The sequence below is a fragment of the Enhydra lutris genome, unplaced genomic scaffold, assembly GCF_002288905.1.
Source record: "Enhydra lutris kenyoni isolate GAN:26980312 unplaced genomic scaffold, ASM228890v2 scaffoldscaffold30, whole genome shotgun sequence".
Classification (NCBI taxonomy): domain Eukaryota; kingdom Metazoa; phylum Chordata; class Mammalia; order Carnivora; family Mustelidae; genus Enhydra; species Enhydra lutris.
In genome coordinates this window covers 15,040,883-15,112,971 of record NW_019154114.1, presented here as the reverse complement: position 1 = coordinate 15,112,971, position 72,089 = coordinate 15,040,883, and positions in this window count along the sequence as shown.

Here is a 72,089-nt window from a genome sequence, read left to right as displayed (position 1 = left end):
TTTCTTCTTTCTTTTTAAATACTACAGTAAGCACTTTCACCATTGGCTAGTATCCTCTCAAATCTCTAATTTGTTCCCCTTTCCTTTCTGCGACAACTCCTATCACACCCCCCATATCATCAAGTTTTAAGAAGAAGGAGAAAGGAAGCCAGAGAGATGGATAACCAAGGACATGGATTGTCCTCCACCAGCTCATTGGCTAAAGGTAGTAGCGGGCATCCCTCGGGGTGGAGTGAGCTGTCCGTGTGGGTTGTGTGTCCATGCAGCAGGGCTTCTGCCATCACCGGACAGGGTCCCACTCTAGCTGACATTTTATTAGCTGTATTCACTAGTGCAAGTTACTTAAAATGAGTCTCAGTTTTCTCATCTGTCTAAAAAATTCATCATCTGTGCCTCTCGGTGCCGCCATGGGTAAAGTGAGCGCACTTATTAAAGTGCCCTGATAAGTGGTCCTGGCACAGCCTTTACACGTATAACTGAGGTCAGGAGGCTCTCTTCTCCATGGGCCCCTAAACTCCTCATTGCCAGCCCAGTGGGAAGGATTAATGCATTCTTTCTTGAAAGAACTTACACGTACCTATGGAATTGGCGAAAGTCTGCCTCTTTGGCCTGTTTCCAAGCAAAACTAATCATCAGAAACTTCATGCAGATTTACGATTACTCTTTCTATAACAGGGTTAGGCCCAAGCTGCTGAGACAGAATTAAAAAGGGGCTGCTCTGAGCGAGAAGTCTCAGGTCTTCACAAAGAAGGATTTTCACACACGGCACCTCGTGTGGATCTCTGACTCCAGGCTGGCTATAAATTAATATCAAACATTAAAACAGCCCAGTGCCCCTTTCTTAAGATTGTTGTGATGAGCCCTCACAACTGGGCTATGGGCTTTCGTTTAAAGATGAAGAGAGTCACATCAGACCTCAATACAGTATGCTTAATCCAAGACATAATTTACTTTTATGATGGCTGGTTTATCTCAATTAAGCCAGATGTGTGCGCAGAGGTCTTTCTCCTCATGAATGGAAGGGCAATGGCATGGAGCTATAAGCCTAGGCCCCAGACCACACCTGGCCACGTACTAACCATGAGATCTGTAATGAGTCATCTTTCTCTGCAGCTCCAATCCCCTCTTATAAAATAGCAGGTTAAGATCAGTATGGAGGAGGCCAACTGCAGGCAGCCCGCAGAGAGAGTTTTCTGCACCCTGGCTACCCACTTTTAGGAAACGTTAAATTTATTGCCAGTACTAAAAAACTGGCAGTGTTCACCTACAAACATGTGCACCTTTGGCCTCTTCTAGAGAGCATGGGGACTAGACACAAGCTTTGCATTCTAGACTGGCAGCAGGTGGGTAGGGCTGGTCAGTAGTTAGCACATTACCACATGTTGCTTGGTCATAGACTGGCCTTTCAGTTTGCCAGTCCCCACCACTCCTTAGAGTGCCATCTGGCCCCTGTCACTCATTCATACACGTTCTGTTCTCGGTGTTATGCTTTGAAATCCCTGTGTCGCAAACACTCTTCTACTTGAATGACAGGATTCTGAGGATTCATGTGATCTATGGAATTATCTGAGTAAAAGTGCTATTGCTGAGCAAATATCTTAGTGAGAAAAATCTAGTATCCTTCCACTAACACACTGAAGATGTTTTGACTTAACTTACTCAGTAACTTAATTTTTTTTTTTTTTTAGTAACTTAATTTTGAAAGCCTACTATGTGAAAAGCATTTGCTAGCATTTACTGGAGATACAAGTTGGGACATAAATTTGGTGATGAGAAGACAGAAAATAAATAAGCAAAGAACCAAGTTAATGTTAATGAAATTAATCTGACAGAATTGTAATATCACAGAAAAACAGTTTTTTATGAAAAAGAACCATTTAGGAGGAAGCTACTTCAGGCTGAGGGGTTGCCATGTAAGCTGAGAATCTGGGGATACAGAAGAAGGCAGAAACTGGTCAGTGTGGCAGGATGTCAGTGGGTGAGACAAAGGGGGCAGAGAGGGAGCTGGGTGGTAGGCAGTGGCTAGATCAGCAGGGATTTGAAGGACCTGATTGAGAGTCCCACTTGATGGTTCAAAGCCTTGGAAGAAACGGCTGGGGCCATAAATGAATGCCCACTTTAGCATGGATCAGGAGTCTTTGCTCAGGGAATCCACAGAGGCTTTAAACAAATATGTCCTCCTCCCTACCTTTATCCAACTTTCTGACTCTCCCTCTATGCCCTTTCCCCATATGATTGTCACCCCAGTGGGTTGATGTCATTAAAGACATCATTTACACATGGAGGTTTCTTTTCCTGCACAGGTCACGACCAAATCATTTGAGGACGGAAAACTAGCACTTACTGAAAATGTTCTGCGTGCCATGTGCTGTTCCATGTAATTAAAAAAAAACTTTGTATCAAAGTATAGATTTGTATTGAAGTTCACAGATTGTTAAGTATACAGGTTGATGGATTTTGTAAACTCAACTCCTTGTGAACGGCACCAGATCAGGAAAGAATGTGGACAGTACTCAAGGGATATCCTCGTAGCCCCTTCTGCTGTCCTCTCCCCCTGCCAAGGGTAACTACCAGCCCAGAGTCTAACCCCATAGTCCAGTGTGTGCCTGTGTTTGAACCTTTTGTAAACAGACCCACGTGGGTCTGGGCTTCTTTGGCTCAGTGGTATCCTCTGGGAGACCCTGTTCCACTGTTGCCCGCATCTGTCCTTGCACATGAAACTCGTGGTTCCGTATGCGAATAGAAAGCCATCTGTCGGCCTTACTGCGGATGGAGGGTTGGGTGGTTTGGGGTTATTGTGAATAGTGCTGCACTCGATGTCCCAGTAGCCATGTCATCACACATCTGCACACACATTTCTGTCAGTTCCTACCAAACAGCTTTCTATCCCTAACCCCTTTTCTGTATGTTTATGCTTTGAGTTCTCATGTCAACCTTTTGCTGTAGAGATTTCATCCCCTTTGGCAGATGAGGAAACAAGGACTCAGAAAGATGCTCTCTGTTCCTCAAGGTCACAGAGCCAGTGAGCAGCAGAACTTGGATTTGTGCGCTCCAGGGTCCATGTGCTCGTCATCATGCCGCGAGCCCCTGATGTTTCGTGAACAGTGTAGCCGCACCCAGATGCCACCTCTGTACCAACCCTTTCCTGACCCAGCCTGGAGGGGTTATCCCTAGGGCCACAGTCATGGGTAGTTTTGCAAGTAGTAAAGAGACCGGCTTCGTGGTCACACAGACCTGGTTTGGGTGTCAGCTCTGTCCCTCAGGTCACGGATACTCGTGGCAAGTTTTGTTTATTCCTCAGTACGATGAGGGCAGTAACAGTGGAGACCTCACAGATGTGGTGTGAAGGTGGAAGACATATGCCAGCATTTAGACGGGACCTGCACACAGTATTGGCAGCAAGCAAAAGAGACGATGGGCAGGTGGACGGACTGAGATGTGCAGACATTCCCACAGATGAGTGGTCACAGCCACAGGTCTGGGTATGCATGTGTTGGTACCTCTTACGTGTTCAGTTATATCTGCATTTACCCCCATTTCCCTTCCACTTGATCAGGTTAGAATAACTTTTCTCCTTTTAGGGTCTGGCTGTCCTTCTCTGTCACTGAAGATATGCCCGCAGATTCAGATTAAACAAACATGTGTTAATCAACTACTCTCTGCCAGGAACCTTTAGAAACTTTGTACCCATTGACTCCATTATTTTAAACCTGAGGGATTTCCTGCCCAGTTTACAGCTAGGGAAATTGAGATTCAGAGAGGTAAAACAACTTACTTAAGATCAGCAGCTTAGGAGCAGCAGGGATAAGACTGTGTCACGTCTCATTCCCAGAGAAGCCTGTTTCTCTCCTTTCCAGCATCCTAGTGTTTCCCTCCAGAGTCTTTGGTCCTCTGTGATTCTTCACGGGTTTTCTGCGTTCCTCGCTAAGGAGAGTTTTACACAGGCCTGGTCTACACTTGTGAAAAGTAAGGAAAGAAAGAAAGCTGACGAGAACTCAGTGGGAAGCCAGGAAGCCAGGAAGCCAGAGGTGATGTGAGCAAATGAGCACACACAGCCACACATCTTCTGTGGGAGTGGCTTTGCACTCAAGCTTGGTTCAGTTCCTGTCCCCACTGTCCCCACTACTTACATTGCTGGGTCGAATGGTATTCTTAAAATGTTTATGTCCACACAAAAACTCAAAATGTGCTCTTTTTTGGAAGGAGAGTCCAGATGTAAATAGTTGAGGATCTTGAGACGATATCACCCTGGCTTTAGTGTGGGCTTTAAACCCAATGGCAGGTGTCTTTTTCAGTAGAGGCAAGGGCACAAGACACCTGAAGAAAAGGCCATGTGGAGGTGGAGGCAGAGATAAGAACAAATGTAGTAGCTCCAAGCTGTGGAACACCCCAAACTTCCAGTGGCCACCAGAAGCGAGGATGATGCCATGAGGCCATGTCTCCCCCAGAGCCTCCGGAAGGGCCAGCTCTGCCTACACTTTGATCTGAGACTTCTGGCCACCTGAACTATGAGTGAATACATTTCTGTTGTTTTCAGCTACCAGTCCCTGGTGATCTGCTATAGGGCCCTGGGAAGTTCATTCACTTACAGACTGTGTGCTCCTGGGGAGCCAGTAACCTCTCAGAACTTTGCTTACACACCTGGAAAGTGGGACTAGTGGGGAAAAACCACCTGGTAGAGTTCTGACACTGACAGAGCATGTGTAGAACCTACACCTGTTGGCAGGCAGTTCTAACTTCCATGATGCCCTGCCAGGGCAGCTGGCTGTGAAAATGCCAGGCCGGATTATCCCTCCAGAGGGGGCCCTCCTGGGTCTGGCCACTCTTGGGCCTGTGGACAATACCAGCCCTCTCAACCAAGCTCCCAGAGGCAATGCTCGTAAGCCCTTTCCTTAGGATTTTGCAGTGACTTCTAGAATCAGCATACCCTGTTGCTTTTAGTTGTAAGCATGTATCGCCAAAGACGCGTATCCCCCTTAGAACCATAAATGCTCTAATAGCAGTAACGGGGCAACCTCAATCATGACCAAACGTGATTACATTCCACATAAAAATATAAAAGCTCATTTGAGCTGGGCTCCCTCTGGGCCCATTGCCTGCACTTTTATTGAAAACCTTACATTCCTGACTTCGTGAGCACTGATGTAAGGGCTCAGTGAGGCCGGATCGAGAAAACCCTTGTAAAGCCCCAGGGTGGCCCGGTGGGCTGGACTGAGCTGGAAATCCGTGATGTCTCTGAGCATTCACAGGCCCAGAGCCTCACACTTCATTGTCTGGTGACTCTTATCTGCTCAGAGCTTTGTGGACCCTCTGTGCCTGCCCATGTTTCCCTAGCTCCCTGCTACAACATAAGACTGTGGAAGCAGGGAACTGGTCTGGTCTGTCCCCTGTTGGATCCTCAAGGCCCAACCTGGTTCAAGGTGTGTGAGTGAATAAGCCTCAGAGGACACCCTTCCCTTCTCCAGGTCTGGCCCTCTGGAGTCCTCCTATTCTCTTGACCCCTTCTCCCATCTCACCCCTCAGCTACACCCTGCAACCAGAGAGTCAGCCAGTTAGCCTCTGCGGCTCTCCTGGGTGTCATGCTATTTACCTCCTGGCTTTCTCTCTGGTGTGGCGCTCCCTCCTCTGTGCCTCCTGAGTCACCCTTCTTCACCCTTCTCTCCCAGGCCCTGGTATAGCATCTGGCTCATGGCTGTACTTGATAAGTACCAGTCAAATCAGTGGAAACTTCACTGAGAGAACAACACATCTCCATAAAGTAGACATAAAAGGGGGAGTAGGGGGGCACCTTGGTGGCTTAGTGGGTTAAAGCCTCTGCCTTCAGCTCAGGTCATGATCCCAGTGTCCTGGGATCGAGCCCCGCATCGGGCTATCTGCTGAGCAGGGAGCCTGCTTCCTCCTCTCTCTCTGCCTGCCTCTCTGCCTACTTGTGATCTCTGTCTGTCAAATAAATAAATAAAATCTTTAAAAAAAAAAAGGTTGGGGGAGTACGAGGGAGGGGAAACAGAGCACTCAGTCAGTATGATGGCAAGTACCATGAAAGGTACTTTTACAAACATTTTCTGTTTGATCCCTACAACAACCATGTGAGGAAGCTCCTGTCCTCTTCCCTCTTCCACACATGAAGAAAAAGTGGTCCAAGATGCTCACTTGGATGGCATCACATCCATAGGAAGTGGACAGAGCCAGGATTTTAATTCAGATTTTTTGGACTCCAGATCCAAATTCACAGCAAGGTGAGGATATAAGAAATGATTGGGAAAAAAATCTTAATAAATGTTTCTAGAAAGTGTGATCATTAAAAGCATTAAACTAGGTGTCAGGGCACTGGCAGGCCTGGGACAAATCGATTCCCTGCTCTGGACCTCAGTTTCCTCATCTTCAGTGAAGGGCTGGAGACATTTGCAAAATGGATTCAGTGATTTCAGTACCCCTCTAGCTCCAAAAATATTCTGGATTTATGTACAATTTGTGGAAAAACATATATTTTAAATTCGGTGACTGAGGCCACAGCTAGCAGTATGAGATTTTTGTTGTATGCCTTAAAAATAGATTATACAGGTGTGTGTGTGTGTGTGTGTGTACATTCAGTGTATGCAAGCCCATGAGTTGACCAATGGCAGCTGTGGCTCATGGCTTCCTTTTAGAGTGTTGTCCCCACTCAACTCTTCAGGGAAAAAGTAAGCCGCTTGCTGACAGTGCTGCTCTGAAATCAGAGCAAATACTGTAGGTTCTGTCAACATGTTTGTCTTGATTTACCTGGATTTCTGTTCAATTGACATCTCTTCTCTAATTCAAGGAGACAATCAGGTCAACATGAAAAGCTATTGGTCATAGGGGGCAGGAGGTGATGCCTAACAAGCCTGGTGGAATGGGAGAAGACAGGCCACAGTCAAGGCAGACACATTGACAATACCTAACGAAACAGGAAGGCTACGTGGTATCAGCAGTTCCATCCCTGCTTCTACCTGGTGTGACATGAGTCACAACTGTGGTTTCCAAAAATATACAGCCTAAACAAATACTTAATAAGTGTCTCATAGATTTTTCTACAAGATAACTTTTTCTGATAGAGGAATTACATTATTTGCTCATTTAAAACACACACACACACACACACACTCCACCAATATGCCAGATACTGTTCTTGACAATGATGAGCAGTCCTTGCTATCACAGAGCTTACAATCTAGTTGGGGAGGGTAGTAGACAGAAAAGTGCCCACTCCCAAAGATGTCCACGTCCTATTCCTGGAAGCTATGAATACCTCACATGGCAGAAGGGACTTAGTAGATGTGAAGGATCTTGAGATGAGATTAGCCTGGATTATCCAGGTGGGCCCAGTGTAATCATAAAGGTCCTTCATTTGGAGGAGGAAGGCAGAAGAATCAGAAGGCTTTGAAGGTGGACAAAGGGGCCATGAGGCAAGGGATGCAGGTGGCCTCTAGAAGTTAGAAAAGGTGAGGAAACAGACTCTTCCCTGGAACTTCCAGAAAGAAATGTGATCCTGCTGACACCTTGACTTTAGACAGCTCTACAGAGCTCTACAGCTCTAGGCCTGCTATATAGAGCATGAGTTGGAAATGATGCAAACTCAGGGTGGAAACCTCCTATAGGAGCTGAGCTGTGTGAGTCTTTGTAAACTGAGTCAGGGTTTTGGGTTCTTAAGGGAAATGGGAATGTTTTAAATGGTGTTAAGCTGTAGGGAGATTTGGTCAGATTTATATTTTAGATCTGTCCTGTCTAGTTCAGTAGCCTCTAGCTATGTGTGGTTATGTGAATTTAAATAAATAAAACATGATTTTTGAAATTCAGCTTCTATGTCACACTGGAACATTGTAAGTACTCAGTAGCCACATGTGGCTGGTAGCTACCACATCAGACAGAATAGATCTAGAACACTTCCAGCATTGCAAAAAGTTCTGTTGGACAGTGCTGCTTAGAAGAAACACCACAACTGCCAAGGGGAGCATGAAGTAGGGAGGGAGGCAAGAGTGTAGGTGAGAGAGCAGGTAGGAAGAAACTTCCCAGTTTTCTGGGTGGGATTTGATGGTAGTTCATCTTAAGATGGTGGCAGTGGACATGGGCATGGATGGACAGATTGGACATCTATGTAGGATATAACCATGGATTTTAGAACTCAGATATTGGGAAGTTTCTACCTCATTTTGACCCTTCATTAGAAGCATAACCTAAAATAAGTTGCTTAAATTCATGGAGCTTCAGTTTCCTCACTTTTGTGAGTAGGAGTCATACCTACTACAAAAGGGATATTGTAACATAACATGTCTGGCATAGTGAGTGTTCAATAAAGGGTATGTGTCATACTCTTTATAAATCTCCAAATTAAAATGGTCTTTAGATGTTGTTAAGATCCAGGTAGAGTCACTTTGGAACTATAAACACCTGCTGGCCAGGTGAGCTATCTCTCTTTTGAGTGGAGCCTGATCAGAGTATCTTCCACTCAGATGGACAAGCTCTTCCTCTAGAGCTGTCCTTGGGTATGAAGGTCAAGGGGAAAGGTATGGAAAGGAAAGAGCCATATGCAGAAAATGAGCAATTCTGTTCCCACCATGACGGCAGGGCGCCCAAATGGAGCTATTTTGTAGTCAGAATACCACGTAGGACCACACTAGGAGAGCGAGCTTGGGGGAAGCAAGGAGAAGAGCGTGCCATCCGTGTAGAGAAGATAATTGAATCCATGGGAGGTCGACTGGGGCTCATTTCACACAGAACCGCACAACAGCACATGGCTCGCTCAAAGACAATACAGGCCTTCAAAGAGAACAGCTAAGGGGAGTGCATTTCTATATTAAGGGCACAACATCCTCTAAGTGAGACACATTGTTATGCCTCTTCTTCCCAGCCACAGCCTGGAAATAGCCATAAAAGAAATGAAGTATATTTGCCTTGTTAACACAGTTTGTATTACATATTCATAAACCATTTCGTGAAACTGCAAGGGAAAGATTCAATTGTCTTGGAAGCTGATAATGGCCAAACAGCCATACAGAGAGCAGGCAGCATGTTATGGAATTAGCTGCACAATGAATGAAATGCAACGCCTATAATAAACCCATTCAGATATAAATTATGGCCGAGTAGATGCAATGTTTGTTAAGCAATAAAGCTTGCCACCCTACATGGGAAATTGAACGAGATTTATCATAAAATATGGCGGAGAATGTGCTAAGAATCTGGTTCTCCAAACTGGGCTTAATCAAAATAATCTAGGGAGCAGGCTTCCGAGAACAGGAAACCAAAAGAAAACGATAACAGTGGGTCCAAGGGGGCATTCTGACATTGTGACCCAAAATGCAGTTGGTCTCAGAAATTCCACCAAGGATATTTGTATTTTGAAAAAAAAAAAATCTGATTTTTCCTTTGAGAATTATCAAAATGCCTTGAACTCTGGGAATACAAAATGTGACCAATAATTGGCTTTTTGGTTGGCCAGGGCAGTAATTGAATTCAGGGACAGGGAACTTGTCCAAGTGACACTGGGCTCTTGGTTTCCCTTGGAAATGGTTGAGGCTAATGATCCCCAGGGAGGCAGCTGGCTCGTAGACTGCCCTCTTGGATGTTTTACTGGGTCCTTGAAGGGCGTGTGGCTCGATTTCTCAGAAGACCTCCCTTGAATCTTCCACATACAGTGCTAAATGAATATGAGGGCATGTTGTGTATCATCTCCTGGACCTGAAGCTTGGATTTATCTCCACTTTCTGGGAAAAATAAAATGAAACCAAATAAAATAAAACAAGAATTAACCCAGCATGATGCAGGCTTTCTGGTATTGTTACTTGAAAATAACTGCAAATATTTTATGGCTTTCAAGCTGAAGTCAACGTTCTCAGTGTATTGAGAACAATGAAAAATACCTTAGGAATGTATTGCAGTCCCAGAGTTGGATTAAGACTGTTCAGAAGCGGAAAGGAATTTTCTGCCTGCTAATAACGTTACCCTGAAATCTAATGAAATAATCTCCCTAAAGCCAAGTTTATGGCATAAGCTGATTTCCCATTTGCTGTTAAAAATAAAACAAACAAATGTCTTCTTTGGTCAGCTCATCACTCAGTCCACGTACTGTCAAACTGTGCTTCAGATAGCCAAGCTGTAGGACTTCAGTTACTTAATATGTTTTAGAAATAAAGATTATTACTGACATTCAATGAAGTGACCATAGAATGTGAATTTGACAACAGGCTTCAACACATTCCCAAAGAAGCTGAAAGAGCACACATTTTAGAATTGCTGTTGGTGACTCGAGCTACATAATATGTGCCGTTTCCTCACAGTGTGTGTGCGTATGTAAATATAAACATACACATATATATGCCTATATGTGAAAATATACATATGTGTATACACACACACATATCAACAATAAAAGCTAGGTATTAACAAAAAGATTGGAAAAATCAGAAGTCACATTAGATTTAAAAAATTGATAACAGATCTTTTCTTCCCTTTCTTCATCAAAATGTGCTTTCTACACTCCTTCTCTGAACTAAGTTGAAATAAGTGCCAAATATTTGGGAAGGTAGTCAGAATAACAAGGGGCTGAAACGAAACATAAAAATGAGACCAGTCCTTAATATTGTATCTAGGAGCATAATGACAACAGCCTGCATTTCTTTTAGCTATTTATTTTTTCCTTGCTATCATCACAATCAGGCCTCACAAAAATCTCTGTGGAGCAGGACCCTCCATTACCATTTTGCAGGTTAGGAAATCAAGAAAGCGTGGGAGGTTGGGGGAACCAGGTGGTGGGTATTGGGGAGGGCACGTATTGCATGGAGCACTGGGTGTGGTACAAAAACAATGAATTCTGTTATGCTGAAAGGAAGTAAAAAAAAAAAAAGAAAGCGTGTGTATCATTAGAAAACATTCTTTCTGGACTTGAAATGATGACAAGTTTATCTGTCCAACATAACAGAAGTCTAGTGGTAAGCCTTTCAGGGTAGAATGTGCCAAGAACTACTTAGCACCCTTTCTTTCTCTCTCCTCACTATGATCCTGTAAACTTTCCAGAATGAAAAAAAAAAAAAAAAAAGTGAAGGGCAAAGCAGTGAGAGTCACACTCCCAGAGTGTGTCCTTGGTATCGCCAAAATCACAGCTCCCCTGAAGTCCCATCCTGCAGACTTTTCCACTTTCGTTTCATTGATCAGAAGTATCACTTAGCCACCTGAATTGGGAAGTAGCCGGGGGGCGGGGGGGGCTATGGATGTAGTATCATATATGAATTAAATGTAAATTTGAGTTTACCCAATTGGTATTTCTGTGTAATGGGGATTACACTGAACTTGATATGAATTTGCCAGATCCACATGCTAAAGATTTCCAAGTTCTGGTTTATGATTCTGAATTAGTTTAACCAATGAGGATAATTTAGCATAATTTTTTTAAAAAGATTTTATTTATTTATTTATTTATTTGACAGGCAGAGATCACAAGTAGGCAGAGAGGCAGGCAGAGAGAGTGAGAGGGAAGCAGACTCCCCGCTGAGCAGAGAACCCGACGTGGGACTTGATCCCAGGACCCTGAGATCACAACCTGAGCCGAAGGCAGCGGCTTAACCCACTGAGCCACCCAGGCGCCCCAATTTAGCATAATTTTTGAGCCATTTGGTTTTTACGGGAAAATTAGGTGAGGTAGCTGTTAGGGCTGATATTTAAAGTCTTATAAGTACTAGGAGCTCTACTTCTGGTTGAGAAGTCTAATGTATATTGTATTGCTCCCTGAAATGAGCATTAATATAGTCCTCACAGTAATGTGCATTATATATTGGTTATCATTTAGTATAGTACAGTGATTGTATAACTAGGGTGTCAGCTGTTTTTCCTTCCCTGGAGAATGATCAGAATTTGATCTGAGAGTTACATAATCTAAAGGAAAGAAAGAATATGTCTTCCTTTTAAAAGCCTCTTAATCATCTTGGTTGGTCCAACCAACCATCATCAGTTCTATGGGCACAACCAGTTCTGTATGAACATCATTCAATTTCATAGACCAGCATGGCTATATTCCTCAGCACAAACCCTTCCAAGTAACATGCATGTGGGAGGAAGGAGAGGAGCTTAAAAAAAAAAAAAAAAAAAAAAAAAAAAAAAAAGAACCACACTATAGACTACATTCACCTCTAAGACAACACTTGCCTCCAAGACAATCTCCAGTGAAATGTAGGTACCAAATGTAACATTCCATACTTGCATTACCAACCTTTATTCCAAAGCACAAGGTCTCTGTTTTCTTTCTTTCTTTTTTTTTTTTTTTAAGATTTTGTTTGTTTATTTGAGAGAGAGGGAGAATGAGAGAGAGAGAGAGCACAAGTGAGGTGGGAGGAGAGCCTGACACTAGCCTGATCCCAGGAACCTGAGATCATGACCTGAGCCAAAGACAGATGCAAAATGGACTGAGCCACCCTGACACCCCTCTAAGGTCTCGGTTTTGACAGAGTTTGGGTGAGTCAGAAACTTTCTCAAAGTTTCAGTTACCTGTTGCCATATAATAAACCATCCTAAAATACAGTGACTTGATACAAACCCATGCCTTGGCTCATACTTGTGTAGTTTCAGCAAGGTTGGGTTGGGTGGCTGATCTGTGTTCCTAGTGATGTTGCTGTCATGTGACTTACTCATCTGGGAGTTATCTGGGATCTAAGTGTGAGCTTTTTTATGTGGCAGCTGGATCCTAAGAAAAGGAACATGGAAACTCCCAGGCTTCTTGAGGACTAGATTCTAAAATTCACACATCACTCTATCACACTGCATTGATCACAGCAAGATGCTGGCCAGCCCAGATTCTAGGAAAGGGGAGACACATCCACCTCTTGATGTAAACAGTGGATATGTTCATGGGGTTGAGAGGAGCCCTTAAAGGGCCATCTTTATGGACACCTGCACACCCAGCATCAGGAACTCTCTGATGCTTTTATTGATTCCCTTGAGGAGTCATCCCTACTCTCCCAGTAGCCTGTGTACCCCTCAGACTGAGCAGCAGTACAGTGTGGAGAGTTTCAGAGGGAGGGATTTAAGGTTGGATTGCTGGATTCTAAAGCTGGCTGTTCTGCTGGCTCACTGTCACATCTCCATCAAATTGCTAAATGTCTTGGAGCTGTAGTGTTCCCCTTAGCAAAATGAAGATTACAGTGGTACTCTTTTCATAGGCTATTTGAAATACTTTACAGAGTTAATCCATGGAAGCCATTCAGGGCACTGCCTGAGATATAGGTTCAGTAACACTGATTCGTACCTGCCTCCTCCTCTATTCTATGAGTATCTGAGGGAAGGACTGGTGGTGTCTCCACCACTGTGCTCCTGAGATGCTATTATTTTAATGTGGCTGCTAGTGAAAATGCGATAAATGAGTAATGAATGGGGCTATCTTTTTCTTTAATTGTGCCTATCGGAAGCAAATATTTATTTTTTAAAAAGATTGGGAAAGCATATGTCATGTGTGCCAGAGGCATTAACACTTATTCATTCATTCAGAAAATAATATTGAGCACCTATGATGGGCTAGAAAGCCCACTGGGTTCTGGAGATATAGTAAATAAGCCACGGGTAGTTCTTGCCTCATTGTCATTATATTCTAGTAAGAGGAGAAAATTGTAAACTCATCCACAGAAGATAATAGTATAAAACAATGTGTTGTGAAGAACAAAGCTTCAAGTTAGAGTGTTTGGTCAAACCAGGAGAAGGGTAAGATAAAACTTTGGGATAGTGATAACAGCTGTAGCTTGCGGAAACTTTCAGAAAAGTTGAAGGATGTGAAAAAGTCCATCATTTGTGTGGATGGAAGAGAGAGGAACAAAAACAAGATCTGTGATGGGAATGAAAGTAGGAATGGAAAACATGAGGAAGCCCCATATACCCCATATCCTGATGAGTCAAGGGGAGAAAGGCAGGCAGGAGCTAAAGGCAGGGCACTTTGGGTTCAAATTTTACTCTGTGTGCAGTGGAATACCACTGAAGGGTTTGAAACATGAAAGATGGAAATAGCTTCCCTTCGTTGTATTTCATTCTTGGGTTATTTTTTCGCTGACAGTCACTCAACACAACCATCGTCCCACCCAACACAACCATGATCCCATATACACAGAAGCTGGGAAATCCTGTTCTTTTGAGTTCTGTGTGAAACTATGTGGTGGTGGTCTTGAATTGGTAGAAGGTCCTCTCCCAGCAACACTGAGAAAATATTGATTTCCCTGAGAAAAATCCAGATGGTCCAGATTCTTTTTGTATCAACAATAAAGTGGTCCTGATACATGACAATGGCGGCTGCTTATCTCACTTTTACTATCCATCAGCATTGTTAGGTGCTTTACAAATATCATCATATTTGACTCTCACAGAAACTCAGGAGATCACTAGCCTTTGGATTTTACAGATGAACACATCAGATCTGTGAGGTGACATGCCCACCCAACATTAACCTACTGGAGATTTGAGTCTGAATCTCTGGACCTTTGCTTCTCAGCACATTTCAAAGTTCTGCTCATCTGCACCTCCTCCCAAGAAGCCTCCCAGACGGTGCAGATAGACGGCAAATGAAACTCAATGATCGGTTACAAGATGTTCTCTAGAACTTGCGGAAATCATAGGGTGGGAGAGCTGCGCTGGTTTTGCAACAATGCTCCTAATGAGCAATTTAGCAATGAGTGGTGCACATGTGTGGGGGAGTCTGAAGCACAGCCTGCCTTTGGCACACATTTGTGTCATTGTTTGGTGTCTGCATACAACTCGAGATTTCCAAAATGTTACCCAAAGAAATGGATGAATGGCATTTCTCCGATTCTATAGATTCCAGGCTGAGACAAGCTAAATGTTGGCCTCAAGTCACACAGCAAGATGATGGATGCTTCAGAGGCCTGAATGGAGAAACCATATACCATGTCCTTCTGTCCAAATGATAAATGATTTGACCTGCAGCTGGGTCAGTGTTTCCAGAAAAGGTTCACTGGCTCATACTTCACTAACTTCTTCTTTAGTTTATTCAGCCAACATTAAATAAGTCTCAGATGCTCTGTTAGGCATGAGGAAGGCTGGAATGCAGAAGAGCTGGTTCCTGCTCCTGAAAGGTGCCAGTCCTTTCCACTTGAACTCTGCCCTTCTCAGCGTATCCCAGCCCAATCCAGAAGGATGTGGATTGTGATATCTGACTGCCTGCGTTCGAGTCCTGGCTCTGTAAGACCTTGGGCTAGTGCCTTAACTTTTCTGCCCCTGACTTTCCTCACCTATAAAGCAGTGAGAGTATTAGTACATAGTAGTCCATAAATAAAACACTGCTATAGAAATAAAGCGACACAGCCCAGCTTTTTTTTTCTCCAAGCTTCTTAATAATAAGGTTTACCTGGGATGCTTACTAAAAATGCAGCTTTCCGTGCCTCTCCCTGAGAAATTCTGATGTAGTGTCTTTGGAGCCCAGGACCTTAATTTATGTTGTCAATGTCTTTGCTGGTGATGGTTGCCAACAGAATAATCAGGGAAACATTGATCTGATGCATGGGAAGCAGTGGTTCTCACCTTGGTTGCATATTGTCGTTAGTTGAGGAGCTTTAAAAATACAGATGTCTGGGCTCTGCTCAAGAGATTCTGCTTTAGTAGGTTGGGGTGAGGACTGGGATGTTTAAAGGCTCCTTCAAGTGTTTCTAATATGCACTAAGGTGGAGAATACCTGCTTTAAAGTACAAAATGCCACTAAATGTACTATCATCAGGATCATCCCCCATCCCCCATCTTCTTCAAAGGAAATAAGAAACACACACAATTAACAAGAAATTTAGGAATGTCAACTAGTTCTTAAGAAGCATGAGAAGAGCCATCCTGGGCTCCTACAGCCCTCAGTACGTCATTATGGCACTTCAGCTCTTTCACGGTCTCTAAACCTTAAACAGTTTTGTGTCTTTTTCCCCTGGACTATAAGCTGTATTAGGAGCAAGGAAACTTTCAGTGTTCATTTTTTAATATTTCTCCAAAAGTTTACTCAAAGTCTTATGTATATAGTAGGTACTAACCAACTATTTATCCAATAAATAAGATAAATACTACAGGAAAAATGAGGAAGGAAGAATTTCAGACTCGGAGATCATTTCAGACTGAAGAATGTGTGGAATTATTTTGAGTAGAGTGGAAGAGGAGTTTCTGATGGGAGAAATGGCTTGAACAAAGTTGGGAAGGAGAAGCAGGAAAATAGGAGTAGGTGGGCTGTGGTGGAGAACTGTCACAGGGAGACATGAGCTAGAAGGGCACGTGGAGGAAGAAGTGAGAAGCTTGTTGGTACTGGCTCCTACTCACTTAAAGACAGGGAAGGGACCTAGGGAGGTTGAATCCCTTCTCTGAGGCCTACAGCAGTGTTCTGGAACTCGAAGCTTGGCTGAGGCAGCTTTCACACTCAAAGCTGCTACACCCTACTGTCTCCCAGTGTCTTGAACAGCAGGGAGATAATGAAAACTTTCCAAGCAGAAGCATGACAGCCTCAGACAGATTTTGTAGCATAGCCATCTCGGCAGCTGAGAGGAGCAATGATCGCAGAGCAGTGAAACCAGAGGTCAGGACATTAGTTCTTTCCAAAGTCTTTCCTCTCAAATAGGATGAGTGACATGTATGCTTATGGAAAACACACACACATACCCGGCATTGAGGTTGGCACACAAAGTCTATAAGTACCTGTCATGCGTCCTCATTTCCTGGATAGAGGTGGGCCACAAATTTGTATCTGAGTGTTCTGGGAGCCAACACAAAAAGGGCACTTGATTTATGGAGGCTATAAAATGAAAGTAAATGGCCAGTCAGTTATCCAGCCCTGGCTGTTTTTGAAAGCAGAGAGCAAATCCCTCCTTTGACTCTCAAAGTGAGGAACCCTTACAAAATGCTGGATGTTTACCTCAACAGGAGACACAGTAGTGCCCATAGCATTGCTTCCTGAATGGTCTTGAACTGAGGAGGCCTTGCCAGTGGTTAGCACTCCCTCTCAACCCTGCAGAATCTATTTTCAGGACTTGGACATTTTCATTTGTTATTATACGCCACTCCCTGTGCCCCCCACCCCAAAAGGAATGGTTGCCTTTTCTAAGTCAACTCAATGATTGATCAGTTCCTACTATATTCCACTTTATTTCCAGTGCTGAAAATATAAGACTGGGCTTTTAAATATGTATATTGTGATTTCTTGCTGTCATATCTTCAGCATTTATAATAAAATGTCGATAGCTATGGTTGTATATTAATAGGAATCTTCCTAATGATATATTAACAGAACACAAGCATCCCCACAATTCTCCCTTGATACTTTTATGCTGATTTTAAAACTCTTGTACTCAGGTTCTCATGTTCAAAGTTGCCTAAATCTTAAGCAGTCACTAACCTTTCCTCTCCTCTCCCTGCCACTTCCCAGTCACAGGGTGTTGCAAAATCAGTTTGAACATGGCTTCTCACACTCCAAATACCACTTCCATCGTTGCTCCAGGAGAGCAGAATCAGGGAGGCAGACAGGGTAAAGAAAGTAATATATGAATAGTAATTAAGCACCTGCTCTGTGTCAGGCACTTTGCACATTCCCTATCTGAGTGAGACAACACCCTTAGTGACATGCATTCATCTCTTTGCTTAACAAGGAGGGGACTTGAGGCTTATGGAACCCAAATGACAGGTCTAAGTTTAAACATCTAGTAGGAAGCATCAGAGAAAAATTCTGACTCAAATCAGACTTCAGTACCCAAGTTCTGTCCATGACAATATCCCTCTCTAAGACTAAACCTGAAAGCGCAGGTGCACTAGGTTTCAATTCCAGGTAAAACGATATATACATACTCCATCCTGTCTCTTCCACTGAATGAAGCTGCAGAAGCTCAGTAGAATTGCATGGAGGAGCTATTTGAAGACTCTCAAAGTAACAGTAGCTGGCAGACATGGGACAGAAATCAGAATTCAAAGTGTCACTGAACCCGTGGTGAGTTTATTACTATTTTTTCTTCCTCTACTCCACAGCCTGAACTCAAGTCAGCTCAGAACAGACAAGTGGGCATCAGTACATGCAAAGAGTGCTCCAATAGAAGCCATCTATCTCTGGCTTGAGGAGCAGGGAAGCAGACTCCCAAAGCTCATAGAGAGTGGGGAGATTCTCTGTTTTGAAAAATAGCTCAACTATCCCGAGCCCCAGTACCCAGGTAATCATTGCATATTGGTGACAGTGTAGTGTTAATGATGAAAATGGACCAGGGGCACTAACTCTTTGGGGAAGGTGGACCCTCCTCTTTAACTGATCACACGAGGGTGTGGTATATCCCTACCACTCTTCTCTGCTGCTGTCTTGCCACCACTTGGCTCCAGATGAACGTGCACATGTGGGAAAGCTGCAGCTGAGCAGAGTAACAAAGGACCTAGCTTTCTGGTGGGGGAGGGGGTGCAGAAAAGGAAACCTCAGGAAAGTGGAAAGTATCAGGGAGATTATGGAGAGAGAGGAGGTTGGCCCTCTAGAGTAAACCCACTAAGCCGTGTATGACCTGAGCTCCTTCCACACTGAGCATGCGTGTTTCTGTTCCCAAAGAGCATACCAGACAAGAACTGAGCTAACAGACCACCACCTGGGTTCCAGACAGCCTACAGGGTGGGACCCATGTAGGAGAAATCCACAGAGACCTGCAGGGCTTTGAAAATGGGACTGAAATTAAAACCACAGCCCACAAAAGGCTGGGGAGAATTTGCACCCTGACCCAACAGGATTGATTGCCTTTTAAAACAAAAATGTGAATATTCCCCCATAACATTTAAATAAGATCCAGTGTCTCCTAACCCAAGACTCAAAATATTCAGGACACAATCCAACATTACCTGGCATACAAAGAACCAGGAAAATATCAACTTACAAGGGAAAAAAAATGATCAGTAAAATATCAATGCCAAAATGACACAGATATTGGACTCGTCTGAGGAAGTCTTTAAAACAGCTGTTATTAACATGATCCAAGAAGCAAAAGTTTACACTTTTGAAAAGAATAGAATAATAGGACATTGCACCAAGTACAGAGAAGAGATATAAAAAGTGGAAATTTTGGAAACATAAACGAGTAGCAAAACAAACCAAACAACTCCTCACTGAATGTCGTGCATAACAGATTGGAGAATAAAAAGAGGAAGGATTCACTAGATGAACCTGAAGATGAATCAATAGAAATTATTCAATCTGAACAATGGATAGAGAAAGAAGGAAAGAAATTGGGAAAAGCCTGAGGGACCTATAAGGACAATACCAAAGGTTTAATATTTGTGTTAGAGAGTCCCAGAGGAGAGGAGATATAGTGTGTTGCAGGGGGAAAAAAAATAAAATAAAAATATATACATATAAAATATAAAATTGCAAAATATTTATATATTTTTTATATATCATATACCATATAATATATAATAAAAATATAATATATATTATAAATATACATTATATATATATATATATTTAAAGCCATAACAACCGAAAACTACCCAAACTTGGGAGAAGACATCAATCTGTAATTCATGAATCTCAGTGAATTTCAGACAGAATAAACCAAGTGAAAGACTCTCAGATGCATTATGATCAAACTATTTAAATCTAAAGACAAAGAACAAAATCTTGAAAACAGCACATTACCTAGAGGCAAATAGCAATTTGAATGATGTGGTTTTCTGTCTAGAAATCAGAGAGGCCAGAAGAAATGGTACAGTGCTTTTCAAGCATTGAAAGAAACGAAGTATCGCCTCTGAATTCTATAGCCAGTGAAGATGTCCTCTAGGATTAAAGATAAAATTTAGATACCTCAAGGAGAAAAAAAATCCTGGTTTCTCTAGGACCGAGGGACTTCTCAGTATGTAGGACTTCTAGTGCTAAAACCAGGCAAACAAGGACAGTTGACCACCAGAACATTCCGAGATTAAAGAAAATCAGAATTTATTGCCATTACACCTGCTCTCAAAGAGTGGCTTAAAGGAACTGCTCTGGTCAGAGGAAAGCAAAACCAGGCAGAAAGTTGGATCATCCAAGAAACAAAGAAAGGGAAATTAAAATGATAAATAGCTGAGTAAATAAAATCGTGACTCCTTCCCCTCTAAGTTTTGAAAATGTGCTCAATGGTTGAAAGCAGAAGTATGCTATAGTCTGGTGAAGTTTCATGCTGTCTAATAGCATCACAATGATGAAAGGCTGAATGTCCTCCCCCTAAGATTTGGAATAAGGAAAAGAAATATACTCTTAGCACTGTTATTTAACATTTTTGTGGGAGTTCTAGCAAGGATAATAAGGCAAGCAAAGGAAATAGAATTTACATGGGGTAGAAAGGAAGAAATAAAATTGTCCTAATTCACCGAAACTAGGATTAAATTTTTTGAAAATCCTAATGAATCTACAAGTAACAGCAACAACAATTGTAGTACTAATGAGTTAGTTTAGGAAAATTAAGGGATACAGAGTTCACATACCAAAATCAGTTGTATTTCTGTATACTGGTGATGAAGACTTGAAACAAAAACAAAAGCAAGGGGCGCCTGGGTGGCTCAGCGGGTTAAAGCCTCTGCCTTCGGCTCAGGTCATGATCCCAGGGTCCTGGGATTGAGCCCCACATCAGGCTCTCTGCTCAGCAGGGAGCCTGCTTCCCTTCCTCTCTCTGCCTGCCTCTCTGCCTGCCTGTGATCTCTGTCAAATAAATAAATAAAATCTTTAAAAAAAAAAAAAAAAAAGCAAAATACCTTCTGCAACAGATCCAAAGAAGAAATACTTAGACATATACCTAAAAGTCACCTACAGAATCTATATGCTGAAAGCTACAATATGCTATATGAGAAATAAAAGAAGACCTAAATAAATGGAGTGATAAGCCATGATCACACATGGGGAGACTCAATGTGGTAAAATGTCCATGCTCCCCAAATTCATCAATAGATTTAATGCAGTTCCCATCAATATCTCATTTTTTTAATATCCAGAAAAACATATTCTAAAAATTGTATGGAAAGACAAAGGAACTGGAATAAACAAAATGGTTTTATCGAAGAAAAATGAAGGTGGAGAAATCACTCTACCCAATAGTATGAGTTACTGTTTCTGCAGTCTTCAAAGCATGTGGTGTTAGTTTAATAGAGAGGCATCCAGACCTGAAGGAACCAAAGGGAGATTTGGGAAGTGGACCTACACCAACATGGAGATTTGAGTTTTGAAAGAGGAAAAAAGAATTCAATGGAGCAAGAATATTCTTTATAATAAGTGGTACTGGAAAAGTGGACTTTTATGTTTGTATATAAAAGAACATCAACCTAAACTTAACATTGTATAAAAAAATTAACTCATATAATACATGTAAAGGTGAAGTATGAAACAGTAATTCTTAGGAGAAAATATTTACCACCTGGGACTATGAAAAGAGTTCTTCGATATTTCAAAAGCATAGTTCACTAAAAAACAGTTAGTTATTTAATAAAACCAAAATTTTAAATGTTTGCTCTGTGGAAGACACTGTTAAAAAAGAAATAGATAAGGTACAGTCTAGGGAAGGATATTTGTAAATTGCATTTCCAACAGAGGACCTACATCCATGGCATATAAGGAACTCTGTACTCAATAAAGCAAATAACCTAATATTTGTTTAGAAAAGTCCGAAGATTTAAATAGATATTTCACCAAAGAGAAAGTAAATTAGCACATGAAAAGATGTTCAATGATTAACCATTAATTAAATGCAAACTAAACTATGTTGAGATACTGTTACATACTTATTAGAGTGTCAAAAAAATACCAACAATAGCAAGTGATGGTGAGGATGTGGAGCAACTGGAATGCTCTTGTGTTGTTGGCAGGAGTCTATGTGGTACATCCTCTTTGGAAAACAATTTGGTAGTTGTTCATAAAGTTAATACATACTTGCCATATGATATAGAAATCCTCCTGGTTATTTACTCTAGAGAAGTGAAAACTTATGTTCACACAGAAACCTGCTCATGAATACTTATGAGCGTAACTGGTAAATATGGGAAACAGTGTGCATGGTTTTTAGGGGATGAATGCATAAACTCAGTGTGCGGCATCCACCCATCCACCCAAAACCATATTCTCAGCAGTAAAAAAGAATGAACTATCAATATATACAATAACTTAGACGAATCTCAAAGACATTGTACTATGTAAAAAAGCCAGCCTAAAAGGCTATAGTATAGCTCATTCATATGACATTTCCAAAAAGACAAAACTATAGTGGTTGGCAGGTATTAAGGATGGGGTTGGCTACAAAGTGAGAGCACAAGAAGTATTTTGAGGGATGATGGACCTGTTCTATATCTTGATTGTGGTAGGAGTTATGTGAATCTATACATGGGTTAAAAATGATAGAATTACACACGTGCACGCGCACACACACACACACACACAATTTTACTACGTTAATATAAAAGAACTTTAGAAATAAATACAACAGTTGTTTTTTAAAAAAAATGTTATTAGAAATGTATTTCCTGAATAAATTCTCATTGCAAAAATGATAATACTAAAGATGGCAGGTAGAGTTCCTTTGCCACCTTGACTAAAACTGCCAATCTCACTCTTCTCCCCCAGAGGGGAACCTCGTTTATCAGTTCATATGTGTTCTTCTAAAGAAGCAATGGTTTCTAATGTTTGGAATTTTATCTGAAAAGCTCAACTCTTTAATTATAAAATGAGTGAAATTAAACAAGTTTGAATCATTTAAATCCCACACATTTAAATATGTGGAAAAGCTTGGTGTAAAGTAGGTGATAATGCCATTGTTATGACATTGTGTGACACACAAACATGTGTCTGTGTTCACTGAGCTTATTTATAAATTATTTTCTATTCCCATCTACTACACTCACACCTCAATTCTGTCTGTGTTGTGTTATGTTACTCATTTTAAATGGCTTATTTCATTCCCTTTAAACCTTCTCATCTAAACTTTCCCCCATCAATTATGGGTGATCACAAAATCAATCTTAGGGCAGATGTTATGAACACTCAACAGATGCAAACTTAGAATAGAAACAAATCACTCCTTGCTGATGTGCTAGTCCCCTGTGCTTTCTCTTGGTCTTTGTGTCTAAGCTAGTCTTCATGACATCTTTCACCTAGTATCTGTGACTAAATGCACAGAGTTCCCGTATTTCTGGTTTCAGATATGAGCTCCATTTTCCAGGTCCTGACCACCTCTCTTGTTTTAGTGTGGGGGTCATTCCAGACTGAACCAGTAAGGGCACCTGTTTGGTGGACCTTTGGGGACTCCCTTATTGGTTAGTGAATTGCTCCCCTACACAGTTTTTTCCTGTGCTAATATAAAGCAAAGCTTCTGCCTAGACTCAAGCCTCAGGCACAGTCCATTTTGTCCTGTCTGGCATATCCACATTCTAGATTGTTTTTCCTCTTTGCTCCATCATAGATGGTGTCTCTATGCTGCCACTAACTCAACCATATTTTAATCACATTAGTTAGTCCAATTGTCAAGTGGCAAAAAATAGATTAGTAGCTTGAATAGTTGAGCTGAAATGGTTGTTTCATCATCAGTGGTTGTAATGGTTCAGTGATCATAATGGGATCAGATTGAATATTTAGGACCCAATCCATTGAATAGAAATTGACCTAAAACAGTCAATTTCATCTTTTGGTGAGAGCCAGACTCAGTTCTTATTTTTAAGCATTATCTTTCTCAGTAGGATCACAAGACCACTTTCCATGATCATTTGTGTCCTGATTTACATGAATTTTCTGTTAAGCATTGCCATATGACAGTAATCATCACATCCACAGATAATGATAATAATGGGCAATGTGCTAAGTGATACTTTTCTAGTTCCTAAAATTCCTGTGATAGCCACTGTATTGATTTTATAACGAAAACAACAACCCAAGAAGAGGCCACCTTTATGAACGTTTATGAATGGATCTGTAAAGAGAAAAGCTCCGTACATATTTTACCCCCCCTACCCTCCAAAGGAAATAGCTCCTTTGTCTTCTACTCTATGTCGTGGAACTCAGGATAAGAACTGCATACAATAGGCACTTACACAGTGAAGGCAAAAACTATCCAAAATTGTGTGTGTGTGTGTGTGTGTGTGTGTGTAGTACATCGGGCAGTGTGCTGCACTCTTCACTCTTGTGATATTTTGAAAAATTCCTACAGTAATTCTGTGAAGTTCAATATCCTGTCTCTATTTTAGAGGTGGGGAAACTGAGGCTCAGCGTTAGGGCCACCACAGGCTTATAGATTGAATTTGTGTAAATGAAACCTCTGGAAAACACAGCTCCATGTGTTGGCTAGTGAGGCACAAGTAGGATTTCAGTCATGATCCCTCAGGTGGGGAATTTTTTTTTTTTTTTGTAATTAACAACCTATACAACTGTACGTGGTCATCCTGCTCAGAAAAGTCAAGAAACTTATCCAAGGTCACAAATTAGAAATCAAAGTTTAATCAAGGTTTGACTCTGAAGTTCATGTTTTTACTATTTTAAGAAACTACTTAGTGGTAAATGAATAAAACTCTTGCTGTCCTTACACTGAGAATATTCAGTGATCTAGACTGTAACACTGAAGCTTTTAAAGAATGGGTGGAACAAAATACATTTAGCTGCTTTCTCCAAATTCAGCTCAGATTGCCTTTGATCAAGAATCTCTTTACTTCTGAATGTTGTGGTTTACTTTAAATTCAACTTAAGCTCCAAAACCACCTCCTGCTCCCACCATCTCCCCTCTTCCTAACTTCAGGAGCCAAGTTCAACAGTACCCTTGCTTTATGTCATAGAAAATGCCCTGAAATATTGGCAGTAGCATCAGGGAAAGCCACAGCAGCATTAGGGGAATTCAAAGAAACCAATTTGCTTTCAGTAGCTCAAATAGCCAATTCTTTCCAAAAATATCTGCAGCTTTGTCTAATGTAGATTTATAACTCCACTCCTAATAAAGCTTTATTTCCCCCAAGTTGTGGTGTTTAAAATTCACATGATGTAATGCTGTTAACTAATGTTGCAATTTATTTCTACTTAAGGCATTATGCAGGGGAAACATAGAAGAATAGCTTAATGGGAGTGATTCAGAATGATATTAAGTGTTAATCAAAGCACAGTAAAGTAATAATGAGTTGGTTCTGACCCAGGTCAGAGGTAAATTTTCCCTGAATCTTGCCCACCTCCTTATTAATGTGTAATGCTGTGCCATTCTGAACTTCCCCTCTACTTCTGCCTCATTGACATTTGGGTCCATGATTCACTACTTGTGCCCTCAAGAGTTCTGTTTAAGGATGTATACAGCCAGATGTAACATAATACATCTATTTTATTAATAACTGGGCAAGTGTCTGGCATAGACATGCAGACTTTCTGGGATAAAACAAATATGAAGAAACACTTCAGTGTTTCTTTCAGTGAACACACTGAGAGACGTACAGTACAGTGCTCATAGGGGTACTTTTTGTAATAGCCCAAATCTAGAAACTACATGAGTGCCATCAACAGTAGACTATGCCACTGGAGGGCTCAGGCAAGTGGTTAACCAGTGCTCAGTGTATCTCCCTTCCCTTGCCTCATTTCAGCTGATTCCCAACCGATTGCCACGTCCTCTCCAGTTGCTCCATTCCTAGGGTGTTCGTGGGTGCTCATTGCATCTACCCAAATGCCTTGTGAATATTAGGAAGCCTGATATTCACAAGCCTTTGAGCCATTGATCAACTGGTGCACTGCCGAAGCCAACTCTGGTTGTGCAAGAAATAGGAAAGGCTGATTTTTCCACACCAAGCCCATGGAGAATACAATGAAGGGTAAACATTAGATCTTGCTCTGGGGCTGCAGTATTCAATGAAACGTTGTAAAGGAAGGCCTGGGAATCAAGTAACCATCTGATAAGTACTGATAATTGCTTTTTATTAGCTTTTAAAAGAGAAGAACAGGATATAATGAAAACATCTTGCTTCTTGGTATTGCCTCAAAATGTAAAATGATGAATATCTGTCCCCTTCGTATTTTCAATGGCTCCCTAATGCTTATAGAATTAATGATTTATTAAGCCATTTCGATCCCAACATGATTTGTTAATTTTTTTTCCCCACTAGATCAGCTATTGGCAAACTATGGCCTGCTGACCAAAGTTGACCTGCCATCTGTTTTTGTAAAGAGAGTTTTATTGGAAACTAGCAGTGTTCATCTGTTTATGTGTTATATATGGCTGCTTTTGTACTTCTGTAGCAGTGGAGGCTTTGGGACATAGACAGTATGGCTGACAAACCCTAAAGTATTTACCCTCTTGTCCTTTATAGAAAATTTCTTTAGCTGACCCCTTTCTAGCCTTATCTTTCCTCCAGGTTTCACCTCCAAGGGGGTTTTTTCTAGCTCTCATGGATCAGCCATTCCTTCCTGCCTCTAGATAGTCCCTCCCGTAATTCATTCCACCCAGATTCCCCTTTCCACTGGGTTTTCCTTTCAGAAACATTCACACTCATTCTTTCTCCTCCAGCTTTATTGAGATATGATTGACATACAACATTGTGTAATTTTAAGGTTTAGTATAATGTGATGATTTGATATCTACATATATTGCAAACTGATTACCACAATAAAGTTAGTTAACACCTTCATCACATTACATAAAAACAATTTATTTTTGTGCGTTGACAACATTTCAGATCTGTTCTCTGAGCAACTTTCAAGTTTATAATGTAGTGTTGTTATCTATAGTCACCATGCTGTACATTCGATGCCCAGAACTTACTCATCTCATAACTGTCCCTTGGTAGTCTTTTACTCATTTCCCCCACCCCTTAGTCCCTGGAAGCTACCATTCTACTTTGTTTCTTTGAGTTCAGCTATTTTAGGTTCCACATGTAAATGAAATCATGCCGTTGTGGTCCATTCATGTTTGGCAAATGGCAGGATTTCCTTCTTCTTTGTTGTTGGGGTGTTTGTTTTTTTTTTAAATGTCTGAATAACATTCCAGTGTGTGTGTGTGTGTGTGTGTGTGTGTGAGAGAGAGAGAGAGAGAGAGAGAGAGAGAGTTTGTCACATTTTCTTTATTCATCTGTTTGATGGACACTTAAGTTGTTTCCATATATATCTTGGCTATTGTGAGTAATGCTGCAATGACTGGTTGCAGACATCGAGAAACTGATTTCATTTCCGTTGGATATATACCCAGAGATGGGATTTTTAGATCATATGGTAATTCTATTTTACATTTTTTGAGGAATCTCCGTACTGTTTTTCATAGTGGCTGTACCAATTTACTTTCCTATCAGCAGTGCACAGGGATTCCCTTCTCTTCACACTCTTGCCAACACTTATCTCTTATCTTTTGGATAGTAGCCATTCTAACAGGTAGAAGGTGATATCTCATTGTGGTCTTGATTTGCATTTCACTGATGGTTAGTGATATTCAGCATCTCTTTATGTGCCTTTTGAACATATATATGTCTTCTTTAGGAAAATGTCTATTCCAATCTTCTGCCAATTGGTTAATCATGATATTTGTTTTATTGCTATTGAGTTATATGACTTCCTTATATATTTTGGATATGAAATCCTTGCCTGATATATGGCTTGTGTATATTTTCTGCAACTCCATAGGCTGCCCCTTCATTTTGTTGATATTTCTTTTGCTGTAGAGAAGCTTTTTAAGTTTGATGTTGTCCCATTTGTCTCTTCTTATTTTTATTGGTTGTACTTTTAGTTTCATATCTCAAATAATCTTTGCCAAGACCAGTATCAAGGAACATTTTCCCTGTTTTCTTCCAGAAGTTTTATAGTTTCAGGCCTTACATTCAAATCTTTAATCTACTTTGAGTCAGTTTTTGTGAATGGTATAAAATAGGAGTCCAATTTCATTCTCTTGCATGTGGATATTCAGTTTTCCCAGCACCATTTATTGAAAAGACTATCCTTTTCTCACTGTATATTCTTGGCTCCCTTGTCAAATATTAGTTGACCGTCTATGCTTGGGTTTATCTCTAGGCTCTTGGTTCTGTTCTATTGGTCTATGTGTCTGTTTTTGGCCAGTACCATACTATTTTGGTTACTACAGCTTTGTAATGTTGTTTGAAATTAGTACGTATGATACCTCCACCTTTGTTCTTTATCAAGATTGCTTTGGGTATTTTGGGTCTTTGTGATTCCATACAAATTGTAGGTTGTTTTTCTATTTCTGTGAAAAATGCCATTGGAATCTTGATAGGGATTGTCTTGAATCTATAGATGGCTTTGCCATCAGGGTGATTCATGCTGGCCTCATAAAATGAGTTTGGGATGATGGGCATTAATTCCTCTTTAAATGTCTGGTAGAATTCACCAGTAAAGCCATCTTGTCCCAGCTTTTCTTTGTCGGGAAGGTTTATGCAATCTATTTAGCCTTTACACTTTTTTTGTTCAGATGTTCTGTTTCTTTTTGCTTCAGTCTTGGTAGGTTGTACAGTCTTGGTGGATTGTATGTTTGTAAGAATTTATCCATTTCTTAGAGATTATCCAGTTCATTGGCATATAATTGTTCGTAGTAGCCTTTTTGATCCTTTGTATTTCTGTGGTGTCAGTTGTAGTGTCTCCTCTGTCATTTATAATTTTATTTGAGTCCTCTTGTTTTTCTTGGTTAGTTTAGCTAGTGGTTTGTTGGTTCCATTTATCTTTTCAAAACAGCAACTCTTGGTTTTTTTTTTCTATTGCTTTTATAGATCTATTTCATTTATTTCTGCTGTAATATTATTTTCAACTTTCTGCTAAGTTTTGGCTTGACTAGTTATTTTTCTAATTCTTTGAGATATAAAGCTAGGTTATTTATTTGAGTAATTTGTTTTCCCTTAATGAAGGCACTTACTGCAATAAACTTTTCTATTTGACCCTCTCTTGCAGCACACCAATAAGTTCTTGCATGTCGTGTTTTCATTTTCTTTTTTTTAAATTTAATTTTATTTTTTTATTTAATTTCTTTTCAGTGTCACAGAATTCATTGTTTATGCACCACACCCAGTGCTCCATGCAATATGTGCCCTCCATAATACCCACCACCTGGCTCCCCAAAGCTCCTACCCCCCCAACCCCTTCCAAACCCTCAGATTGTTTTTCAGAGTCCATAGTCTCTCGTGATTCATCTCCCCTTCCAATTTCCCTCAACTCCTTTCTCCCCTCCATCCCCCCATGTCCTCGTGTTTTCATTTTCATTTGTCTCAAGATATTTTCTGATTCCCCTTTTGATTTCTTTGACCCATTGGTTGTTGGTGGACTTGTTTAATTTCCACATATTGGTGAATTTTTCCTTTTTCATCCTGTTTTTGGGTTTCTGGTTTCATATACTGTAGTGAGAAAAGATACTTGATATGATTTAAACCTTCTTAAACTTGTGAAGGCTGGCTTTGTGGCCCAATATGTGTTCTATCCTGAGGAATGTTCTGAGAGTACTTGAGAAGAATGTACATTCTTCTGGTGCTGTTGTACATTCTGTACATTCTGGTGCTGTTGAATATAGAATATTCTATATGTCTATTAGGTTCATTTTTTCCTATAGTGTTATCTGGGTCTGTTATTTCCTTATTAGTTTTCTATCTGGATTATCCAATTTAGAAGGTGCAGTATTGAAGTTCCCAAATATTACTGTATTGTTCTCTGTTTCTCCTTTGCTTGTGTTGAATATTTAGTTGCTCCAATGCTGGGTACATATATATTTGCAATTATTGTGTCCTCTTGGCAAACTGACCCCTTTATCACTATGTAGAGACATCTTTTGTCTCTTGTGTCTCATTTTGACTATTTTATGCGATATAACTGTAGCCATGCTTGCTCTCTTCTGGTTACCATTTGCATGGAATACTCCTTTTTTCATATCTTTACTTTCAAACTAGGTGTGTTTTTAAAGTTAAAGTGGGTCTCTTATAGGCAGCACATTGTTGGATCTTGTTTCCTTTTGTTTTTCCTTTATGCATTCAGCCACCCTGTGTTTTTCATTTGGGGAATTTAGTCCATTTATGCTTAAAATAATTACTGACAGGTAAGGCCTTACCATTGACATTTTGTTATTTGTTTTGTCACTTTTTTTAGTCATTTTTCCCTTCCTCCTCTGTGATTTATTTTCTGTAAGAGTGTATTTTAATTCCTTTTCCTTTATCTTTTGTGTATGTACTGTAGATTTTTGTTTTGTGGTTTCTATGAGGCGTACATAAAACATTTTATAGCTGTAATAGTCTATGTTAGGCCAATAATAGCTTACCTTTGGATACAAAAACACTTTTGCTTCTCCTTCCCCCACATTTTACACTATTGGTGTCACACTTTACATCTTTTTATATTGTGCATCCATTAACATAATAATTTTTGTGACTGTAATTATTTTTAAACTTTTGTACTAGAGATAAAAGTGATTTATATATCACCATTAGTCTTCAGGTTTTTTTAATTTGACTGTATGTTTGCCTTTACCAGTGAGTTTTATACTTTGATATGTTTTCATGTTACTTAGTGTCCTTTCATCCCTTTAGCATTTCTTTCTTTTTTTAAGATTTTATTTATTTATTTGACAGATAGAGATCACAAGTAGGCAGAGAGACAGGTAGACAGAGAGAGAGGAAGAAGCAGGCTCCCTGCAGAGCAGAGAGCCCAATGTGGGGCTCGATCCCAGAACCCTGGGATCATGACCCTAGCCGAATGCAGAGGCTTAACCCACTGAGCCACCCAGGTGCCCTTCCTTTAGCATTTCTTGTAAGGCAAGTCTAGTGGTGATGAACTCCAGTTTTTGTTTGGGAATGCCTTTTATTTCTCCATCACTTGTGAAGGATGATTTTGCCAGGTGTATATTATTTGGCCATCGTTTTTAAATGGGTCCCCTCCTCAAGGGTAATGATCACAAGATTCTTGCCCTGAATAGGTACTCCATCTGGATTAGTGCAATGAATAAATGAATGGGTTTTGGGCTCAACCAGCTCATGAAGATCCAGCCTTAAAATTCAGACTTCAGATATCAAGAGACCTTTTGCTTTCAGAGACAATCTCTAGACTGATGGTTCCTTCACTGCAGTGGCTTCTGGCTCTCTACCCCAGACAGCTAGCTACAGGAGTGATTGGATTGGGGTTGTAAAAGTCACATTCCCTAATGAGAAACAACGTGGGGACTAGATCCAGGAAACCAGCCCAGTTGGTAACACCCTTGTAAAAAAGACTGATAAATAAATAAGCTAGCCATCCAGCTTTTCTTCTCCTCAGCAAATGAAATGAAGCAGCTGGCCTTGGAAAGAGGCCCTGTGCTTTGTTAACTGGAAACAGATTAGCAGACTCAATGGGCTGTCCGTTTTTTTCAGTCTGTGGCCTTGCAACAGTTTAAAAAGGGGAATTTTTGTTAAAAGTTTCTCTGGCAAGGGCCAAGCAGCAAATGACACTAGCCTGGCCTGAATGTTTCACGCTGGTGGGTAAAAATACCTTTTTTTTTTTTTTTTTTGGATTCTCATCCTTAACTTTCCTGTGGGTCTTTGACAAAAACCTCAGGGAATTCTATAGAGCGCATGTTGTCAGTATTTTAATCAGCTTCAGCTGTCAAAACTCTTGTAACCCGCCTCTTCTATTTAAAATGTGTCTTCTAGGCATAAAATAATTAAAGGTGCAGGGCCATACAATAGGCTCAGAGCCATTGCAATGTGACAAAACCCTATGGATGAAAGGTATTATTTCAGGAAGTTTTAAATATAAATTTTGTTTTGTCAGAAGGCTGCAGGGCACACATTTTCTATACTGTCAAGCTTGATAGTAACAATATTTATATTTCAAATAAAAAGATTAAATTGCAGTCTTATGTGTTTCTGCTTTTTGCCATTTTTTTTTTTTAAAATTGTTTTTCATTTTTCTGCTTTTTTTGTTTGTCATTTTATTTTTTTTTTTTTTTTTTTTTTTGCTGACAGTACTTTTATTTTATTGAAATGTTCTGCCTTTTACTGTCAATCTCAGAGTTGAAATAATGAAGGCAGACAGCCGTGCCACTCGGGTTTGGTTGCTTTACAAACGTCTTGTTTTACACCTTGTTGAAGGCTTTGTGAAGAAAATGCAAAACAACAAAACCAAACCAAATAACAAAAAACTGCTCAGGCCAATGTGTTTAGCGCATGTGTTGGATCATTTGAGCTCTTCACCTGGAGCCATGTACACGCGTTGGATCATTTGAGCTCTTCTGGAGCCACGTGCATGCATTTTTCATCTTGGTGTTGGAAAGCAAATGGTGGGCAGGCAGGGCCAATGAGCCCCAGGAAGGAGCATGTGCTGTTTGCAGTGAATGGCTGGGCTGGCCACTTTGTGTCACATCTTGTTAGCTGTGGCAGCTCCAGTGTCTCCAAAGGGGTTGAGGCAGTCAGGGGAGTTTCCTGAGCTATGGGGGCTGATGAGTTTCTGGGCTGGCTCAATGTCAGCCCTTTAATATCACACTTGACAGAGCTGTTTGGGGGACAAAATGCAGCGTGAACATCTCTCACACCTGATGGACCAGAGCCAGTTGGCTGCTGGGAGCACTGGGCTCCCTTGTGTTGAGATTGAGGGACGGTCCTTACTTTCAGATGGCTGCTCACTCTTCTTCTCACTTAGCAATTCTCTCGGTTGAGGTAATGTATGCTGGTCCATCAGAACTCTTCTCCCCACCCTCCATAGTTTGCCTTTTATAGGTCAAGGAGGCCCAATGGAAGTACCCTTATCTCTGAGATGACAAGTCACATAGGAGCAGGAACTTCTTATTCTCTGCCTGTGGCAGACATCACTAATCAATCTCAGTGCTTTAACACTCAACCAGCTGCACCTCAGAATCCCTTTCCACATAGTTCCGGGGCCCCAGTCACAACCAATCAGATGACAGGCCATGTTTGTGCCACCAGCTCCCTCTGTAGGGCATGGGGGCACCAGTCCAGGCACACGTGTCCCTAGCCATCTCTTGACTCAAGCAATGCTGTCACTTTAATGTTGCAGTTCACAGACCCAAACAAATCCCGTTTTAACCATACTTCAGTTCACGAAGTCCTTTCATATCCTGATCTTACATGGCGGCTTGGAGCTCGCAAAAGCCCCAAAATGAAAGCTGCCAAGCAGAGAGCCACTCCCGCCACATTCTATTGGTGAAGGAGAGTGAGAGGAGTAGTCCAAATTCAGCATGGGAGGAAAGCTTCACTGGAGGCTGTCTTTGGAGTCTGGCTATCACAAGAACACTCGCTATAATCTAGATGATAGAATTTGCCTCATGTGAGAAGGATTTTCTATTTTATCACGTCAAAAGTGACCTTTTGCTTTTGAATTAAAGCCTACACCCTTTAGTTTAACTCTCAAGGCCTCACATAGTCTAGCCTCAGTTTGTCAGGTGACAAGTTGCCATGCTTTCCCAATATATGAAATTATGTCTGTGAAGCACTTATTTTCTTCAATTTCCTCATCCCCATGTGATCCTCTCGCTATCCTGGATGATCCAGCCCCAGTGGTCCCCTACTGTCTGTGGCTAGCAGAGCCAGAATGAGTCATTATTTCCCCTGAGCTCTTATAGGACCATGGAAGGGAGCTCCTCCAGAGGTGGAGGAGGAGGAGGAGAAAAAAAGAGGAGGAAGATGATTTATTTGTATGAATCACAGAGGGAAAGCCCAACAGTTTGAGCCAATGGCTGGATGGGCATAGATTATAAAAACATGGTTTTTAATGTGTCAGCACACACACACACACACACACACACACACACACACACACTGAAGTTAAAATGACAGAAGCTGAGTCAGAACTTATTTTTTCCTGTCTAAACTGCACTGAAACCTGGAAACCTATTGATAATATCACACCACATAAAGTCATATTGCCATAATGTTTTCCAGAAGATAAACACTGTCTGTCATATGCATGTCACATGTCAGCCTGTCATAGAAAGGGAAACCTAGTTTTGGTTAAATCTGAGTCATTCACTGTACTAGGCAGGTTAGATGCCTATCTCCTTTACTCTTATGTCTTATGATATTCAGCGGTGAAGAACAGCTTAAGCAAAAGCGAAGACAGTTAAGAAAGAAAAAAAAGCAACAAGATACAGAGTGGGGTCTTGTGGAAGCCAAGGAGAGGAAGTGTAAGCAAACCTCACTAGCAATGGGAACATTGTCCACAGAAATAAGAAATCCCCCTCTCTGGTTCTATCAGCTTTTGTGTCTAATTTTATACAGGTGTTTCTTGCCTTGCTCTCGCCCTCTCTCTCTTTCACTTATTGCAAACCAGGTTTCTTCATATCTGTGTGCGGTCCAAACTAGCCACCCCAAGTGACTTTCACGCTCTCCACAGGCACATCTGAAGACCTGGTGTTTTTATGTCAAGGGGGAGAATCTGATTGATCCCACCAGCCAAGTATTTCTGAGAAAAGTGATCACTTTTGATCCAAACAGACATGGCTACTATGTTGGGGAATGGGGACTTCACTTTCTACTCGGTGGTTTTAGAGGCTCTCTCATGTATTTTGTGGGGGAGATGTTCTCAGATAATGTCTTGGGAGGTGGTTGGGACGAGATCTGAAAATGCTTATTAACACATAATTCTTATCTTGTAGACAAGAAAATGGAATTTCGGAAACTTTGTTTTTGGAGAGACAGACTTTTGTCACACCTTACATTTAACAGGGAGGCTATCTTTGTGGACCACACGTAGTAATTCCTTCAGCCCAAGTTTGGAATAATCTGGTCAGCTCCAAATACCAGCCTTTCTGACTGTCTTTTTCCTTTTCTTTCTCTCTCTGTGTGTGTGTGTGTGTGTGTGTGTGTGTGCACGCACGCGCACGCGCGCGCCTGCATGTGCACGCATGTGTGTCTTTCTTTCTTAATCACAGAGGGGACCATCATTATGACACAGACCACAGCCTGTTTACTTCAGGTTGACAGGTCAATGGCATGTCTAGTATGTAATAAAAGAAAAGGCACTCCCTAAAAATGCTGGAGGGGATATGGTTAACCTCCGGTTTTGTGAGCAGAAATCTGTAAGGATAGAGTCACTGGGAAAAAAAAGTGATTTTTTTTTTTTTTGAATAGGTGATTGATAGCTTTTGAATAGGTAGTAGACCTGAAATTACTGGCAAAGGAGGGTTTCATTATCAAAAGCCAAAAGAGTCATTCTTGGTTTAAACAATAATGTGTCACAGGGTAGTTTTCAAAGTTTTACTTCATTTAGAAAACGTATGACAGAGCCCATTATAGTTCACCTAAGTCTATCAAATAACTTTTAAATCTTCAATGAGAAACTTAAATAGTCTCTAGTGTAAAAACAAAAAGAAAAACCAAGAAAAAACAAAACAAAACAAAGCAAAACCAATACTCTAATTGTGTGAGAACATGGAATAGAGATTTTTCATGGATCTAACCCATTTTCCAAAAAAAAAAAAAAAAGATGTAAAGGGAAACCCTGAAGCAGAGAGAGGATGGGACTGTGTCAAAAGCTATAACCAAACCATTTAAAAGCAACAGAAAAAGACATAACACATCCTAGCAAGCAGGTTAATATAGGCTCTCTCTACTCAACTACCTATAGAAAGCCTGGTCTTGAATACTTATCCATTTGCACATAATCCCTAAAGCAGTTTCCCAGGATCTGCTAAAAAGGGGAGACATTCTGAGTTCAATTTTTCCTGAATAAACATAAACACTGCACAAGCTCCAGCAAAGAGGCAGCCCTCTGCCTGAAGTCAGGCTTACGGGAAGAATATATCTATTAGGGGCACATAGGACAAATAACACCTAAAATGTGGGGAATTGCTGTCAAAAGGGTGGGGATTCAGTCCTTTTGGGGGGGGTAGAGACTCAACAGGGAAGAATAAAGTGGGAACAATATGCTCATATCCAAGTCCGCCATGAATTGTTATTGACAATACCAGCAGGAAGCTTGCTGGTTTAGTGATAAGGAAGCTGTCACTTTTCCTGCTGAGATTGACATGCCTAATGCCATCAGTAGAACTGATGTCTGTTCAATAATATTCAGATCTGTCCTAGAATCTGTGAAAGAACATCTGATAGTTACTTTAGACTTAAAAGTGAAATGCTGGAGAGGAGCACGTCCAGATGGACACAGATGTTCTCAGACAAAATATGATTTAAAAAAAATATTCAAAGCTGTTTAACAGATGCCATGTTCAGCAAAGGAATGAATGGTTCATGGCACACATGTTGGTTTTGGAGTAAAGAATTTTGTATCCAGTTCAATGGCTGTTGCTTCATTGCCATTGTTCTTAGGGCGACAATGGTGAAGATTGTTTTTGGTAATAGCAGATGGTTATTGAGCTGTTGCTAGATGACAGCTTGACCCACATGCCTCTGTTACTCCGAACCCTGACATCATCAGATAGCCATTATCCACATTCTGCAGATGAGAACACTGAGGTCTAGAGACACTGTGCCCTTCGTCCAAGGTTGCATAATCAGAAAGTGGTGGAGCGCTAACTGGAATCCAGTCTTGCTGGATGTCTTGCATTTAAAATGCTCAGGATGAGCTTCAGTTTCACTCAAGACATATTTAATTTGTGCCTGTTCTTCCCTGGCTAGACCCAGGGAACACAGAAGGACAATCTCCACCTTAGGAATCATAGGATTTCAGGTTCATGATTTTAACTGAAACTCAGCACTGCCCTGGACTCAGGCTCAGAGAGTTGATGCCTAATTCCTATTTCATGTGCCTGAAGTCCTTGCCAGAGCTGTACTTAGAGAACCATCCCAAACTCCACGACCTACTGCCGTGACTCCCCAAATATTTATCTGTCTCATGGAGGTGAAAGTAAGAAAATGAAATTTAGTGGCTTAATTGACCTAATGAACAACACAAACCCATTTTTATTCTTTACTCATTACTTCCTTTAGGAAATTAAATGAAGTGACACACACAAAGTATCTAGGGCGTGTTTAATTATTGGTAACCGTCACCATTATGACCTCGTGCTTAGACTCTTAGTACTTTTTGGCCTCTCTCATTCCCAGAAGAAAGCACTTGAGTTTCCATTTGAAGTATCCTTTGGATACCAAGGGTACAGAACTTGATTAAACAGTGGTTAAGATTTATTTAACAAAATAGTTTTCTGCCCAGAAAGGCCCAGTCAGTCCCATGAAGCAAACGACTCTTAAATCGATCTCTGTGGAGTTGGATGGCAAGATCTGTTACATCCCTGTCAGCTTCCTAGCACCCACCAAGGGGAAAACCTTCCCGCAGTCCTCCCAGATCTCTTTCTTCAGAGGAAAGGAGTTTAAATCAAGGATAGAATGGACTCTCGAGCCAGGAGTCAGTGAAGCACCCCAGCAGAGGAGCCAGTCTGTTGTGGACATTCTTGGTGAATTATCCAGGATCCAATATACCTCCTGCCAATAGGAAACTTATTTTTTTTTTTAGATTTCTTTATTTATGTTTTATGTTTGTCATCTTTGTTAATTGGGTCATGTGCCTCAGAGGGAAGTTACTCCATCCACAGCATCAGATGTGAGCTGGGTTAGTTGAAGGAAATTCTCTCCTCTGTCAGTGATTGTTCCATGAAGGGTGTAGTATCCCACTGGGCCAATGGATACAAGAAGCAGTTTTCTGGAAGATTCCTCACTCTTCTGGGAGAAATTTCTGTAACTATGATGTGCAATATGATAGCCACCAGCCACATGTGGTTACTGAGAACCTGACATAAGCTGAGTCCAAATAGATATCAGATCTCGAAGACTTAGTATGAAAAAAAGAATGCAAAATCTCTTATTGATATTTTTACTATTGACTTCACATTGAAAGCTGATATTTTACATATATTGGGTTAAAGAAAATATATTTTGGTAAATTTAATTTCACCTGTTTCTTTTTGCTCTTTTTTTAAAATGTATTTTTAAAATTCAAGTATAATTAATATAGTGTTATATTACTTTCAGGTATACAATATAATGATTCAACAATTCTATACTTTACTCAGCGATCATCATGATAAGTGTACTCTTTAATTCCCCTCCCTGATTTCCTCCATCCCCCTACCTACCTCCCCTCTGGCAATCATGAGTGTGTTCTCTAGAGTTAAGAGTCTGTTCTTTTTGTGTGTGTTTGTCCCTTTTCTCTTTGTTCATTTGTTTTATATCTTAAATTTCACTCATGAGTGAAATCATATGGTATTTTACTTTCTCTGACTGACTTATTTCACTCAGGATTATGCCCTCTAGATCCATCCATGTTGTTGCAAATGGCAAGATTTCATTCTTTTTATCACTAAGTAATATTCCATTGTGTGTGTATGTGTATATATCACATCTTCTTTATCCTTTCATCACCTAGTGGATACTCAGGCTGCTTCTGTATCTTGACTATTGTAAATAAGGCTGCAATAAACATAGGGGTGCATAGATCTTTTCAAATTAGTGGTTTTGTTTCTGTTAGGTAAATACCTAGTAGGTGGAATTACTGGATCTTTTTATGTTTTTAATGTGACCATTAGATAATTTTAAATTAGATATATGGCTTGCTTTCTACTGAAAAGAGCTACTTTAAAGTGACTGCCTTTAGTCTTCTGGACATTGTTATATGCAGATGGGCCAAGAAGTGCTATAGCTATGTTGCTGTCAGCTTATGGGTATAGTCAACACAGGGAAAGGGTCAGAGTGAGGGACAGAGCCAGAACATGTGGTTCAAAGAATCTCTGTGTTTCTAGTTATGTGACCTACTGGATATCTTTAGTGTTCAAGCAAATTTAAGATGAGGTTTCCTCTTACTTGCTATTGAAATAATTTAAACTTGTACATGGCTCTGAAATCTTACTTCCAGAGAATGTAGGGAAGGAGGTACACTGAGGGGTGACTGTTTAGACCAGAATGAGAAGAGAAAGCCTTGATCTCCCAAGTCTGGTGACCAAGCTCTGAAGGAGCTGGGCAGGCCCCCTCTCAGAGATGGGATATGAAAATATTTCCAAAAAGTTGAACTGTCAGTGATGTCTTAGAGGTGGAAGAACATTTAAGAGGATCAGCTCCAGGAGGGGGACTGTGGATCAAATACTCATTGCCTCCTGGCCTTCCACACCTCTCCAGCAACACTAGAAGGAGAAGAGGAGGCTTAGTCAACCTGGACAGGCAGAACCATTGTTCTGGTTGCTTCCCTTGGCCTCTGCAAGACAGTCTACACCCTGCAAGACTTCTATACCCTGCTTCCTCCCTGTAGGTCATCTGGAGCTGGCAGTGTCCTTCAACCTGAGATCACAGTTCCTGTCAGGTGGTCCTCTCCTTCCAGCTACCATACCCCTCCATTTCTCCCTTGTCCAGTCAGGTCTAGCAGTAGCCATGGTTCCCTCTTGCTACTAGCCCCACAATTCTAAACTCGATGGTTTACTTATACCTGCCCATACCATTTACCAGTAGTCTTTATTAAATTCTCTGCCATTGATCCAGGTTGACTGTGGTACCTTTTTCTTTAGGGACTCTGATACCATAGTGCTTCTGTGTCTCCCATGATTTTCTTTGACCTGATTATGGAACAAGGTTAGTAAGGTCATGGACTACCAGATTCCAATATGGAGAGTGTCCAGTGATCAGAGAGTAGCGGTGTGACTGGTGGACTAGGGCAGGAAGGTGAAAGGAGTTGGCTTAAGGGATGAGGCACATGAGGCAGGGAGAGAGACCCCCCCCCCCCCAGCTGATAGTGACTTGGTTTCAACTGTTGATGTGGAAAGCCAGGAGTGCAGGTCAGAATGTCCTAATCTTCCCTCTTGACTTGTGACCTACAAGGTAATCTGTAAATCACACTCATATTGGGCCTTTTTAGGGTACACATACTGTTTCTAGAACCCAGTTCCAAAGATTCCACATATAAGGGGTGTTCATTTTGAATGAACTTTCCAGAAATGCCATGAAAACTAAGCTGATAAAGCTATGGAGCATGTTTTGACTTTATGACTCAGGTGGGTGGCCATGTGATATGGTCTGAGTCAGCCCAGAGCAAAACTGAAAGGTTAGAGAAATTCGACTCAGACATTCTTACATCTTCTTTTCACTGGTTTTTTTTTTTTTTCATCTTTCACTTCTCAAACTTCCTAAACCTTGGGGTCTATTGGCTCAGTATTTTTCAAACACAAGTTATCTCTTTGTATGCTACTTCAAGATTTTTGGCAAATAATCACAGCCAATATTGATTTATTCAGTATTTTCTTAAACTGACTCACTCATTTTTTTATAACTGTAACTGCCTTGTCCTAGGCATTGACATGTGCAAAACCGCAGATTTGACCAGAGAGTTGTAATACTCTTTTTATACATACACATGGATGCCTAATCATGATAATCAAAAAATCATGTGCCAGTTAAACCATCCCAGGGACCACCAGATCTATGATGGCCCAGCTCAGGAAACATGAAATGTCTGACAGATTCTGGAATAGTGCCGATGATGGGACCATCTATGTCGGTGCTATCCAGTACAGCAGGCCAGTAGTCACACGGCAACTGAGTACTTGAAATGTGGTAAACATGACTATGAAACTGAATTTTTAGTTTGTTTAGTGAATTAATTTAATGAATATAAGCTTAAATTTGAATAGCCACATGTGGTGAGTGGCTGCCGTATTGGACAGGAAAACTCTAGGGTGTCTGCACTTAAAAATAAATCGTGGCAGAAGGGATGAACCTTGGGCTAGATACTGTATAAGCAGTTTGAATATTTTTTCTCTTTATGTGTTCCTAAGAAGCCCGTGCAGGAGGTATTACCACATTCAGGCAGTCGGCACAAGTCAACGATGGGAGGATTTTCCATTGCACTCCTTAAATACACAAACAATGAAGCCGTCCTCTGTTATTTACAGAAAGAGAGAGAGAGACCTGTAAGTGAGCAAAGTGTCAAGTCCCAGCCACATTCAAGATTTAAAAGGTTGACATTCCTTTTTTCTTTCTCTCCTTTTTTTTTAAGCATCCAGCCCTCCTCATTAACCAGATATCTTTATTCTCTAAATATTTACCACCCAAATGAAATTTACAGTTTAATTTGCTGTATAAAATCATTTATTGACTGATAAACCTCATTACTAAGCTCTAGCACAGCCCCTGGTACTCCCGACAGTTTTAATTCTTGTAACAGCAGGCTCCTGTGAGAGAAAAACAATCCTGTCAAATGAACTGTGGGGGTCTAAATTATTCAAATACACTAAATTCATGCAGAACCCTTTCCCCTGCTCATAATTTTTCTTTCGGAGCCAACAATTAACTGGCAATATTCTAACTTGAACACTGACAGCCATTCTCATAGAATTCTGGGAACAGGGAACATCCCACCTTCCCACGTGTCCTTCTGCTCCTGGGGGCACCAGAAGAGTGGCCTGTGCAGAAGCCTCTGTGGAAAGGGGAGGTGTTCTCTACCCAAAGGCCTCATCTCTTCAGAGCACATCATTCTCTCTGCGTCTCTCTCCTGTCCCCAGGTCAGAGACTGTATTTTGGGTATCAAGGGGGTGTGTGTGTGTCTGCGACAGTGTTACTAGCGTTTACACCAGATGAGCACCAGTCTGCAATTAGTTAATTGCACATGCGTCTTTCCGCCTATGGGGGAAAAAGTTACTCCAGTTTCCTACCTGCAAATGCAACTAAACTAATTATTGAGCTGCTGATTCAGAAGCCAGGCCCATCTAATTGAGCCTGCAAAACAGAAAAACAAAACAAAACAAAAAAACCCAACCCTCTAAAAATGGTAGTAGCTCAGAACAACAAATAGCAAGAATCCATCTTGCATTTGAGAAGGAAAATCTTTTTTGCCATGTTGGACATTAGTTACGTTCTGCACAGTGAATGGTCTTGAATATCAGTGGATGCTGTTTTTTGTCTAATTTCTCATAGCTTGTGGCCCCCTTACAGTGATGGATCCCTTGGCATGATGCCCAATGTCAAAGTTCTTAAACAGAAAAAGATTATTTTTTAAATGTTGATCTTCACAGTTCAACCATGCATTTATTCTTTTATTAAATATTTATTGAGTGTCAACTCTCTGCCAAGCTTGTAGGACCTAGGAAGCATCGTGGTGCTGGATATGGAAGGAGAAGCAGAAGAATGACACTTAGCCAAAATGGTGCTTAGTTTTTGCCCTCTAGCTCAGGGCTGATGTGAATGTGTGAACCAGAAAAACCTCAGAGGTTATTTAAAATGCACATTAATTGGACTCACCTCACACACAGTAAATCAGAATTACTAAGATGATAGAGCCCAGGAATCTGCATTCTTTCATGCTTCCCCAGGAGATAGATTTATTCTTTCTTTCTTTCTTTCTTTCTTTCTTTCTTTCTTTCTTTCTTTCTTTCTTTCTTTCTAAGATCTTATTTATTTACTTGTCAGCAAGATAGAACACAAGCAGGGGAAGCAGCAGGCAGGCAGAGGGAGAAGCAGGTAGTGGGAGAAGCAGGCTCCCTGCAGAGCAGGCAGCCTGACTCAGGACTCACTCCCAAGGACCCTGGGATCATGACCTGAGCCAAAGGCAGATGCTTAACCTACTGAGCCACCCAGGCATCCCTCCCCAGGTGATTCCTAAGTATTTTGAGGTTTCAGAGTGTTGACTTGCCACTTACACCTGAAAGCATCAGGCATCAGTGGATGATCATGAAAGAAACGTCAGCATCAATGGTGCAGAGAACAAACCTGGAAAATATCGATGAGGGGCATATCCAGGGTCTGCATTGAGAGCTGGCTTAGAGCTACAGAGGTGGGGTGTGGGGCAGCATGTGGAGGTGTGTTTGCATGACTGCAGGGGCAAACTGTCATTGTAACAGTGGTCTTGCCTGGCAGGCTACATGGGAGTCTTTGTTGTGTGTTTTACTGTTGTTATTTTCTTCATGGCTTCATTTGTTGACTGTATTAAACCTTTAGCTTCAGAATGATTTTAACTTTGGAAGAGTTGTATGAAGAGAGTACAGGGAGTCTCTGTGTACCTCACACCTAGTTTCCCCTATTAGTAACATCTTAAGTTAGTGTGGTACTACCTGGGTATTGGTCACAATTCCTGAATCAATACTGATGCATTATTATTCACTAATCTCCACATTTGAACCTAATTTCTATAGTTTTCTACTTAATATCCTGTTCCCATCCAGAATTCCACATTACACTTGATCATCATGTCTCTTTAGGCTCCTCCTGGCTGTTACAGTTTTTCAGATTCTGTTTTTTATGACCTTGAAGGTTTGGAGGTATGTCCTTCAAATATTTTGTAGCATGATCCTCAACTGGGATTTTACTAATGTTTTTTCTAATGATTACTCTGTATTAAACTGTGGGTTTTGAGGGGGAAGGAGCCAGAAGTAAAGCACTACTTTCATCATGTCACATCATATGAAAAGTATATGATATCAACAGGTCTTATCCTTGTTGATGTTGACCCTGATTACCTGGCTGAGTATGTCTGTGAGGTTTCCCACTGTAAACTTACTTTCCCCCTCCCTTCCCATACTACACCCTTTAGAAGGAGGTCACTGTGTGCAGCCCAGACTTAAGCGGTGGGGAATATTCTCCACTTCCTTGAGCACAGAGTATACACATAAATTATTTCAAGTCCTTTATACGGGAGATTTGTATATTCTCCCTTATTTATTCATATACTTACTCATTCATGGATTTACTTAAACATTTATTATGTCAGTATAAACTTATGGATATTTATGTTATACTGTGGGTTTTAACCCTGTATACTACATTATTTTTCTCACTCAAGTTGTTCCAGGTGTAGTTATTGGGAGCCCTGAAAGTTGGTTTCTGGGCTCCTCTGGAACACATCAAAGTTTTGTTTTTTAAGAACTTCTTTAACTTCTGGCACTAGAAGATGCTCAAGGTTCATCTTGTATATTCCCTGTCCCAATCCTAGAATCAACCATTTCTCCAAGGAGCCTTGGTCTCTTTTATCAGAGAATGGTATTTAGAAACCAAGATCTGGATGTTGTATGTGCTCATTACTACTGGGGTATTATTGCTTCTAGGCCCTCCCAGAACTAGACAAAACTAGGAAATAGATACATGTATGTTAATATATCTCTGTATACATACCTACCTCCCTCTATATATGTACCTGTGTCTGTACCTATATATCCATAACTATATATCTACAGTTAGCATCTATTTATATCTGTATGAAACTAAACATGAGTTCATACTGATGTCTTTAATTCTAATCCATTACCATGGGGATTATTCTGGCCTTCCCCCCTTGCTAACCAAGAGTGAGACACCTGGCTTTCACCATCTGCCACCAATTTATTTATTTGTTTAACCTCAGTTGGATATATATTAGTTTCAGAATTAACCTGAACCCTAACAGGGGCCCTGTTTTTATGTAATGTTCATTTACCACCAAAGCAATGTCTGTTACCTGCAGCATACTTTGGGACACTCTGACTTGAAGAAACTCTTTTCTAGGACTACTGCCCTGGAGACACAGTGAGTGCCCTGGGCTATGTTTCTTTTCACGGTCTGTCCTCCCAGTTCATGGTTTAGCTCCCACAAGCAGCCACTCCAGAGCTTGCCCAAGATATTTATGTTATAATGTAGGCTTGAACCCAAAACTATGTTACTTATTTTTTCTTGTTCAAATTGTTCGAGCTATAGTTAATGGGAGCTATTTCAGTTGGTTTCTGTGTTCCTCTGAGATATCCACATAGTTTTGTCTTTTGAGCACTCTGCCACTGCCTTTCTAGGTCAAAGTTGAGTTACTAATATCCATCCAAGAAACACTTTCTGAGAGCGTGTACTATATACCTAGGTCTGTGCTAAAGATAAGGATATGAAAATTAATGGAACAGGGTCCTGTTTCTGGGAGCTCTTTTTTTGAATGGCGAAGGAGGGGGGTTGGCCCTTGTTCTACTTTGCCATTGTTGGTTTACTTCTCTAATGTACCAAACAAAGGAGCATGGTATGCTTAGTATCTTTGAGTAGAGCACCTTCATTTAGGTTGGACTATGTGGGGAAACTTTTCAAAATAGGCAGCTCTTTGGCTGAGTCCTGAAGAATTTATCAATATTTTTAAATGCATCTACTGAGTGTCCTAGTACAGGCTGGATGTTGAGAACAGAATGGAGGGGAGAAAACCCCAGATAAGATTACTGATCTCATGAAGACCCCAGTTAAGTGAGGAATTCAGGCATTTAGCAGCATAAGTGACACTGATTCAGGTGGCGATACCACGTCACCACTGGAGATTTTGTCTGTAAAGTTTCCCCTTCAGTTCTCACATTGAGCCCCTCTGGGAACATGGTTTGCAAAGATTCCAAATCTCCTTGCTTACCCAGAGCCCTGTAAAGATTCCTGTACATTGCATCAGGCAGAAGGGGGGGTGGGGTTGGGGGGAAGGCAGGGGCCAAGTGGGACAACATCCATTTGATCCTTTTTATATGTAAATGTGACTTTAAATAATATTTTGTAATGACCTGCATTTCTGTTAGGAAATGTCTCTTGATGATTTATCTTTCTCTCTGCAATTATGACAGCCTAGTGATCTTGTTAATTAATGCCAAAGTGGGTTTTTCAGCACCTCATTAAAGGTTTTCCCTTTCAGGACACCAACACTTGTGCACAGCCAGAGGCACAGAAAGCCATTTTCTTGTGGGTGAAAACAGATCTTTTGATACCCCACCTCTTCCTTTCCCTCTCCTTCGCCCTCTTATTATATTTTGTTTTTCCCTGTTCTCTATCTCCTCCTCTTCCTCTTCACCCTCAGCCTACTACTCCCCTCCTTGCTTCTATTCCAAAACACAGTTGCTTCTTATTGCTTTAAAAAATTATTTTAAATAGTTCAGCTGTCATCGGTCTGTTCCTTGGGAAGCCCTCTTTGTCCTGGAAGGACTGTTTTATTTTACCATTTAATTCAATATTTCCTATTCAACAAGTTTTGGTTGCCTTATGGACGTCAGGGAAGTAGTGGTGAACCAGAGTGTCCTTCATGCAAGACTCTTAGTTTTGTCCCATAATTATAGCTAACATGTTGAAAAGTGAATGAAGGATTCTGTGGTCCAGTAAATTTGTTAATCCTATCTCAGGACTGGCAAACTATGGCTCAAAGGCCAAATACTTGCTTGTTTTTGTAAATAAAGTTTTATTGGAACACGGCCGCACCCATTCACTTGCATATTATCCATGACTGCTTTGCTGCTACAACCTCAGAGTTGAGTTGTTGCACAATAGAAACCAAGTGGCCCACAATGCCTAAAATATTTTCTATCTGGCCCATATAGAAGAAGTTTGTTGGTCCCTGCTCTGATCCAATACTGGAGATTCTGAATGCTCATTATAAATTCAAAAGTCTGAAAAATTTTGCATTTGGAAAATTTAGTTAATTTCTTTACCTCATTTTTTTCCCCCAAAGGTATTTGATCCCCCTTCTGACCCACATTTTTATGAATTGACTTATAGACTATTGCCCCTTGATAAAATGCCTAACTCTGAAGTTCTTCTCTGCCTGATTTCTATTTGGTCACCATTGTGGCCTTCTGTCTTCTGGCTAGACTAATGTGGTTAAACCCAGCTCCCCTCTCAGCCTCTTTGAAAATATCCTTCCACTCAGGCATGAGGACAGGGATTCTTCTCCACTCCAATGAGCTGTTTCTCTTTCTAGGAGCAATGATGTGTAAAGCCCAAGTCATCACTAATTGTAAAACAAGTTAGACTGGTTTTCTATCCATGGGGTTTCCACTCTTGCCTCATGTGACTTATCCCAAAGGAAACTCATTTTGACTTGTGGTTTATTTTTCTGAGGCATTGTTGAAGCTGAGATTAAGCTGGGATGCCTTGAAGATCACCCTAACTTGAAGGAAGGGTCATGGTGCTATTGAGAAGTCCTAGCAGGTGTACGTTTCCCCTAAGGTCCTGAGAAAAACTGGGGAAGCTACAGCAGGGGAGATATCCTTCATATCCTAGAAGACAGGGGTGGGGGGCCAGTTTGGAAGAGAAGACTCGTATTATACCTTGGCACTTGGAGAGTGCCATAAAAGTAGAAATGGACTGAAAGGTCACTTCCAGTCTTGCCACTTCTTTCCTTCTCATAAATAAAGCCTGAGGAAGAGAGCAGAATGTGGGGTATTGCAGGTAGGGTGTGGGGATGGTTGCTTCTTCACCAAGTTAGGGGCAAGTAGTCAACAGATAGCTTCCAGCCACAGACACTGGAGGAGGGCATTTCCAGAGCCAGACAAATAACCTTAGATCTAAAGGATCAGGTTAAAGTCAAGAATTGGTGCACAGAGCCCCATTAAAGTGTAGCAGGCAAAATTATAAAAGAATATTTTCCCTTACTCCTCCCAATTGCCTAATCCCAGGAAAACGAACATAATGTTACTGCTATGACTATGTTACATTACATGGCAAAGGGATTTTATAATTAAGATGTAATTAGGGTTACTAATCAGTTGGCCTTAAAGTAGGGAGAGTAGCCGTTTTCTTCAGCTGGTGGTAGTAAGGAAGTGAGAAGGATTCAAGGCACAAGAAGGTTTGCTGCACTGTCTCTGGCTTTGAAGATGGAGGGAGCTGTGTCCCAAGACAGAGGAACAACCACTAGAGGCTGTGAGCAACCTCTGCTGACACCAGCAAGGAAATGGGAGCTTCAGACCAACAATCGCAAGGAACTAAATTCTGCCAGCAACCTGAATGAGCCCAGAAGCATGTTCTACCCCAGAGCCTCTAGATAAGAGTTCAGCCCGGCTCATGCTTCAATTTCAGCCTTGTGAGATTCTGAGTAGAGACCCTAGCTGTGCCATATTGGACCTCTGACCTTCAGAACTGTGAGCTACTAGATGTATTTTGTTTAAGCGGCTATGATTCTAGTCATTCATTACTATCCCACAGCAATAGGAGACCATGTTAGTTAGCAAAGCATCGATATGGCTAATAATTTAAAGAGAAGTATTAAAGGGGGGCATATAATAGTGTTTTTATAGCATTACCACATTAGTAAACTAACACTCTCCCCTTCCATAATAATCCTGGCTAGTCTGTATGGTTTTTAAAAAATTTGCTGCATGCCTCTACTCCACCCCAGAAGTAAGTACCAGATACAAGTCTTGCTAACAACAGGATTCCACCCTCCTGGCCATGCTGATAGGGTCAGGAGTAAGATTATGACATAAGTAGGGCAAACAAAAATTATCGGAAAGACTTACAAACTCACGAGCCAGTAAGACTAGGCGAGCTTCTTTCCTGGTAGCTGGAGAAAGTCTACCTGGGAATGAAGTAATCACAGAGGAAAACAAAACTGATGGATGGAGAAGGAACAGAAAACCATGATCTCTAGTTATACAAGAAGCCATATATATATTGAAATTTTCGGTTATATGAGCCCCCTTTAATTTTGCTTTAATTGCTTTAAATTTGGCTTCTACAACATGCAACTAAAAATAAGTCCCAACTAGTATTCATGTTAAAATGAAGGAAGTTTGAGCCCCATACCATTCTCTGAGGTTGGGCTAGTCTTACATAATAGGTTGAATCCCTAAAACCATACCAGATATTGTGGAATGGACACACAGAGCCCTCATCTGCCGGTCAGGAGGTACTTATGAATCTGCCACTAACTTGCATGTGACGTTGGGCTAGTTGCTTCTCTTCTTTTATTGGTTTTTTTTTTTTAAGATTTTATTTATTTATTTCACAGACAGAGATCATAAGTAGGCAGAGAGGAAGGCAGAGGGAGAGGCAGGGAAGCACGCTCCCTGCTGAGCAGAGAGCCTGATGCGGGGCTCGATCCCAGGACCCCGGGATCATGAGCTGAGCCAAAGGCAGAGGCTTTAACCCACTGAGCCACCCAGGCACCCCGCTTCTCTTCTCTTATTTATAAAATTGGGGTTTGGATTAGAACTGGCAGAGTTCTTGAAGACTGGCTAACATTGTGTGGTATGCATGACTCCCCAGATGCATACCTACAGTCAAATTCTTGAATGGATACTGAACTCTGCATGTGAACATCTGAGAGTCAAAATCATTTTTTATACTCATTAATATGACAATTGTCATTCATAGTTTCATGGTACCCAAAGATCTTTCATGGGTATGAAACTCTGCTTTAATTACCCAGTGAGCATTGCTCTCCGTGTCTCATGGAAGAAGTAACTGGTTCAGAGAGGTGAAGTGACTTTCTCAGGGTCACGGAACTGGTAAGTAGCAGAGCCAAGACAAAAGCTGAGAGAGCCCAGCTCCGTGGACCTACCCTGTCTTCCACACTCCTTGACATTTTTCAGAGTACTCAGTGAGTGTGGTTCTTCTGCATGTGCCTCCACGTCTCTGTTCCACACGCTCACATTTGGGTTTGTGTATGATGAGCCTCTTGCATTGGCCTAGAAATGGCTGCCCATGAGAAGACTGTCAGTGCTACAGAACAAGTCTATAAGCATTTCTCCACAAAAAAAAATTCGAACCAGCCAAAGTGTTACACTTGGTTGGAAGAACCCTAATGAAGGATTGATTTGTATTCCTGAGACTGAGTCTTAACAAATAGAAAAAGAAGATGGAGTAGCAGATAAGAACCACCAATACACCTTTATTCTAGTGTCTGGTTTGAAAGCCAAGTGGGTTTGAAGACTGCACCAAGAATGACATTCATTCAGTTACAAGCCATGCTAAGGAAGATGGCTTCCCACTTGTGGGACTTGCCAGGAAAGTTTGACAGGATGAAGACATGAAGCAGATCTCCTGCTTCCAGAAGGACCCTGAGCCCAAGAGGAACAAGGAGGAGTGGGGTCACCCTACTCAGGTTATTCTTCCCAACTTTAGCATCCTGTAAGCCACTCCCTTCTTGTCTGGAGCAGAAAGAGGAGGAAGTGATATGTTAACCAAATTCATTCCAAGTGGAAGGAAATATTGTGAGTAAAAAAAAAAGCATTTCTTCTCAAAATAAACATAATTCTGTTACAAGCATGTCCCTTTTCCTGGACTCTTCGTCAGGAGAAGGGCATTGTCTTTTGTGCTGTGATGTGCCATCTGCCCATCCATCCTTCCTTGGTTCCCAGTAGTGTCCAGGGATCCATTTGGAACAAATATGAAAGCTGAGTGTGCTCTGACACCTTCCCTTCCTTTTACTTTTATTCCCTGTGATTAACAAGATAGACCCGGAGAGTGACCCTTAACCTTCCTGCATGGAAAGTAACTTCCACGTCTTATGGTGTCTTTAATCTCTGTGCCATAGGCAGAGAAAACTTAAACAGCCATTTTCAGGTTTTATAAAGAAAAGCAGAATAAACTAGTCTGGGAAGGCTCTCTGCAGCGAGTCCGAAATTCTCCTTATTAGGTACGAACATGAAGGAAAATTGCTCAGGGCAGAAGTTCCCTAAACTTTTAAAACTCAAACTATGGTCCACGGACCGGCAGCATCCACCTCACCAGGGAGCCTGGTAAAAATGAAGAGTCTCAGGACTTGCCCGGACTCAGCTGGAACCAAAACCTGCATTTGAACAAGGTCCCAGGTGTTTGGTGCGCTCATTGCAACTTGAGAAGCACTGCCATGAAGTCCTTCCCACCCAGGGCCCGGGAGAATCTGGTTGTGAATAATTCAGTACAAATCCATTCCAACCTCTGGGAAAAAGATGGAAAAATACTATGTGTCAGGAGAGAGTCATGGGGAACATGTATTTAGGTGTGTGTGTGTGTTGGGGGGTACCTCTGGTCCTCCTCTCTCAGAGAAAGTTGGTTGTTTTCATAATGGTTGAGCAGGTCCTCACATTCATTCATTTAGTTTTTGTTTGTTTTCAGAGATGACTCTGTGCAACACACTTTGCAACAGTCTTGGTATACTCTGGTGAAAAAAAAAAACATCATCACCATGCACATGGAATTTATAGTCTGCTGGGAAAGATGTATGTTTACTTTTGTATTTGCTTCAACTGTGGGAGGAAAAGAACAAGGGGCTAAGAAGAAACTATTCAGTTATATTGGTAGGAGCAAGAGGACTTCAGGGCATTTTAGAGGAGGAATCATACAAATCATCTGGATCAGGGACCAGTAAACTAGAGCTCATAGGCCACCTGCAGCTTGCCACTTGCTTTTGTAAATGAAGTTTTAATGGAACAAAGACAGTCCCAATTACTTATGTATTTATGACAACCCTTGTGCTACAATGGCAAAGTTCAGTAGTTGTGACAGGGACCATGTGGCTCTGCAATGTCTAAAATATTGACTCCCTGGCCCTTTAAGAATAAGTTTGCTCATCCTTTTAGGGTTTTTGTTTTGTTTTGTTTTGTTGTAAATGAGTGAAATAACACCCAGGCAGGGGAAGTTAATTACCCATGATTGCACAGCAAATGCATGCAGAGCAAGCATAGGACTCCCACTTCCCTGATCCTCTGAGCTTGAAGGGGCACTGGGAACATCTAGAACATGCTGCACCAGAGAGACAAGTGGAGCCAAGGAACTGGTGTAGGCAGAGGCTCCGAGCAGCAAGCTGTGGACTTAGAAGCTGCCCTTTGGTGGATTAAGAGAGACTGTCCAAGGCCCAGCTGAAGAGGAGTTCACTGTGCACCAGGCAGGAGGCAGGAGCTCAAGCCCTGAGCTGATGGGCAGACAACCAAGGAGAAGTGTGGTGAAGAATTATGTAGCAAAGATTCAAAAATCACATGAACAGTATCTCCCTCCAGAAAACTCCATTTCTAAAAACCTGAAATGCCAATTTCAGCAGAATGAAAATGAGTGTTTGGAGGGGTGGTAGGGATGTTGGGGGACTGTGGGCCAGTGAATGTTACAGGCAAGGAGTAGAACAGATACAAAACCCAAGGCCAGCAAGGGCATGAAGCAACTAAGAAACTGTAAGAAATTCAATGTGGATTGTCCACTTTGCACATTTTATTTATTTATTTTTGCATAGCAATAAATTTTTATTAACGTATAATATATTATTTTGCCCCAGGAGTACAGGTCTGTGAATCATTACACATTTCACAACACTCACCATAGCACACACTCCCCCCAGTGTCCATAACCCAGCCATCCTATCCCTCTCCCCCGCACCTTCCAGCAACCCTCTGTTTTGTGAGATTAAGAGTCTCTCATGGTTTATCTCCCTCCCAATCGCATCTTGTTTCATTTTTTTCCCTCCCTGCCCACCAGGACCCCCCACCCTGCCTCTCAAATTCCTCATATCAGAGATTTCATATGATAATTGTATTTCTCTGATTGACTAATTTCACTTAGGATAATACCCCTTAGTTCCAACCATGCCGTTGCAAATGGCAAGATTTTGTTTTTGATGGCTGCATGGTATTCCATTGTATATATATACCACATCCTCTTTATTCATTCATCTGTTAATGGACATGTAGGTTCTTTCCATAGTTCAACTATTGTGGACATTGCTGTTATAAACATTCAGGTGCATGTGCCCTTTAGGATCCCTACATTTGTATCTTTAGGGTAAATACCCAGTAGTGTGATTGCTGGGTCATGGGGTAGCTCTATTTTCAACTTTTTGAGGAACCTCCATGCTGTTTTCCAGAGTGGCTGCATCAGCTTGCATTCCCACCAACAGTGTAGGAGGGTTCCCCTTTCTCCGCATCCTCGTCAACATCTGGCCTTTCCTGACTTGTTAATTTTAGCCATTCTGACTGGTGTGAGATGGTATCTCACTATGGTTTTGATTTGTATTTCCCTGATGCTGAGTGGTGTTGAGCACTTTTTCATGTGTCTGCTGGCCATCTGGATGTCTTCTTTGCAGAAATGTCTGTTCATGTCTTCTGCCCATTTCTTGATTGGGTTATTTATTCTTTGCGTGTTGAGTTTGATAAGTTCTTTATAGATTTTAGATACTAGCACTTTATCTGATATGTCAGTTTCGAATATTTTCTCCCATTCTATCAGTTGTCTTTTGGTTTTGTTTCCTTTGTTTCCTTTGCTGTGCAAAAGCTTTTGATCTTAATGACATCCCAATAGTTCATTTTTGCCCTTGCTTTCTTGCCTTTGGCGGTATTTCTAGGAATATGTTGCTGTTGCTGAGGTCGAAGAGGTTGCTGCCTATGTTCTCCTCAAGGATTTTGACGGATTCCTGTCTCACATTGAGGTCTTTCATCCATTTGAGTCTATTTTTGTGTGTGGTGTAAGGAAATGGCCCAGTTTCATTCTTCTTTATGTGGCTGTCCAATTTTCCCAACACTATTTGTTGAAGAGACTATCTTTTTTCCATTGGACATTCTTTCCTGCTTTGTCGAAGATTAGTTGACCATAGAGTTGAGGGTCCATGTCTGATCTCTCTATTCTGTTCCATTGATCTGTGTGTCTGTTTTTGTGTCAGTACCATACTGTCTTGATGATGACAGCTTTGTAATAGAGCTTGAAGTCCGGAATTGTGATGCCACCAACTTTGGTTTTCTTTTTAAACATTCCTCTGGCTACTCAGGGTGTTTTCTGGTTCCATTCAAATTTTAGCATTATTTGTTCCATTTCTTTGAAAAAAATGGATGGTATTTTGATAGGGATTGCATTAAATGTGTAGATTGGTTTAGGTAGTATAGACATTTTCATAATATTTGTTCTTCCAATCTATGAGCATGGAATGTGTTTCCATTTCATTGTGTCTTCTTCAATTTCTTTCATGAGTACTTTATAGTTTTCTGAGTAAAGATTCTCTGCCTCTTTGGTTACATTTATTCCTAGGTATCTTATGGTTTGGGGTACAATTGTAAATGGGATCGACTCCTTAATTTCTCTTTCTTCTGTCTTACTGTTGCTATATAGAAATGCAGCTGATTTCTGTGCATTGATTTTATATCCCCACACTTTACTGAATTCCTGTATGAGTTCTAGCAGTTTTGGAGTGGAGTCTTTTGCACATAAAGTATCATATCATCTGCAAAGAGTGAGAGTTTGACTTCTTCATTGCCAATTCAGATGCCTTTTATTTCCTTTTGTTGTCTGATTGCTGAGGCTAGGACTTGTAGTACTATGTTGTATAGCAGTGGTGATAGTGAACATCCCTGCCATGTTCCTGACCTTACGGGGAAAGCTCTCAGTTTTTCTCCATTGAGAGTGATATTCGCTGTGGGTTTTTCGTAGATGCCTTTTATGATATTGTGGTATATACCCTCTATCTCTACTGTGTGAAGAGTTTTGATTAAGAAAAGATGCTGTACTTTGTCGAATGCTTTTTCAGCATCTATCGTGAGTATCATATGGTTCTTCTTTTATTAATGTATTGCATTACATTGATTGATTTGCAGATGTTGAACCAACCTTGCAGCCCAGGAATAAATCCCACTTGGTCATGGTGAATAATCCTTTTAATGTACTTTTGGATCCTATTGGCTAGTATTTTGGTGAGAATTTTCACATATGTGTTCATCAAGGATGTTGGTCTGTAGTTCTCCTTTTTGATGGAGTCTTTTTCTGGTTTTGGGATCAAGGTAATGCTGGCCTCATAAAATGAGTTTGTAAGTTTTCCTTCCATTTCTATTTTTTGGAACAGTTTCTGAGAATAGGTATTAACTCTTCTTTAAATGTTTGGTAGAATTCCCCGGGGAAGCTGTCTGGCCTTGGGCTCTCGTTTGTTGGGAGATTTTTGATGACTGCTTCAATCTCCTTACTGGTTATGGGTCTGTTCAGGTTTTCTATTTCTTCCTGGTTCAGTTTTGGTAGCTTATATGTCTCTAGGAATGCATCCATTTCTTCCAGATTGTCAAATTTGCTGGCATATAGTTGCTCATAATATGTTCTTATGATTGTTTATATTTCTTTGGTGTTGGTTGTGATCTCTCCTCTTTCATTCATGATTTTATTAATTTGGGTCCTTTCTCTTTTCTTTTTGATAAGTATGGCCAGGGATTTATCAATCTTATTAATTCTTTCAAAGAACCAGCTCCTACTTTCATTGATTTATTCTACTGTTCCTTTGGTTTCTATTTCATTGATTTCTTTTCTGATCTTTATTATTTCTCTTCTCCTGCTGGGTTTAGTCTTTCTTTGCTGTTCTTTCTCCAGCTCCTTTAAGTGTAGGGTTAGGTTGTGTACTTGAGATCTTTCTTGTTTCTTGAGAAAGGCTTCTATATACTTGCCTCTCAGCACCTCTTTTGCTTTGTCCCAAAGATCTTGAACAGTTGTGTTTTCATTTTCATTTGTTTCCATGAATTTTTTCAATTCTTCTTTAAGTTGCTGGTTGACCTGTTCATTCTTTAGGAAAATGCTCCTTAGCCTCCATGCATATGAGTTCTTTCCAAGTTTCCTGTTGTGATTGAGTTCTAGTTTCAAAGCATTGTGGTCTGAAAATATGCAGGGCATCATCCCAGTCTTTTGGTAATGGTCGAGACCTGATTTGTGACCCAGGATGCGATCTATTCTGGAGAATGTTCCATGTGCACTATAGTATTCTAGTGTATTCTATTATTTTGTGATGGAATGTTCTGAATGTATCTGTGATGTCCATCTCGCCCAGTGTGTCATTTAAAGCTTTTATTTCCTTGTTGATCTTTTGCTAGATGATCTGTCCATTTCAGTGAGGGGGTGTTAAAGTCCCCTACTATTATTGTATTATTGTTGATGTGTTTCTTTGATTTTGTTATTATAAAATTTTTTATATAATAAAGTTTGTTTGTTTTTGTTTTTGTTTTTTATCCATTCTGATACCCTGTGTCTTTTGACTGGGACATTTAGGCCATTTACATTCAGAGTAACTATTGAAAGATATGAATTTAATGCCATTGTATTGCCTGTAAGATGACTGTTACTGTATATTGTCTCTGTTCCTTTCTGGTCTGTTACTTTTATGCTTCCTCTTTGCTTAGAGGACCCCTTTCAATATTTCCTGTAAAGCTCGTTTGTTGTTTGCAAATTCTTTTAGTTTTTGTTTTTCCTGGAAGCTTTTTATCTCTCCTTCTATTTTCAGTGACACCCTAGCTAGATATTTTATTCTTGGCCGCATATTTTTCTCATTAGTGCTCTGAATATATCATGCCAGTCCTTTCTGGCCTGCCAGATCTCTGTGGATAGGTTCTGCTGCCAATCTAATATTTGTACCATTTTGTGTTACAGACCTCTCGTCTCTAGCTGCTTTCAGGATTTTTTCTTTGTCACTGAGACTTGTAAGTTTTACTATTAGATGATGGGGTGCAGGCCTATTTTTATTGATTTTTAGCAGGGTTCTCTGTGCCTCCTGGATTTTGATGCTTGTTCCCTTTGCCAAATTGGGGAAATTCTCTGCTATAATTTGCTCCAAGACACTATCTGCCCCTCTCCCCTCTTCTTCTTCTGGGATCCCAATTATTCTAATATTGTTTAATCTTATGGTTGCGCCTGCCTCTTGAATTGTCCAGTACTTGTTTGTCTCTCTTTTGCTCAGCTTCTTTATTCTCCATTATTTGGTCCTCTATATCACTAATTCTTTCTTCTGCCTCATTTATCCTAGCAGTAAGAGCCTCTATTTTTGATTGCACCTCATTAATAGCTTTTTTGATTTCAACTTGGTTAGATTTTAGTTCTCTTATTTCTCCAGAAAGCAGTTCCCTAGTATCTTTCATGCTTTTTTCAAGCCCACTAGCACCTTGATAATCGTCATTCTGAACTCTAGTTCTGACATTTACTAATGTCCATATTGATTAGGTCCCTAGCCATCAGTACTGCCTCTTGTTCTTTTTTTTTCTTTTTTTCTGGTTAGTTTTTCTGCCTTGTCATTTTATCCAGATAAGAATAGATTAATGAGAGAATAAAATACTGAAAGGGTAGCAACAACCCCAGAAAAATATACACCAACCAAATCAGAAGAGACCCAGAACTAGGGGGAGAAGAAAGAGGGAAAAAAAGAAATATATATATATATATATATATATATATATATTTTTTTTTTTTTTTTTTTTTCTTTCAATTGGTGAATAGAACAGAGCCACACACTTGATTTGGGATGTATTTTGGTCTGTAAAGGTAAGGGCAAAAATGATGAAAGTATGGAATATGACTGTAAAGATGAATTTTAAAAGATCCTTAAAAAAGAATTGATAAGAAGCTGGTTGAAAAAGAAAAAAAAAGAAAGAAAGAATGTGATCAGGCTGGAGACTAGAACAAAGCCATGTGCTATATTTTGGCTATATTTTGATGTATTAGAAGAAACAGTATCCCAAAATTTTAAAGAAAAAAATATTTTTACAAAAAATAAGGTTAAATACAATGAAGAGGCAGAATATGACTATAACAATGAAAATTTTAAAAGATTTTAGAAAAGGCATTGATAAGATAAAATAGTTTTTAAAAAGTTAAAATAAGAAAGTGGAAAATTTTTTTTAAATAGAATAAGAAAAAAATAAAATTTAAAACATTTAACTTTGAAAGACTAAAGGATCATGGGGAAAAAAAGCCATGAATTCTATGTGTTGCTTTCCCCCAGCTCTGGAGTTCCACATTTCTCAGTAATTGATGAACTTGGTCTTGTCTGGATGTTCTTGCTTATCTTCTGGGGGAAGAAGCCTGTTGCCGTGATTCTCAAATGTCTTTGCCTGAGGCAGAATTGCCCCATCCTTGCCAGGGGCCAGGCTAAGTAATCTGCTCAGGTTCCCTCTCGGGAGCTTTTGTTCCCTGAACCATTTCCGTACAGCTTTGGAGGATGGGAATGAAAATGATAGCCTCCCAGTCTCTCACCCGGAGAAGCTGAGAGCTTGGGGCCCACTCCTTAGTGTGCTCTCAGAGAAAAGCAGTAAATACCTCCCATCTCCCTGGTCTCTGGCCCCCCTCAGAGCTCACCCAGCCTGTGACCAAGTGTTTCTATCTCTGGTGCACAGCCCCGTTTGGGCTGTGCCCAAACCTAGCAGATTCCTGTAACGCACTCCCACACTGCTTCTCCCAGAGGAGGAAGGTGAGTCTCCCTGGATCTACCACTTGTAGGGTCCCTGCTCGAAGAGCAGGGGCCTGACTGTGCCCTGGATCATGGTTTAAGGTAACCCCAAGCTGAGAGCTGGTCCTTGGCTCTGTCTCTGCAGTTGGCTTCCCTAGTCTGATACCTGGGACCTCTGCCACACTCAGACACCCCTGGCCTTTTTGTGAGCCCACAGGTCCTGAGACCACACTGACTCCGCGAGGGCTCCATCCCTCACTTAGCCTCTAGAGTGACGTCCCTCAGTGAAGCAGACTTCTAAAAGTTCTGATTTTGTGCTCCACTGCTCTACCACTTGAGGGAGCTGGCCCCTCCCCCCACTGTCTTTCTTTCCATTTGTTGACTCAGATTCACTTCTCTGCACACCCTACCTTCCAGAAAGTGGTCGATTTTCTGTTCCTAGAATTCTTCTATCTTCTCTCCTGTTGAGTTTGTAGGTGTTCATAATGGTTTTATATCTAGCTGAACTCCTGGGACCTGATGATATTTAGGTCTCCTACTCTTCTGCCATCTTGCTCCTCCCTCCCCAGTTTGGACATTTTCTGAACCTGACCTCACACTGGGTAAGACCACCTCCCTGGTCATCCCCAAAATAAAGTCTTTACTCGGGCTTTTGAGCCACATGTATTGAGCAAAAGCCTCCTACATACAGGAAGAGGTGCTAATTCATTGTTCTGGCTCATGCTTAAAACAAAACAAAACAAATAAAAAAAAAAAAAACAGATATTCTCAATGCTAGCTATCTGATACCATCTGATACCATCTGGTTCTGAGGAGGATTATGTTTGCCTGTGTTTTTCAGTGAAGAGAATTTACTAGAATTAATATTGGTGTCATTAGAATTAAGCCACAATCTTCGATGTATATTGATTGATCTCAGTCATATTCAAATAGATTTATGGTGACTAATGGGGGAAAGGTGTTTTTGGTTTTGTTTTCCTGTGAAGTCCAGTTAGATATGCTTAAAAGTAGAGAAAATAAAGGCATTAAATTCATTCTTCAGCTTGTCAAAGAGGTCTAGCAATTACTCTCAAAAAGAAACAAACTCAACGCAATGCTGAGTTTCCATTTGGCTGTTTGTTGGTCTCTTACTCTTCCTGTGATGTGCTTGAATCTCATCCTTAGGGGCAAGCCACCCTGCTCCTGGATTAAGGGACTATGCTGAAACTTGTATTCACTAATTATTTGGGATTTTTTCTGCCTAATATTCTCATTTGAAGAAAAGCTTAAGACTAGAAGTCTCATTTATTACAATGATTCCTCTATAACAGGAATAAATATGGAATTTAAACACAACTCTCTTCTGAAAGCCATGCCACTGGCTCATCCATAGAAATGTTCACTGGGTATACTGAAATATCAAAAGCAAGCCTCTTATGGAATCCAGTAGCTATATCTGACATGGTCTGGAAAATTTTCCAATGTAGCTGACGAAGGGATCCAAGGCTGAAATTTAACTATTTTCCCAAAAAGTTTAATTTCCATGGCTTGATTTCATAAAAAGCAATTTTCATGATGATATTTAGGTGGTCATAATTGAAAGAGAAATTTCTCCCCCTGAGAAGGTCTCTGAGGATAGCTGCCTTTGACATTGATGCATCTCCTGCTTGGCCAGAAGCCACAGAGATGGGTCCCCCCTCACATTAGATCATTAATTGTTCTTCTCCAGGTCTGCACATTCTAAGCTGAGAACCAAGGCAATTATGCAATTAAGTCAAGCAAAAAAATGATGTTCATGCTCCAATGAGCCACAATTTTAGTTGACAGTTGCTTTGACTTGACTTGTCCTGATAATTGCTTCAAGTCCTCCATGACCCTCCAACAGAATGTGTGAGCTCCTTTTGAGAGTGTGTGATTTGCCGAGGACAGAGCCACCATCTTCTTATGAAAAAGTGGGGAATGGATACTGATCTCCTTTGTTTAAATCAAACATAATCTGTGTTAGTTGGGATTTGCCCAGAAGCTGTCCCTGAGACAAGAACCCAAATGAAATGATTTATCCTAGAAGTGATTCCAGGAACCATTGGTAGAGGGGTTGGAAAATAAGACTACAAATTACCTCTGTGGGTAACTAGCTTAGTCCTACAGGGCAAAGCTGAGAACCAATTAGAACTCTGCTTAGAATTCCCATCTGAGGTTAGATACACAGACTCCTAACAGTCATTGTTCAGCACCTTAACCAGGAGCATTAACTCTTCAGCACTTGGGACAAATTGAGCTCCAACTTACAGGGAAAGCCATCGAACAAAGAGGGGCAAATGTTAGCTTAGAATTGTGGCCAGCAGACATTGCAAAGATAGATCCCAAAGGGATATGTATAGGACACCAACTATACTTCCAGTCCTTACCAAGCCAAAAGACCTCAATTTTTGTCATTCCAGAGCTGGTTCCACCTTTCTTTTTTTCTCTGCTTTCAGAACAATTCCAGATATTTGGACATGATCTTGATGAGCCTTCACCTTGCTTTTCTCCTGGAGAATGTAAGTCACCAGCAGACGTGTACATGACTTTTCAGTCTATTTGCAAAACTCCAGGTGTTAGAGACATTTCATATAAAATAGCCCAATGATATATTATATTAGTTTTATGAGTCTTCTTATAAAACTAACTCTGTAATGTTACCTGTTTTTGTTCTCAGATACCTTTCTTTCTTTTAAAAAGAAAAAAAAATTAAAACTTTAAAACTCAAAGATTCCACTGTATCTGGTCTTTTTGGCCAGCCTGTGGCCTAAGGTAGTATAATTCTGGCCAGACTATTTTCTTTGGTAGGCTACACACATAGCCAGGCCAAGCCAAATCAACATTTGTTTGTTTAACACTTAATGTGTATCATGATTACATAAGGTAAGTACTTGTAAACCACATACTGTGTAACTTGCTCTAAGTCAATTTTTCTTCTTTGCCTGTGGTATTATTTGCAAATACAGCCAGTAAAGAGATGGACAGAGAGGTAACAATGGGTTTGTGGGATAGAAAGCATAATCCATTTTCAGCATATTGCCTCATGGAACATTCTTAGAAAACCTATAGACATAGAACTCAAGAACTGTCCCCAAAAATATTTACGATGAGATCTATATTCCTCAATTATAATTTCCTTTAAAAAAAAAAAAAAGGAAGCCTGGGTGGCTCGGTGGGTTAAAGCCTCTTCCTTCGGCTCAGGTCATGATCCCAGGGTCCTGGGATCGAGCCCCGCATCGGGCTCTCTGCTTAGCAGGAAGCCTGCTTCCTCCTCCCTCTCTGCCTGCTTGTGATCTCTGTCTGTCAAATAAATAGATAAAATCTTTAAAAAAAAAAATTCTCTCTCTCCCTTTCCCCTGCTCTCTCTTAAGGAAAAAAAAAGAATACTTAACAATATTAGATTTATATAAATGTCATGTACACAGTAATTTAGGGTAATCTTTTGGCTCTATGAAAGGAAGTCCACATGTATAGATAGATACCCAGAAGAGAGTTTGTAAGGGAGTAGCCCTTGTACATCATTCTTATTAACTATCTTGCTTATCTCATCTGTTGAGCCCTTCCTGTAATGTTCTGTGTTCTGAGAGCCTTCACTAGCTCCCCTGGACAGAGTGAGTTGTTTTTCTGATTCTCCCCACCCCTGCCTGCTGCCTCCACTCAGTATGGTTTTGACCTATTTTATATCCTACATGGTGAATTTTTCAAAGCAAGGATAGTGTCTCATTCAAAATGAGAATTTAAAATTCTCCTCTTGCCTAGGATAGTGACTAAGGCATAATAGGTTATCAGCAAATGTTTGTTAAGTTGACCTGAGGAAGACCCTTCTTTATTTGGATACAGAATATCTAAAAAAAAAAAAAAAAATCTACATTGAATATCACAGTTAGTGTTGAAATATTTAAAGCTTTCCCTTGAGACTGAGAACCAAACAAGAATACCTACTATTGTCAGATCTTTTACCGTCACGTTACATGTCCCAACCAGTTCAATAAGGAAAGGAAAAGAAAATTTAAAATATAAGGATAAGAAAGGAAGAAATACAACTATCATAACAGACAATATTATTGGGAAGTAGAAATCTAAAAGAGTCTATAAACAAACTATAGGAGCTAATAAGTGAATTAAGCAAAGTTGCCAAATATAAAGCCAATATGCAAAAACTGGTTGTGCTTCTACATACCAGCAACAAATATTAGAAAATGAGGATAACCAGGATGCACTTGCAATAGCATCACATACATTAAATATTAGGGGGGAAAAATCTAACAAAAGATGTACAAGACTTCTACTCAAGAAAGTGTAAAACATCACTGAAGGAAATTAAAGAATGTGGTCCTGCCCCCCGCCCCGGTCCCCATGCTTTCCATGTTTGTAGAAGTACAGAGTACATAGTGTCCTGGGAGTTGAGTGGCCAGGAAGGAATCGCAGAAGAAACGGGAGGCCAGCTCATGTACACCTGTGTAGTCTTAGTTATCATTTGCTGTGTAACAAACCACCCCACACTTTGTGGCTTAAAACAACATTCAGTTGCTTGTAGATCTGCAGTTTGGGCAGTGCTCAGCAAGGGTAGCTCATTGCTGCTCCATGTTGTATCAGCTGGAGTGGCTGGACAGGGTGCAGGGGAATTTCAAGGTGACTCTGATACGTGGCTGCTAAGTTGGTGCTGGGTGTTGGCTGAGAGCTCAACAAACGTGTGTGCCTCCCTCTGCGCAGCTTGGACTCTCTCCTGGAGTGGCAACTGGGCCCCCAGAGAAAGGGTCTTCTACAGGGTAGACGTGCATGGTGTTTGTTATGACCTAGCCTCCAACATCACAGAGTGTTGCGGGGACCACACCGTGTTGACCCAGGTAGTCATAAAGTGCCGCCAGTTTCAAGAGGAGGAGACACAGCAAGGTTCCAGAAGAACATGTGGGGCAGGAGATGTTTTTGTGGCCACCTTAGAAAATGAAATCTGCCACATAGACCATGGTCTGCTTCCTGGAATTGCTCTTTTATTATAGGGATTTGAGCAGAAGGGTGACTTGACCTGACATGGGATGTATTTTGCCTTCTTATTTTACCTTATATTTTTATGTGGGCTTTGATACCACAGGTATGATTTTGTCCCAGGACTAAAACACATGGGTAATTGCATATATATCTGTGACCCTATGAAATTTGAGTGCCAGCAAATTATAGAATATCATCAAATGCTAGGATCCTTTGGGTTTTGGTGTGGTCCTGTCCAGCTCCCACACCTGGGCAGATTTGCCTAAGAGCTTCAGCAGTTCCATACACACAGGCATCTGCACATGCCAGGGAAGGGAGAAGAGACCAGTTTTCCCAGGCTGGCATACTGGCTTCCTGAGTGTGGCCCCAGAATGTCCAGAGAGACAGCTGCTCCGTCGAGGGAAGATCTGTTGGAATGTGTCTTGACTCCTAAGTTCTTCCCCTCTTGCTTTGGAGAGGTTTCCTAGTCCCTACACAGAGGTAGATGGAGTCTTTGGATAAGGTGAGTGAAGGAAGACACTGCCCCTACTTTCTGTCCTCTTAGAGACTGGGGAAAAGACAAAAGAGTGAAGTAGGTCACAGATACTAGAAAATAGGAGCTCCAGAGATGGAATTTCTAGGGGGAAACTCACCAACTTGGATGAAATATTCTCTATATTACTTTCCCAGGTCAGTATGGCATCATGGAGAAATCAGCAGCAGGGCAGTACAAAAAAACTGCATTTGAATCTTAACCTCCAGCCTCCATTAGCTGTGCGCTGGTGGACCTGTAATGAGGTCATGCCTCAGTCTGTCCATTAAAAAATTAAAGATAAGAATAGCTACCAAAGAGCATTTTTGAGTGAAATCACATAGGCAATACCCCTAGTATAGTGACAGCCACAGTGGTCTCTGAAAATATGAGTAACTTCCACTCTTGCTGTTGCTTATATCCATCCTTCCGTTCCATTCTCTGGCCTGGCATAGAGAGCTAAGATCATGCATGAGGATTTTGTCTAGAAATGAGATGTAAAATGCATAAAGGGAGACTCACTGAAGTTCCACCATCTTCTTATGGGATTAAATAAACATGGCAGGTATTTTGAGTTATTTAGTAATTATGAGTGGGGAAGGTAGTGGAAGGGAGGAAAAGAAACTCACTTCATTTGACTAGTAGCAATTGTAAGCACTCATTTGATTTTGAAAACAAAAGAAAAACATAAAGGAAAAGTGGATGGATTGATTCCATATATAGCCAAATAAATACATATTTTAATAGACCCTGATAAACTGGAAGTTAGAGGTTTGGGGTTTTGTTTTGTTTTTAACCTAATAATACTCTATACCTAAGTATATTGTTTGGTTCAATACAGTGATCACCACTGTCATCACCAAGAAGCACTTGTTACATCTCAGTATGCCTGCAGCCCAGCTTGGAATTAGGTGCCTGTTGTTGCCGTTTTGTTGGTAACATTCTAGATGGACTATACTTGCAGATTCAGACTTACAGAGGAAGGCTCAGTGATGTGCCAGAACCAGCTCAAACTAGCTCATGAGAGCAGATTGTGCAATGTCTTCCTAACTCAGCATTCCTTGTCATGCTTCACTTTAGTAACTTAGAATGGGCCATGCTGGAGTGTTGACATCACGGAAACTGGCAGAAGTCACAAGTCAGTATGTACACCCTCCACTGGGTCAAGGCTAGTTACTAAATATCTACTAGGACATCACTGGGCAGAAAATAGAATGAAACTTTAAACAGCTTCATTAAAAGGCAAAGAAACTATATTACATATTGAGATTTTTTTTCTTTAAGTAGGCAAACATGATTAATGTACTTGAAGCTATAGAAATATCTCAACTTAGAACTTATATTTCAAGTCCCAAAGGAGTGTAATGACTACCACCCATTTAATTTAAGAAAGAATTTCATTGGTCTTGGATTCACTGAAAGGGGGATTTTTAAAGAATTGATTTTTGTTTTAAAGTTCAATAAAATTTTATTAATTAGTTCCTATCAATTTTTAAATAAGCAATGGCTTAGATTAAATTTTTGTACTTTCTCTCCCCCTCTCATCCTCCCCCCCCCCTTTTTAAACCTAGCTTTCTCTGAGCATATTAATGGACCTAGGCCGTCATTTTGTGGGTAGAACACTCTGGATGTTTGTAAATCGAGCAAAAGTTAGGGGCCAGGGTTTTGAGGTGCTGTTTCCATTAGGATGTATGTTATGCAATCTACAAACCAGGAGAGAGAATTCAGGTAGATGCAGGACAATGGTTCTGTTTGTGGTAGAGGTTAATCTAAGCCGTTTGTGCTGGGCCTCATATTCAGAAAGTTGATTTAAGAGCAGGAGTGGTATCAGCAGGCATCAGGTCCCTGGGATAGTCTGAGTTCATCATCTAGTACATGTGGGCATGGGGAGAGCAAGGGAAGAGACAGAAACATGCTGTGTGATCATAAGAGGACCAAGTAGGAAGATGAAGGGCGCACTGTTCACAGTTCTTTTAAGGGAAGATGAATAACTTCGGGTCAGGATTGAAATCACAGTCCACAGGAACTAGAAAAAGGAATAAATAGGTAACAAGACTGGAGTTAAATTCTGAGGAATGAAAATGCAAGTGTGATGAAGCCTTTCTCTAAATGTTTTCATCCACCTTCTAGTCCCATGTGATGCTTTCCAAAACCAAGAATTTGTAATCAAATAATTTTGTAACTTCATGTTAGCATACTCTACCCCCTCTTGGAACTGTGTAATGGGCATTGGCATATTTAAAGCTCTGGCAAGTCTTGCAGTTAATAAAGACATTTAGTTTTGTGGAACTGACTCCTTTGAGCACGGAACACATTTTGGGCGTCACTGAGTGTGCATTCTGCAGAACCACATGCTGCAGAAGATCCGTCTGAGTTGTACTGCGGCAGAAAGAGCTTGGACTCTGGTCAAACACCCCAGACCCAAATTCTGGAGCTAAGGTCTGTAAAGCACCAGGCACCTAACAGACCCTCAATACATAGTGGCCTGAATTCTCCCAGGCCAGAGGCAGGTGTAATTCTGAAAGAGGGGCTGTCCTTGCAGGGGAGGCAGGCAGGTTGCTTGCTTTCTGCAAGGTTATGTGTGTGAAGTGAGGATGTGAGAAGATCAGAGAAATTTGAGGAGTCCAATAACCTGACATCCCTTCCCAAATCTCCTGCCTCCTTGGCTTGAATTTTTGGCGTGAACTTGAGTTCAAGCCTCATGTTCCTCAACGAGAGCTAAGTTTGTCCATGTCTGGGGTTCATGGGCTCAGAAAATCAAATTTGGAGCTAAATATGTACTCAGGAGTAATGTCCTGGGTTGCTTAAAGGCAGTATCTGTTGTTGAGTATCTGTTTTCTTCCATTTCAAGCAATTTGCAAGGAAAGAGTGGTATCTTCTGGAGATTCCCAAGATGCGAAATCAGAGGAATAAAGTAAATAATGTTTATAAAAACCTGGGTATAAACAGGAGGGCTCTGGAGGACAGGGAGGGGCTATTTGCACTGTGATGATCATCAAGAATTCTTGGATGGTTTTTACCTTCCTGCTTTTCTCCAGGGATGTGATACCCTGTGGGAAATGCACCATGGGATTTGCATATAGCCAGTCTTTTCTAGCTCTGCCGTCATTTTTAACACAGCCCTAAATTGGCTGAGTCACAAGTAGAGGGTGGGTTCGCATATTCATGTCTAAAATATTTGCCGTGCCAGGCATTGTGCTAGCTACTGGGAGTACAAAGAAGAAGACGGGGCTGCCCCCTCCCTGAAATCACTCATGGTCTGGGCGGGGGAACAGATGTACATACTAACTGATCATTAAGCCACAAAGCAGTGAATGCTGGGATAATCCATGAAAAGTGCTTAGAATACTGTCTGAGCACATGATAAGGACTCAATACATCTTGATTACTATTATGATCGATATAATTATTATTATTAAACAGGCAGGTTGCAGTGGGAACATCGAGGAGTATGTGTGTTAGGCTGGAGTGGTGGTGGGGGGGGGTACTGGCTCATTTTGCCTGGAAGCTCAGAGGAAGCATCACAGAGAGAAGGTAATACTTGTCTTGAAAAGATAAGAATGTGGCCATGTTCAGGAGAGGGAAAACATATCCCTCTGGTCAGAGAAACATGTGCAAAAGACTTGACATGAATATCCATGCATATTGAGATAACTGCAAATATTTTAGCATGGCAGAGTCATGAGGGTGTGTGTGTGTGTGTGTGTGTGTGTGTGTGTGTGTGTGTAGTCAGAGACGAAAATGGGAAGATGAGAGGGGAAGAGTGAGCTTGAGTTTGAAAAAGTGATTACTTTTCTTATTTCAAAATTTGGATTAAACCTGTTTACAATAGGAACATAGCTATTGTTTTTTTAAGAAATGTAAATTAAAATAATTAACTGTAATTGATAGTGTAATGCATATTTAAAAGTTGCTAGGAGAGGAAATCTTAAAAGTTGTCATCATAAGAAAAACATTTTATAACTGTATGATGACAGGTGTTAACTAGACTTACCATGGTGATCATTTTGCAACATATATAGATATTGAAACATTATGTTGTACTCAGAACTGATGGAATGGTATAATGTCAATTATAACTCAGAAAAATTAAAAGCTCTTTAACCAACTGATTCCAATTCAGGGAGTCTATCCTCATAAAGCAGAATTGTTTATATTAAAACAGTAGAAAAAAATCTGAATCAAGAGGAATTGTGAAGTAAATTTTGATATGTCTCTCTGATTCCATTAGGTAACATATTCAGATTGTTATTAAAGAACGGATTGAATAGTTTCGGAAAATGCAAATAATGTAGCATCAAGTGAACAAAGTCTAGAAATAAAAAGGGGCTCTAAAAGAGAAATTGAACTCTGTTACAAAATGTGCTTTAGCTGGAAGGTTAGAAGGCAGTGTTTTGAAAGGTTAAGGTTGTTATTTGCGGGTAGAGGAGGTCAAGGGGAATTTTTGTTTTCTTTTCTGTATTTATTCCAACCAGGGAAGAAAGGGGGGTGATTGGGTTCTTGTGCCCCAATGCAGAAAACAGCAGATATAGCCTCTTCAAAGCTGCCTTGTTCGTGACATGCTTCCTCAAGCTGGGGGACACTGAGCCGTGCCTCTGGGGTTCACAGTAGAGCTGAGAGATAAGCCTCTGTGGGCATGTGGGTGGGCCAGTATCCCACAACTAACTACACACAGTAAGAGTGAGCCTGGATCGTCTCCACAGATGCTGTAAGAGTTCTAGGGGGAGAGATCAGCATGGTCAGGGTAAGGGGAAAGCTTCTTACAGAAGGCAGGACCCAAGCTGGCTCTCGAAGTGTATAAAGGTTTAGATGCGTAAGAGGAAGGAAGCTTAACCTGAAACCACTTGTCTTTTCTAGCTCTTTAATTAGTAAACCCTCATTCTTGAAGATCTGCCACCCACTGGTACCTTATCTAAATGTGAGCTAAACTGAACCAGTTGCTCCTTGGTGCCATGATTGTAACTGCTAAGTACCGAGCACTTGCCTAGCACTTTACCTGCCTGGTTCCATTCACACCTTGCAGAGCCCTATCATAAACTGAGGTTCTTACTGATTGGAAAACTGAGGCTTGGCTAGCTCCCCCAAGGCAATGCCTAAGCGCTAGAGGTGTAACTGGATCCAGGCCAGTGCGGCTCCAGAGTCTGTGAGCGTAAGCAGTGGACATTTTCCACTGCATGAGTCTTTCTTTGTGACCAGGAGCACTGTGCCTCCCCACCTGGTGTCTCACCTGTCCTTGTTGCATCTGGGGGAGAAGCAGGACCCCAGCATGATCTCCATTTTCTGAATGGCAGCATCAAGTTACTGAGATCGGTCCTTCCATTCTCTCAACCAGTACCGGAGCATTTGTGGAATGAGCTCAATGTGCTAGATGCTGTGCTGGAGGCTGGGGGGTATCAGTGCGCAGGGATACTCCTGGAATGGAAGCCATAATGGGCTCCTGGGCTCTGCAGTGTGTGAGGCGGGGACGGAGGAGGGGACCAGAGTCCCTAGTCTCAGCCTGGTGCCAAGTGCTCCACTCTCTGGGGTGATTAGTGTGCGAGCCTTTATCTCAGGGGAGAGACCTCTGAGCAAGCTGTGTGACTGTGGGCCAGTCCCTTCCTCCCTCTGGGGCTCCTTCTCCCACTAAAACATGGTGAGGCTAAATTCAGTGATTTCCACAGTCTCTTCATTCTCACACATGATTCTACTCCCCACTTAAAAAAAGTAAGTTTCCTTGTAACACAGAGGCAGGTTGAATTACACATCTGGAACAGAGTGAGAGAAGCCATGTTCTGTGTGGGGCTTAACTTGCATGCAGTTCAAAAACAGTAACCTGGGAAGTCAGAATTCTGTCAGGATGCTGGTTGCCCTTGATACGGGGGTGACTGGGAGAGAGCAGGAGGATGCTTCCAAGGGTTTGGTTGTGTCCTGAGTCTGGATCTGAGTGCTGATCCCACGGGCATGTTCACTTGTAGTGCTTTGTTCACCTGTACACTCATGGATTTGGGTCCTTTATGGTTAAAAGTACTACTCAGCAGGGAGCGTGCTTTCCCCTCTCTCTCTCTGCCTGCCTCTCTGCCTACTTGTAATCTCTCTCTCTGTGTCAAATAAAAAATTAAATCTTAAATATATATATATTTTATCTATATCTATATCTATCTATCTATCTATCTATATATATATATATATATATTTTTTTTTTTTTTTTCAAAGAGTATCAAAAGAGAGTGGTAGGGTGGATAGTGTTCCTGAGGGATTTCCAGCTAGAGGGCAGGGGCTCCAGACTGGCTCTGTGACTGGAGCAAGTCACCTCCCCTCTCTGAGTGGTCACTCAGGGCAATAACCTCATTTTCCAGATGATCCCAGAGAGTCCATACAATTGGCACTGCCTAGATTTCCCCAGCCCTGAGCTTGGACGGAACAAGGCACTGTGCTAGAAGTAGGCGCCTGATCTCTGGGAAGGAGCATGCTATCCTGAGCATTCAACAGGTGGCACTCTTCCCTCAGCCTCCGCGAGTTCCTGGTGCAGCGGGGCAGCTTGTATCCCGCAGTGTTAGCCAGGACGCTAATCTCCAGGGGCAGGTCTCTCTGCTCCCTGGATTAGGTCTGTTATACCCAGCATCCCAGCTCACATACTCCGCTCCTGGCCATTCTACTTGGGGTTTCTGGGATCCCAGGAGGAGCCCAGGACTGGTGTCCTTCAGTCCCTGTGGGACCAGTCCCACAACCCCTCTGCCAGGTGTACCCTGGGGGTCCCATGACTCAAGCAGGGAGGATCCTCCTCCTGTGGGGCTGTCCTTGAAAATAACAGAAAGAGAAATTTCTGGGAACCTGGGTGACTGCTCCAACAGAGAAGGGAACATGAATATTTCATTAAGGTGGTTCAAGCTATTAAACAACATTACAAAACCAAGTGTGTTGGCAGGAATCTGAGAAGCACATTTACATGGGTACAAATAGTGTGAAAAGAGGCCCAGCGAGGAGACAGCATCAGGGAAAACCCCCTGCAGGTCTGCCCAAAGTGCCTTCCACTGTGCCTGTACCCTGACTCCAGACACATTCCCAAGGGGGCAGTGGGAGAGGGAGCTCCAGGATGGCAGGACCCCCAGCACAAGGGCTTCCAGTGCCCCCAGGGACTTTAATCCTCAAGACTGAGTAGTTCTGGAGGATGGGGAACTCTCAGACATCACTTTCCTGGTCTGAGGGACTTAAGAGGCTGGGAGAGGCTTAGAACCCACAGCTGCTCCCAGGGACTGCCCTAGAGTCTCAGATGTCTGTGCCACAGGAAGTTAAGCCTGAAAAAATAGGGTGAGATGTTTGTCACAGTGCAGGTGGGATCCAGTGTGGGGCCCCGTGACACCCTCTGAACCACCAGTGGACTGGCTGTTTCTCCATGTTTTCCTTTGGCTGAACCACAAGAACACACAACGGCCTTTTTGTGTAGCTTTCACCTCGAACGTTGAGAAGTCTTTACATCTCTTGTATCTCCCCCTTCCTACAACTCAAGGCTACTTCCATAGAGACTGCTTTTGTATTGTTTCTGTACAAAATAACAGTACAAATACATGCACTGAACTTAGCATTTTGCATATTTAATTTCTTAAAAAGCTCTGACCTAGATGCTATTATAATTTCCATTTTACAGATGAGGACATTGGGGCAGAGGAGGTTAGGTAAATTGCCCAAAGCCACACTGCTGGTAGACATCAGAGAGGAATGTAAATCTAGTTCCTTTGAATCCAGAGCCCAGAATCTAAATCCATCTTGGCTGGAGAATATTCAAAGCCTCTGGTTCTCTGCCTTCCTGATCATACCTAAGAGAGGTGTCAGGGAGGAGAGCTCACTGGGGAAGCCAGAGGGTAAGGTCATGGGAGCAAGAGAAAACCAGGTCATTTGTGAAGTCTGGTATTTACTCTTAGCGCTTGGGCAGGCAACTGTTTAGAGACTCCATTTTGTCTAGTTACTCTGAAAACTTATCAAAGAAATACCTATGAATGCGAAGCCTGGTGTCTGGTACACAGAACACACTCAATAAATGGTAGAGCCCATTTTTACTTCCCGCTACTCTCTCCAGCTGCCCAGCTAGACACAGTTTTCTTACAGGCTGATTCTTTCTGCTCAGGAAGTTTCCTAGAGAAGCTGTGAGGGGTGACTTCAAACTTGAGCTATGTGTTCTTTCCCTGCACCTTGAACTCTATCTGAGTACTTAACACATTGTGCTGCAGATTGTTTGTCATGTATCTTCCCTCAGCTGAGGACTTGATGTGCCAGGAAATGTGTCTATTTAGTTCTGTGTGGAGTCCCAGGTATTAACAGAAAGCCTAAAATGCTACAGCACTCAATAGCACCTGTTGATGGCTGTATTGATGAATGGGTAAGTGGACTGGTGAGTGGGAGGAGGAAGGGGAATGGATGGATGGATGGATGAGTGGATGGATGGATGGTTGGGTGAACTGGATGGGTCATTTGATATATTGATAGTCAACTTTAGTAAATCTTCTTTTATAACATTCTGTGTCACATTTATACACACTGGGGCTTTCAGGAACACCGTCCTCCTGCTTACCATTAAGTCCATGACTTTGCCATCCTGAGAGATGTAGAAGCAGCTCCAAAGGCTGACCCTGCCCAAGCAGATAAGGGCTGCTGTCGAGCCTGACACCCAAAAATAAACACAAGCATTTCCAAAGACTTCTCCATCTTCACAAGCTTCCAGGAAGGAAATACAAAAATCTGTTTGGTAATAGTAGATGCCTAACTCTGTCACTCATTACCACAAGCTGCTCTCCGCTCAGGAAAAGGGGCTGCTTATGATTTCCAAAATCTTAGACTCCCCCGACTTTTTTTTTTTTTTTTTTGGTGTTGATGGGAAGGAGGGGGTTGGATAGCCAGGCTGCTAATTGCTCTGCTTATCAGAAGGTA